This window comes from Phyllobates terribilis, unplaced genomic scaffold, assembly GCF_046119375.1.
Source record: "Phyllobates terribilis strain yellow unplaced genomic scaffold, ASM4611937v1 Scaffold_168__1_contigs__length_4147262, whole genome shotgun sequence".
NCBI lineage: Eukaryota > Metazoa > Chordata > Amphibia > Anura > Dendrobatidae > Phyllobates > Phyllobates terribilis.
Genome location: NW_027362928.1, coordinates 3,525,316 through 3,597,404, shown reverse-complemented (window position 1 = coordinate 3,597,404; position 72,089 = coordinate 3,525,316).

The following is a 72,089-nucleotide window of genomic DNA, read 5'->3' as shown; positions in this document are numbered from 1 at the left end:
TCGTACACGATTGGCTCCGCTCCACACACTCGTACATGTGCGGCTCTGCTCTGCACACCTCGTACACGCGCGACTCCGCTCCGCACACTTCGTACACGCGCGGCTGTACTCCACACACCTCGTACACGCGTGTCTCCTCTCCACACCTCGTACTTGTGCGGCTCTGCTCCACATACCCCGTACACGCACGGCTCCGCTCTGCACACCTCGTACACGCTAAGCTCCGCTCACCCTGTAAATGCGTGGATCCGCTCCGCACACTCGTACACGCGCTGCTCTGCTCCGTACACCTCGTACACGTGCGGCCTGCTCCGTACAGCTCGTACACGCGCGGCTTTTCTCTGTACACTTTGTACACGGGCGGATCCGCTCCGCACACCTCGTACACATGCGGCTCCGCTCCATACAACTCATACACGATTGGCTCTGCTCCGTACACCTTGTACACGCATGGTTCCGCTCCATACACTTTCTACACGTGCAGCTCCGCTCTGCACACCTCGTACATGCACGGCTCCGCTCTGTACAGCTCATACACGCGCGGCTCCGCTCTGTACACTTTGTACACGTGTGGATCCGCCCCACTCCGCACACCTTGTACACGATTGGCTCCGCTCCGCACACTCGTACATGTGCGGCTCTGCTCCGCACACCTTGTACACGCGCGGCTCCGCTCCGCACACCTCTTACACGCGCGGCTCTGCTCCACACACCTCGTACACGTACGGCTCTGCTCTGCACACCTTGTACACACCTGTCTCCACTCCATACACCTCGTACACGCGTGTCTCCGCTCCACACACCTCGTACACGCGCGGCTCCGCTCTGCACACCTCATACATGCTCGGCTCCGCACACTCTTACACGCGCGGCTCCGCTCCGCACACTCGTACACGCGCTGCTCTGCTTCGTACACGTGCGGCCCGCTCCGTACAGCTCATACACGCGCGGCTTTTCTCTGTACACTTTGAACACGCGCGGATCCGCTCCGCACACTCGTAAATGCGCAGCTCTGCTCCATACACCTCGTACACGCGCGGCTCCGTTTCGCACACATCATACACGCTCGGCTCGGCTCCGTACAACTCGTACACGCGCGTCTCCATTCCGTAAAACTCGTACACGAGCGGCCCCTCTCCGCACACCTCGTACACGCGCGGCTCTGCTCCGTACACGTCGTACACACGCGGCTCCGCTCCGTACACCTCGTACTTGCGCAGTTTCGCTCCGTACACCTCGTACTTGCGCGGCCTCGCTCCGTACACATTGTACACGTGCGGCTCCACTCCGCTCCACACACCTCGGACACGTGCGGCTCCGCTCCGTACACCTCGTACATTCGCGGCTCTGCTCTGCACACCTCGTACACATGCGTCTCCGCTCCTTACACGTCGTACATGCGCTGCTCTGCACACCTCGTAAACGCGCGACTCTGCTCCGCACACCTCGTACACGCGCGTCTCCGCTCCTTACACGTCGTACATGCGCTGCTCTGCTCTGCACACCTCGTACACGCGCGGCTCCGCTCCGCACACCTCGTACACGTGTGACTCTGCTCCGCACACCTCGTACACGTGCGTCTCCGCTCCTTACACGTCGTACATGCGCTGCTCTGCTCTGCACACCTCGTACACGCTCGACTCCACTCCGCACACCCCATACATGCGCGGCTTTGCTCTGTACACCTCGTACACCCGCGGCTCCGCTCCGCACACCTAGTACACGCGCGGCTCCGCTCCGCACACCTCGTACACGCGCGGCTCCGCTCCGCACACCTCGTACACGCGCGGCTCCGCTCCGCACACCTCGTACACGCGCGGCTCCGCTCCGCACACCTCGTACACGCGCGGCTCCGCTCCGCACACCTCGTACACGCGCGGCTCCGCTCCGCACACCTCGTACACGCGCGGCTCCGCTCCGCACACCTCGTACACGCGCGGCTCCGCTCCGCACACCTCGTACATGCGCGGCTCCGCTCCGCACACCTCGTACACGCGCGGCTCCGCTCCGCACACCTAGTACACCCGCGGCTCCGCTCCGCACACCTAGTACACGCGCGGCTCTGCTCCGTACACCTCCTACACACGCGGCTCCGCTCCACACACCTCGTACATGCGCTGCTCCGCTCCACACACCTCGTACACGCGCGGCTCCGCTTCATACACCTCGTACATTGTTGAGTTGATCAAAAATGCTGTGACGTTTGGTGTTTTCACGTCAGTTTTGCCCAGCTTCACCAAAATGGGCAGAGTTGGGGCAGGATGGAAGTGTGGCACCACAGCTTGTCTAATTCATAGTGAACTGTGGCTTCCCTTACACCAGAAATCTTACTCCAGTCCGTGACTGGAGTAAGATTTGTGGCAAGGTGCACACACCACTTGTCAGAAGCGCATAATTCATGCTCCACTTAATGAATCTGGACCGTCCGACTCCAGCACGCTCCCTCATCAAGAGCAGCTTGAATATGGCCAGTCTTAATGAATCCGTGTCCTAAGTGCTTTATTAGTTAAGGAATAACCGTTGTTTTCATTTTTGTTTTGTAAATTAATATTACACATGAAAATAAGTAATTTTATAATCTTATCAGAGAAGTCTTCTTTTTCCTGCTGGATTGATCTTTCAGTCTCAATTCGCGGTAACATCTGTAAAATCTGTATTCAGTGAAGACAAACTTTCCTATTATTGAGATAGATGACAGTTAGTGCTATTAATACTCTTTACAGAAGGAAGGGGAGGAGCTAACAGAAGGGGGAGGAGCTAGCGGAAGGCACAGACCTTCTGCTGCAAGTTCTCCTGAAACCACAGTTACTTCTCCATGGAAGATTGCAGCTGGTGTTTATACATAGAATCCTAGAACATTAGAATTGGAGGAACCTCCAGGGTCCTAGTGTCCAACCCCTGCTCAATGCAGGATTCACTAAAGCATCTCAGACAAATGTCTGTCCAGCCTCTGTTTGAAGACTTCCATTGAAGGAGAATTCACCACCTCTCGTGGCAGCCTGTTCCATTGAAAAACGCACCAAATCTGCAGCGTGTGCACACAGCCTTGTTGTTCTTTTGGTCACAGGCAGGTCTTTGCACAGTCCTGAATGATAAGTACAGCACATACACGCTAAGGCTATGTGCACACGTAGCAGATTTACATGCATTTTTTCTGCCAGAGAGAAGTGTTTTTTCAGCATTTTTTCAGCGTTTTTTCAAGCACTTTTCCAAGTGATTTTGAGCATCACTTGGAAAAGTGCTTGACAAGTTGGTTGCACAATATAAATCCATGCAACCGGCAACCAGCATGGATTTATATTGTGTGACCAACTTAGATGCTTTAAATGCTGCATCTATAGTAACAAAAAAAAAGAAGTTAAAAATAAAAAAAACCCTGTATACTCACCTCTCCAGTCTCCTCCCGGCGGTGTTCTCTCTCTTCAGCGTCCCGCGGTATACTGGCAGGACCTGCGGTGACGTCATTTAGTCAGCTGATGGTCACGCAACCATCACCTGACCTCTGACGTCAGCGGTCGCATGACCATCAGCTGACTAGATGACGTCACCGCAGGTCCTGCCAGTACACCACTGGACGCCGAGGAGAGATGACGCCGCCGGGAGCAGACCGGAGAGGGGAGTATACAGGGTTTTTTTATTTTTAACTTATTTATTTCTTTTTTTCACCGCTTGGTAGCCGGGATGAAGAGGAGTTGTAGTCTCTTCTTCATCCTGGGTGCCACACGCACCCCAATTACGCTGCAAATTCTCGGCCATTGAATTTAATTGAAACGCAGTAAATCCACATATACCTGCGGGTTTGCTGCTTTTCAATGGCCGCGTAATCGCGGTAGAAATGGTCATGCTGCGTTTTGCAACGCAATGCGGATTCGGCGCGCTAATTAGCGCATCATGTGCACAGCACATCCCAATTCACATTGCTTTGCATGGCAGACGGTTTTACATGGGCACATAGCCTAAGAGCGGGGAGCGGCTCTAGTGTCACCGGCTGGGATGGCACAATCACTGTCAGCAGGATACAGGGGACATTATCAGAAAGGAGGAGATGACGTCTCTGCCCTCTCGCCTATCAGAGAATAGATTGCTGTATACGGGGGGCCTTATCCTCCTCTATTACACAGCACTCAGCTCCTAAAGGGAATGATTTGACCATAATACAATATATTTGAGTGGGGCCAGTGCTCCAGGTTTACGTTCATAATGTTGAATGGAGATTGATCAGTTCCAGTGTGTCTGAACAGGGTCCGAGCCCACATCTCCTGAGCTCAGGCTTTACACTGAGCATCACTGTCACGGAGGTCAGATTAGAAGGGCATGGAGCACGATGTGGATGGTTGCCCCCGTATCCGCCATTACCTGGACTGCTAGCTTTACCTGGACACTCTGGATCAGCTCCTCCGTCTTGTCGAGACCTCTAAGGGCCTGTTCACACAAGCAGATAAAATATCATTCAGAGTTTCATCCAGAAAAGTGGGAGAATTCTTTTCTCACTTGTCGTCCATGTGCAGTCCAGATCTAATCTGGCTTTTTAACCATTTACAGTTTCCAGGGCTACAGGATTGCAATGTATCTGTAAAAAGCAGATTTTTTTCTGTACCCATAGACTTGAATGGGTGAATCTTGTCTGACGGATGAAACGAGGACATGCTGCCATTTTCTTTCTTTATTTTTTGCTCACACACAGATTCGATCAGTGACAAAAAAGAAAAATGACTCCTCTGCACTTTCCCATTGAATCCCATTGGTCTGAGTGCCGTCCATTTGTTCCACAGACAACTTTCCTACTGAAAATACATTCGTGTGAACGAGTCCTAAGAAAGACCTTGGAATTGGTTATTAGATGTTGACTGAAGTTTGGCTCTGAAAATGCAGGGCTCTTAAAGACGTTCTCTAATACTTTAATGCAGATGATTTATGCATAAAATAGGTGGTCTATATCAGATCGTTGTAGGTCCGACTCTTGGCTCCCCACCAATAAGCTGTTTATAGCTCTGGCAACGGCCGGATGTAACTTGTGAGCAGAGCGCACCCCAGTGGCCACTGCCTGGTGCTGCAGATCACCTCCGGTACTCCTCAATAGCTGGTCTGCACCCGGCAGCGGCCGCAGTGTACGGAGCGGTTTTGTTCCACTTTGAACATTGCCTGCATCTTGCCAGAGGTGATGACAGCTGATCATCGGGGGGCCGAGGGTTGGACCCCCACCTATCTTATATTAATGACCTATCCAGTGGAGTATAAAAGGGTTTGATAACTCCTTTTAAAATCTTGTTTCCATCCCATTGTCTTATACAGCGTGTATCTGTGTTCTTTCTGTAACCAGATGGGCCTGACCTCTGATGGTTCTTCTAGGCTTCTATTACAGCTCTTACAGCCCCAGCATGCATCATTTGTGCTGGAGAGGAATATGAAGACGCAGGAGCAAATAGAAGAACAATTAGGAAAGCTTGGATTATTAGAAGAGCAAAAAATGCTCATAGTGGAGGTGAGACTATTATTATTATTATTTTTTTTTTTTCTTAACTTTAATTTTTATATTTTTTGGACATTTGTTTCCTCTCTTCAGAAAATAACAGTAGATAAGATTGATTAAAGCTTCTGGAAAGGTGTTCAATAACGTCTGATCAGGTGGCTGGTTTGTAATGGTTGTCCCATCTTACCAATCCCTCTCTTCTACCATGAATGTGACATTGTGGGATGAATATATATATATATGTATATGTGTATGTGTGAAAAGTTGTTTGCCCCTTCCTGATTTCTCATTCTTTTGCATGTTTGTCACACTTAAATATTTCAGATCTCAAAACAAATTTTAATATTAGACAAAGATAACACAAGTAACCACAAAATGCAGTTTTTAAATGAAGACCCTAATTATTAAGGGAAAAAGAAATCCAAACCTACAGGGCCCTGTGTGAAAAAGTGATTGCCCTCTAAACCTAATAACTGTTTGAAACACCCTCAGCAACAACAACTACAATCAAGTGTTTGGGATAATTGGCAATGAGTCTTTTACAACACTCTGGAGGAATTTTTGCCCACTCATCTTTGCAAAATTGTTGTAATTTAGCCACATTGGAGGGTTTCCGAGCATGAACCGCTTTCTTAAGGTCAGGACTTTGACTAAGCCACTGCAAAGTCTTAATTTTGTTTTCCTTAAGCCATTCAGAGGTGGACTTAATAGTGTGTTTTGGATCATTGTCCTGCTGCATAACTCAAGTGCACTTCAGCTTGAGGTCATGAACAGATGGCCGGACATTCTCTTTCAGGATTTTTTGGTTAACCAGCAGAATTCATGGTTCCATTTACCACAGCAAGTCTTCCAGGTCCTGAAGCAGCATAACAGTCCCAGACCATCACGCTACCGCCACCATATTTTACTGTTGGTATGATGTTCCTTTTTTGAAATGCAGTGTTACTTCTACGCCAGATGTAATGGGACATACACCTTCCAAAAAGTTCAACTTTTGTCTTGTCAGTCTACAGAGTATTCTCCCAAAAGTCTTGGCGATCATCAAGATGTTTTCTGCCAAAACTGAGATGAGCCTTTGTTCTTATTGCTCAGCAGTGGTTTTTGTCTTGGAACTCTGCTATGCGTGTCATTTTTGCCCAGTCTCTTTCTTATGGTGGAGTCATGAACACTGTCCTTAACTGAGGCAAGTGAGACCTGCAGTTCTCTGGATGTTGTTGTGGGGTCTTTTCTGACCTCTTGGATGAGTCGTTGCTGCGCTCTTGGGGTAATTTTGATCAGCCGGCCACGCCTAGGAAAGTTCACCATTGTTCCATATTTTCGCCTATTGTGGATAATGACTCCCACTGTGGTTCGCTGGAGTCCCAAATCTTTAGAAATGGCTTTAGACCTTTTTCCAGACTGATAGATCTCAATTACTTTGTTTCTCATTTGGTCCTGAATTTCTTTGGATCGCAGCATGATGTCTAGCTTTAGAGGATCTTTTGTTCTAGGGTTAAGATAATTGTGTAAATTCGCGCTAATGGTAGTGGGTTTGGAGAAAGAAAACCAGAGGTGGATAACTTAATTTGCTTGAAGCTTTTATTAAGATATAAAATATAAAATATATGGGGGTGGGAAAAAAAAAAAGTTTTAAAAGGGTGATATGTATCACCAGGATTAGTGTACAAATTTCTTTAAAAATGCACCAGGCTAATATGATAAAAACATAAAACATAGAAAGAAATTTGATGATTGAAATTAATCTTCCTTCTCAGGTGCGACGGGAAGGTTAGATCGGCTGGGCCTGTTGTTGAGTACTTGTAGAATGTGGATAGGGACTCTCGTAGGAGAGGATTAGATACACAGCTCAGCAGAGAGTATCACACAGGAGAGGATTAGATACACAGTTCATCAGACACTATCACACAGGAGAGGATTAGATACACAGCTCAGCAGACAGTATCACACAGCATAGGATTAGATACACGGCTCAGCAGACAGTATCACACAGGAGAGGATTATATACACAGTTCATCAGACAGTATCACATAGGAGAGGATTAGATACACGGCTCAGCAGACAGTATCACACAGCATAGGATTAGATACACAGCTCAGCAGACAGTATCACACAGCATAGGATTAGATACACAGCTCAGCAGACAGTAGAACACAGGAGAGGATTAGATACACAGTTCATCAGACAGTATCACATAGGAGAGGATTAGATACACGGCTCAGCAGACAGTATCACAAAGGAGTGGATTAGATACACAGCTCAGCAGACAGTATCACACAGGAGAGGATTATATACACAGTTCATCAGACAGTATCACATAGGAGAGGATTAGATACACGGCTCAGCAGACAGTATCACACAGCATAGGATTAGATACACAGCTCAGCAGACAGTATCACACAGCATAGGATTAGATACACAGCTCAGCAGACAGTAGAACACAGGAGAGGATTAGATACACAGTTCATCAGACAGTATCACATAGGAGAGGATTAGATACACGGCTCAGCAGACAGTATCACACAGCATAGGATTAGATACACAGCTCAGCAGACAGTATCACACAGCATAGGATTAGATACACAGCTCAGCAGACAGTATCAAAAAGGAGTGGATTAGATACACAGCTCAGCAGACAGTATCACACAGGAGAGGATTAGATACACAGTTCATCAGACAGTATCACATAGGAAAGGATTAGATACACAGCTCAGCAGACAGCATCACACAGCATAGGATTAGATACACAGCTTAGCAGACAGTATCACACAGCATAGGATTAGATACACAGCTCAGCAGACAGTAGAACACAGGAGAGGATTAGATACACAGTTCATCAGACAGTATCACATAGGAGAGGATTAGATACACGGCTCAGCAGACAGTATCACACAGCATAGAATTAGATACACAGCTCAGCAGACAGTATCACACAGCATAGGATTAGATACACAGCTCATCAGACAGTATCACACAGGATGGGATTAGATACACAGCTCAGCAGATGGTATCACACAGGATAGGATTAGATACACCGCTCAATAGACAGTATCACACAGGATAGTGTTATAGCAGAAGATGGAGTCCCTCAAGTTTAAAGGCCCCATCTATGCTATATAAGTCTGACAGTTATTTTAGGTGAAAACAACAGCTATGAATGTTCCTTCTTGTATCATTGGGAGAAGATAAAGTATACTCCCTGGCCAGATGTTTCTTCTTGTAGCAATAATGTGTTCTTGCAGAAAGATGAAATGACCTTGCTAACTAGATAAGTCTAATTAAATATTTTAAAGCATACAGAAACTAGCTTTTTTTCGCTTGTTCAGCTAAACTGTATAATCGAACCATATATGGCAAATCCGTTTCCTGCCTTTTAGGGTGTATATTAGCCCTGTGTTTTGTAATAAAGTTTTTAGAGTATGTTTAGACACAAACATCCTGTCCTGTGTCTTCATTCTCTCCGAGCTCGTAATCCAAAGGATAGAAGACCCAAAATTCAGTGACGACAGCTGGCGCCCGAACAGGGACCTTGAGTTAATCTACCCAAGGGTGCTCGACCGGTCAAAGACGTGGGACGAGTGAAGCTCTCTGTTGGTGATATATACAGCGCTGAGGTAAGAATAACTGTTATATTCTACCTAATTATATCACTGCATAGAAGAGACTCCCTCACCCCCGAGCGGTCGGCTCCCCAGGTAATTCAACAGATTGTTGTCTGGCTCAGGTCCCTTTGAACCAGTAGAATCCCTCAGATAAATTGACAGTCCTGCCTTCTATCCTTTAGAGAATTTAAGAATGAAAGTATGGATCCGATGATTGTGTTGTGGATGTGTCCCGGGATTGATGTTTTTGGTCTGTTTTTCTGGTTGGCGTATAAGTCCTAGAGAGGCTAGAAGTGGAATGGTTCAGAAACCTTTGTGGCCCATTGTCTAAGTGACCATTGTCTAAGTGACTGAGGAGTCTCTTCTAGGTGAGGAGAACCGAAAAAAATGGGGAACCAAAATGCCAAGGAAGGCATTATAGCCAAAGACTTAGTGGTACGCAGAGAAGGGAAACAGGCACTGATTGGAATTGACAAAATATTGTGTAAAGCGGGAATGAATGAGAATGGAGAGATGAATGGAGAGAAATGGAAATCCTTCTTTAACTCCTATCATGGATGGTTGAAAGATAAGGGTCTGTTGAAGACAGTGGATGTATGGATGAATGCATGCGCTTATTTTGAAGGAAAGATTGAAGAATTAGGAGACGGACGTTACAGACTGACAAAAACTGGAATGACAGATTTTCCTCCCTGTCCGCTCCCGACGTCACCCCCACCCCAGTACCAGAATTCTCAAGAACCTAAATGTTGGGTTTGCCCCAGATGTGGACAGCAGAACCCCTTGACAGTAGACATCTGTGTGGCATGTGGAGGACCGAGACCCCACCCAACTAGTCTATTCCCAATGAGGACGGTAGTTATGCCAGGAGCACTGGGAGCAGCAGCAGCAGCAACAGCAGGGGGGGATGCAGTGGTTCCAGGTCAGGAAGCTCGTACAATGTTAATGTATAGACCATGGAGTCCTTCAGAGCAGTTGGCACTGATCTCCCAGCTGCCAGACCCATCCCAGTCCCCTATGGGTTTCGCTAGAATGATCACCACCATACAGGATACGTACCATGCCACTAGAATAGATCTGCAGGGGGTAATTAAGGGAAAATTGGCAGATGAAGCCCGCTATGATAGGTTGATAGATGAGACAAAAAAACAGTATGCCAATAGGACCGGACCCGTAGATGCAGAATCTAATGATGCAGCAGCTGGAGTCCTATTCGCAGCAGCGTTGGTAAAAGCATGTCAAGACAGGCAAGCAGAAAAGCAAGTTACACTAGAAGATAGAGTGCAGGGAAAGGAGGAAGATCCTAAGGATTATTTCTATGCACTAAAGAAAACCTGGTCAGAAATGGGGTTCAACCCCGGGAATAAGACTAGTGAGAGGGTATTAGCAAGTGCTTTCATGAATGGACTAAAGAAAGAGATTGCAGAGAAGGTAAAAGCAAGTAGACCGGACTGGAGATCAGTGAAGGCAGAAGATTTAGCTAGAATCGCTCAGGGGGCACAGCATGACATAGCGCAGGCAAAAAGAGCTGCCAGAATACATATAGTAGAGACGACCCCCAGAAACAACAGAGGCAGAGGACGGACTGAAGGAGGAGGACAGAAACTGTGTTACGGATGTAAAAAGCCAGGACATTTTAGAAAGAACTGTAGGACCAACCCGTATCCAAATGCTCAGAGTACGGGTCCTCCAGCCGACCAAACAACGCCCCTATAGGATGAGGGTAGCTTGCACATGAACCCCCTCATCTCCTTACCCCCAACTCCCAGTTGTATAGTGCAGGTGAACCTACCAGGGGGGACATGAAATCGATTTCCAAGTAGATACGGGGGCCGACAATTCAGTAATTACGCAAGGTGATTGGCCATATACTGACACTGATTTTTCACATCATGTCATTGCCACCCCCTTCAATTCCCCGTCTGTCCTGCTTCCTGTCACTAAAAGAATTCCCCTGCAAATTCAAGGAGCTACTGTACATAGCCAGCTCATGGTATCGCCCCAAGGCCAATGTAACCTTTTGGGAAATGATGTGTTGTCCCAATTACAAGCACATATTGAGTATCATCCCGATGGCACTGTCACCATGACCCCAGGTTTAAAACCAAGTACCCTTTGCAAAATTATGTCACTAGATATTGCCAGCATAGAAGAGACAAATGAGTTTCCCCCGATATTGGAGCATGCTGTACCACATGATTTTTGGGCCTCAGACAAAACAGATGTTGGTAGGTTAAGAGTTCAACCAGTAATGGTGAAATTAAAACCAGGAGCCATCTTGCCTCAACTGAGGCAGTATCCCCTTAGCTCGGCTCAGGAGAATGCCATAGTCCAGCAGGTCCAAAAATTACTACAGAGGGGAGTCCTAGTAAAAAACCCAGTCCCCTTGCAACACTCCCCTGTTCCCAGTAAAGAAAAAGAGCGTGCCAGGACAACCAGCCGCATATAGAATGGTCCATGACCTCCGGTTGGTTAACAAAGCCACAGAACTTCTAACACCAGTTGTGCCCAACCCGCATACTCTTCTGTCACAGATACCTTCTAACTCTCTTTGCTTTTCAGTGGTTGATTTGGCAAATGCATTTTTCAGTGTACCATTACATCCTGACTGCCAGTACTTGTTTGCTTTCACATTCCAGGGCAGTCAATATACATGGACAGTGTTGCCACAGGGTGCCCAGAATTCACCCACAATGTACACTGCAAGTCTGCAGGAAATACTGGAGGGATGGTCTGAACCACATATCGTTGTTTTGCAATATGTCGATGACCTGCTCATTTGTGCCCCCTCCAGGAAACAATGTCATAGTGCAACTATATCGCTTATGTTGTTTCTCTATCACGCTGGCTGCAAGGCATCGAAAGATAAGCTTCAGATTTGTAAATCTTCAGTCAGCTTTTTGGGACATTGCATTACACCAGGAGCTCGTCATTTAACAAATGCACGTAAACAAGCAGTACAGGCATTCACCGTCCCCATTAATGTTGCAGCCCTCAGAACTTTTCTTGGACTTGTTTCCTATTGCAGACAGTGGATTCATGCCGTCTCTGTTTTAATGCAGCCCCTCTATGACTGTCTTACTCCAACACCTTTTGTACTAACATCAGAGGCAATAGACTGTTTTTATTCTCTCAAGAACCGTATTTTGGCCGCTCCAGCTTTGGGTACCCCTAATTATGAGCTCCCATTTACTCTGTACCTTCATGAACAAGCTGGACATGCAGCAGGAGTTTTTACTCAAACACACGGTGATAATCAGAGACCTGTTGCCTACTTTAGTGGCAGATTGGATGCGGTAGCCAGAGGTGCACCATCCTGCGTACGTGCTCTGTATGCTGTTGGACTATTACTCCATAAATCCGCAGACATTGTTCTTGACCACCCGCTCACCGTTCTAACACCTCATGATGTCTACACTATATTGAATCAAGTGCAACCCGCTCACCTCTCAGCAGCACATAGTAACATAGTAACATAGTTTGTAAAGCCGAATAAAGACTTGTGTCCATCAAGTTCAACCTGTTAGTTCTGTAATTGCTAAAGTTGATCCAGAGGAGGGCAAAAACCCCAAATGATTTGGCCAATCTTCACCTGAGGAAAAATTCCCTCCCGACTCTGAAACCAGCAGTCAGAATAAATCCCTGTATCAACCTACTATTTTATTCTATTTTTAAGTATATGCTGAAATCTGCCTGGTATCTAGAAATGCATCCAGTCCCCACTTGAACTGGTGTAGTGAATCCGACATTACCGTTTCCTCACTCAGTGAATTCCATATTCTCACTGCTCTTACCGTAAAGAACCCCTTCCTATGCTGGTGCTGAAACCTTTTCTCTTCCAGTCTTAGTGAGTGCCCTCTTGTTACCGTAATATCCCTCCTTTTGAACAAATCCCGGGCAAGATCTCTATACTGTCCCCTAACATATTTGTACACATTTATTATGTCCCCCCTCAACCTTCTCTTTTCCAGGCTGAATAGTCCTAGTTTTGCCAACCTCTCTGGGTATTGCAGTCCCTCCATTCCCTTTATTAATTTTGTTGCCCTCCTTTGTACCTTTTCAAGCTCATTTATATCCTTTCTATATATTGGGGCCCATAACTGAGCACAGTATTCCAAGTGTGGTCTGACCAGTGCTTTGTACAGTGGAAAAACAATGTTCTCATCCTTTGCAGCTATACCTCTTCTGATACATCCCATTACCCTGTTTGCCCTTACAGCAGCCGCCTGACTTTGGGCACTCCAATTTAGTTTGCTTTCAATCAAGATGCCCAAGTCCTTCTCCATCTCTGAATTCCCCAATGATTTCCCATTCAGTGAGTACTGGTGACTTCCATTTTTCCTTCCCATATGTATGACCTTACATTTCTCCTCGTTAAACCTCATTTGCCATTTAATGCTCCACCTACCCAGCTTATCCAAATCCCTCTGTAGGTCTGCACTGTCCTCTTTTGTATTAATTGTTTTACATAACTTTGTGTCATCTGCAAATATTGATATTTTACTATTTATCCCGTTGACTATGTCGTTAATAAAGATATTAAATAACATTGGGCCTAGTACAGACCCCTGTGGTACCCCACTAGTGACGCTTACCCAATCTGAGTATATTCCATTTATAACCACCCTCTGCCTTCTATCCTTTAGCCAGTTAGCTACCCACTTGCAGACATTTTCCCCCAGCCCCATCATTCTCATTTTGTATACCAACCTATTATGTGGCACGCTATCGAACGCTTTTGAGAAGTCGAGATACACGACATCCACTGGTTCCCCCTGATCTACTCGAGAGCTAACCTCCTCGTAGAAGTCAATCAGGTTTGTTTGGCAGGAGCGATTCCTCATGAATCCATGTTGGTTCGGGATTAAAAGATTATTAGCATCAAGATGCTCCGTAATTGCCTCTTTAATGAAGCTTTCAAAAGTTTTGCCCACAACAGACGTCAGACTCACCGGCCGATAGTTTCCGGCGTCACTTTTCGCTCCCTTTTTGAATATTGGCACTACATTCGCCTGTCGCCAATCAAGTGGCACAGACCCAGTCTCAAGTGGCACAGACCAGTATTGTTAACATTTACACAGATTCTAGGTACGCATTCGGTATATCGCATGATTTTGGTCCAATATGGAAGTCAAGAGGTTTCCTGACGGCAGCAGGACACCCCATTAAGAATGCTGATGCGGTCCAGCAGTTAATTGATGCGCTACAACTACCTAAACAAGTAGCTGTCATAAAGGTAAGAGCACATACCAGACGCACCGACCAGGTAAGCAGAGGAAATGCGATGGCAGATGCAGCGGCAAAAACAGCAGCCTGTAAGCCGCAACAAGGGTCAACAGTACGTCAGTTAAGTGCCCCTAAAAACCCCTTTGTGTCGGAGGACATCTTATCCCAAATGCAGGCTCAGGCTCAAAAGGAGGAGGTTGATAAGTGGTTAAAGGAAGGTGCATGCCTGAATGAAGCAAATGGGGTATGGGGGAAAGGGATACGACGATGCCTTCCAAGGGCACTGTACCCAGCAGCTGCCCAGATACTACATGGGCCGACACACCAATCTAAAACGGGTGTGATGCAGAAACATTGGGTGGCACCAGGATTCTCCACCTGTATTGAAAACCTGGTACAAGGGTGCATGATATGTGCTACACATAATCAGGGTAGAGTAGTTAAAACACCACCCAAACACACCCCCCGGCCCCTCTATCCATTCCAGAGACTGCAAATTGATTATATTCAGCTGCCAAAGTCAGGATCATGGGAATATGTGTTGGTCTGTATTGATTTGTTCTCAGGATGGCCAGAGGCTTTCCCGATTGCCAAAGCCACGGCTGCGGCAACCGCAAAGAAACTGCTTGCGGAGGTGGTCTGCAGGTATGGGGTACCAGGGGTAATTGAGAGTGACAGAGGTACACACTTCACGGGTGAAATAATGAATGAAGTCATGTCAGCTCTAGGAATTCAACAAGCATTCCACACCCCATATCACCCACAAAGTAGTGGTAAAGTGGAAAGACTGAATGGGACATTGAAATTAAAAATTCAGAAAGCCATGGCTGAGACAGGAAAACCATGGCCGGACTGTTTACCACTTGCTCTGTTTTCAGTAAGATACACGCCTAATAGAAAGACTGGACTCTCTCCATATGAGATATTGTTTGGCAACGTACCCAGCCTAGGGTGTTTCTATCCGCAAGCATTAGAAATGAACAACCATGTGCTAAGTTCCTATGTGAGGGCTTTACACAAAAAGATTAAGCAAGTACATGATAATGTCTTCAGTTCTCTTCCAGATCCAGATCAAGACTCTAGCAGCCATATGCTGCAACCTGGAGACTGGGTGGTTATAAAAAGACACGTGAGGAAAAGCCTAGATCCACGGTTTGACGGACCCTTTCAAGTTCTGCTGACCACAAGTACAGCCGTTAAGCTAGAGGGAAAAGAGACCTGGATCCACGCGTCCCATTGCAAAAAGATACTAGGAGAACCAGCGGACAAAGAATGATGACATTTATACTTACCTGCATACTTACAACCACAGGTGCATGGACTACGTTAGGCACCATGGATGGAGATGACAATAGATTCATTAGACACCATCTTGCTCTAATCGATGGACTAAAGGAGCAAAACCAGACCATTGCTAATTGTTGGATATGTACACATGCCCCTGTGACGTCCACTAGCATACCCTTTCTCGCTGTCCCGGTCTCATTGGAAGAGATAAACTTTTGGGTGAACTGTTCAGATACTTGGGCCAATAATTCCACACAGAGATTTTCCTTTCTAAATCCCACAAATTGGTTTAAAGGTATTGGTGGGTGGTTGGCTGGTATAGTACAAGTGATTTTACAGGTTTTGCTAATGTGTCTTGCGGTTTATTTGGTTTTTAAGCTTTTTTTAATGTGTATTCAGCGTTGTACTAAAAGAAAACATAGAAATTCGTATTGATAAATGAAGGAACAAAAGGATGGAATGTTATAGCAGAAGATGGAGTCCCTCAAGTTTAAAGGCCCCATCTATGCTATATAAGTCTGACAGTTATTTTAGGTGAAAACAACAGCTATGAATGTTCCTTCTTGTATCAATAGCGTGTCCTTGGGAGAAGATAAAGTATACTCCCTGGCCAGATGTTTCTTCTTGTAGCAATAATGTGTTCTTGCAGAAAGATGAAATGACCTTGCTAACTAGATAAGTCTAATTAAATATTTTAAAGCATACAGAAACTAGCTTTTTTTCACTTGTTCAGCTAAACTGTATAATCGAACCATATATGGCAAATCCGTTTCCTGCCTTTTAGGGTGTATATCAGCCCTGTGTTTTGTAATAAAGTTTTTAGAGTATGTTTAGACACAAACATCCTGTCCTGTGTCTTCATTCTCTCCGAGCTCGTAATCCAAAGGATAGAAGACCCAAAATTCAGTGACGACAATAGGATTAGATACACAGCTCAGCAGACAGTATCACACAGGAGAGGATTAGATACACAGCTCAGCAGACAGTATCACACAGGAGGAGATTAGATACACAGCTCAGGAGACAGTATCACACAGTATAAGATTAGATACACTGCTCAGCAGACAGTATCACACAGGAGAGGATTAGATACACAGCTCAGCAGACAGTATCGCACAGGAGAGGATTAGATACACTGCTCAGCAGACAGTATCACACAGGGTAGGATTAGAGATACAGCTCAGCAGACAGTATCACACAGGAGAGGATTAGATACACAGCTCAGCAGACAGTATCGCACAGGAGAGGATTAGATACATGGCTCCGCAGACAGTATCACACAGGGTAGGATTAGAGATACAGCTCAGCAGACAGTATCACACAGGAAAGGATTAGATACATAGCTCAGCAGACGGTATCACACAGGACAGGATTAGATGCATAGCTCAGCAGACGGTATCACACAGGACAGGATTAGAGATACAGCTCAGCAGATGGTATCACACAGGGTAGGATTAGAGATACAGCTCAGCACACCAGTATCACACAGGAGAGGATTAGATACACGGCTCAGCAGACAGTATCACACAGGAGAGGATTAGATACACAGCTCAGCAGACAGTATCACACAGGATAGGATTAGATACACTGCTCAGCAGATGGTATTACACTGGATAGGATTAGATACACAGCTCAGCAGACAGTATCACACAGGATAGGATTAGATACACGGCTCCGCAGACAGTATCACACAGGAGAGGATTAGATACATGGCTCAGCAGACATTATCACACAGGAGAGGATTAGATACACAGCATAGGATTAGATACATAGCTCAGCAGACAGTATCACACAGCATAGGGTTAGATACACGGCTCAGCGGACAGTATCACACAGCAGGGGATTAGAGACACTGCTCAGCAGACAGTATCACACAGGAGGGGATTAGATACATGGCTCAGCAGACAGTATCACACAGCATAGGGTTAGATACACGGCTCAGCAGACAGTATCACACAGGAGGGGATTAGATACACAGCTCAGCAGATAGTATCACACAGGAGTGGATTAGATGCATAGCTCAGCAGACAGTATCACACAGGAGAGGATTAGATACACAGCTCAGCAGACAGTATCACACAGGAGAGGATTAGATACACAGGAGAGGATTAGATACACAGCATAGGATTAGATACACAGCTCAGCAGACGGTATCACACAGCATAGGATTAGATACATGACTCAGCAGACAGAATCACACAGGAGAGGATTAGATACACAGCTCAGCAGACAGTATCACACAGGAGAGGATTAGATACACTGCTCAGCAGACAGTATCACACAGGAGAGTATTAGATACACAGCTCAGCAGACAGTATCACACAGGAGAGTATTAGATACACAGCTCAACACACAGTATTACACAGGAGAGGATTAGATACACAGCTCAGCACACAGTATCACACAGGAGAGGATTAGATACACAGCTCAACTCACAGTATTACACCGGAGAGGATTAGATACACGGCTCAGCAGACAGTATTACACAGGAGAGGATTAGATACACACCTCAGCAGACAGTATCCCACAGGAGAGGATTAGATACACTGCTCAGCAGACGGTATCACACAGGAGAGGATTAGATACACGGCTCAGCAGACAGTATCACACAGGGTAGGATTAGAGATACAGCTCAGCAGACAGTATCACACAGGAGAGGATTAGATACACAGCTCAGTAGACAGTATCACACAGGAGAGGATTAGATACACGGCTCAGCAGACAGTATCACACAGGGTAGTATTAGAGATACAGCTCAGCAGACAGTATCACACAGGGTAGGATTAGATACACGGCTCAGCAGACAGCATCACACAGGAGGGGATTAGATACACAGCTCAGCAGACAGTATCATACAGGAGGGGATTAGATACACAGCTCAGCAGACAGTATCACACAGGATAAGATTAGATACACTGCTCAGCAGACAGTATCACACAGGAGAGTATTAGATACACAGCTCAGCAGACAGTATCACACAGGAGAGGATTAGATACATGGCTCAGCAGATAGTATCACACAGGATAGGATTAGATACACTGCTCAGCAGACAGTATCACACAGGAGAGGATTAGATACACGGCTCAGCAGACAGTATCACACAGGGTAGGATTAGAGATACAGCTCAGCAGACAGTATCACACAGGGTAGGATTAGATACACAGCTCAGCAGACAGTATCACACAGGAGAGGATTAGATACACAGCTCAGTAGACAGTATCACACAGGAGATGATTAGATACACTGCTCAGCAGACAGTATCACACAGGATAGGATTAGATGCACAGCTCAGCAGACAGTATCGCACAGGACAGGATTGGATACACAGCTCAGCAGACAGTATCGCACAGGGCGGGATTAGATACACGGCTCAGCAGATAGTATCACACAGAAGAGGATTAGAGATACAGCTCAGCAGACAGTATCGCACAGGGCGGGATTAGATACACGGCTCAGCAGACAGTATCACACAGGATAGGATTAGATACACAATTCACCATCACTGAGTCATAATAGCACAGCGGTATGTGGTGAGGGACTACTACTCCCAGCAAGTGACAGCGCAGGCACCGATCATGTAACTAAACCATCACTGCGTCATAATAGCACTGCAGTATGTGGTGAGGGACTACAACTCCCAGCAAGTGACAGCACAGGCACCGATCATGTAACTAAACCATCACTGCATCATAATAGCACTGCAGTATGTGGTGAGGGACTACAACTCTCAGCAAGTGACAGCGCAGGCACCGATCATGTAACTAAACCATCACTGCATCATAATAGCACTGCAGTATGTGGTGAGGGACTACAACTCCCAGCAAGTGACAGCACAGGCACCGATCATGTAACTAAATCATCACTGCATCATAATAGCACTGCAGTGTGTGGTGAGGGATTACAACTCCCAGCAAGTGACAGCGCAGGCACCGATCATGTAACTAAACCATCACTGCGTCATAATAGCACTGCAGTATGTGGTGAGGGACTACAACTCCCAGCAAGTGACAGCGCAGGCACCGATCATGTAACTAAACCATCACTGCATCATAATAGCACTGCAGTATGTGGTGAGGGACTACAACTCCCAGCAAGTGACAGCGCAGGCTCCGATCATGTAACTAAACCATCACTGCATCATAATAGCACTGCAGTATGTGCTGAGGGACTACAACTACCAGCAAGTGACAGCGCAGGCACCGATCATGTAACTAAACCATCAATGCGCCATAATAGCATTGCAGTATGTGCTGAGGGACTACAATTCCCAGCAAGTGACAGCGCAGGCACCGATCATGTAACTAAACCATCACTGCGTCATAATAGCACTGCAGTATGTGGTGAGGGACTACAACTCCCAGCAAGTCACAGCGCAGGCTCCGATCATGTAACTAAACCATCACTGCATCATAATAGCACTGCAGTATGTGCTGAGGGACTACAACTACCAGCAAGTGACAGCGCAGGCACCGATCATGTAACTAAACCATCAATGCGCCATAATAGCATTGCAGTATGTGCTGAGGGACTACAATTCCCAGCAAGTGACAGCGCAGGCACCGGTCATGTAACTAAACCATCACTGCGTCATAATAGCACTGCAGTATGTGGTGAGGGACTACAACTCCCAGCAAGTGACAGCACAGGCACCGATCATGTAACTAAACCATCACTGCATCATAATAGCACTGCAGTATGTGCTGAGGGACTACAACTACCAGCAAGTGACAGCGCAGGCACCGATCATGTAACTAAACCATCAATGCGCCATAATAGAATTGCAGTATGTGCTGAGGGACTACAATTCCCAGCAAGTCACAGCGCAGGCACCGGTCATGTAACTAAACCATCACTGCGTCATAATAGCACTGCAGTATGTGGTGAGGGACTACAACTCCCAGCAAGTGACAGCGCAGGCACCGGTCATGTAACTAAACCATCACTGCGTCATGATAACACTGCAGTATGTGGTGAGGGACTACAACTCCCAGCAAGTTTATTTCTTTTTATTTTACACGCTGCTGTTTTCCACAGTGAATTACCAGAAAGATCTGCACCATAATCATGGAGTGCAAATTTGCTGTTGTGGATTTTCTTGTGGATTTTTGCTAATTTGCTCTGATTTTCTATGGAAATCCTCCAGGAACAATCTGCCACATTTGAACAGATCTTCAGGCCTCATTCAGACATCTGTAGTTTTCTGGTACATTAAAAAAAAAGCAAAAAAAACAAAACTGATTTTCATCAAAGGGATCGATCTGAATTGTATCAATGTTTGTTACTATATGCAAATAAAAAAATATATATATATGGATATGTGAGCTGCCCCATAGATGATAAAGGTGCGTATAATGTCTGTCAATAACATGGATGTAAAAAAACAGACGTCTGAATGAGACGTTCACCCCACAAGATCATCTAGCAATAGTGCAGCTCTGACCTGACACATCGCATTCACAGAAAGGCTCCTGATCAGCACATATGATGTCTGTGATCTATAAAGAGTCCTCCACATTGTACCCACTACATATACATTCACAATAAAGCTGCCCCCGTAACATCAACTGCCCCACACCTACCACATATAGCCAGGTCCCCGCTCCCCCACACACAGTATATAGCCAGGTCCCCGCTCCCCCACACACAGTATATAGCCAAGATCCCCGCTCCCCCACACAAAGTATATAGCCAGGTCCCCGCTCCCCCACACACAGTATATAGCCAGGTCCCCGCTCCCCCACACACAGTATATAGCCAGGTCCCCGCTCCCCCACACACAGTATATAGCCAGGTCCCCGCTCCCCCACACACAGTATATAGCCAGGTCCCCGCTCCCCCACACACAGTATATAGCCAGGTCCCCGCTCCCCCACACACAGTATATAGCCAGGTCCCCGCTCCCCCACACACAGTATATAGCCAGGTCCCCGCTCCCCCACACAAAGTATATAGCCAGGTCCCCGCTCCCCCACACAAAGTATATAGCCAGGTCCCCGCTCCCCCACACACAGTATATAGCCAAGGTCCCCGCTCCCCCACACACAGTATATAGCCAAGGTCCCCGCTCCCCCACACACAGTATATAGCCAAGATCCCCGCTCCCCCACACACAGTATATAGCCAAGATCCCCGCTCCCCCACACACAGTATACAGCCAGGTCCCCGCTCCCCCACACAAAGTATATAGCCAGGTCCCCGCTCCCCCACACAAAGTATATAGCCAGGTCCCCGCTCCCCCACACACAGTATATAGCCAAGGTCCCCGCTCCCCCACACACAGTATATAGCCAGGTCCCCGCTCCCCCACACACAGTATATAGCCAAGATCCCCGCTCCCCCACACAAAGTATATAGCCAGGTCCCCGCTCCCCCACACAAAGTATATAGCCAAGGTCCCCGCTCCTCCACACACAGTATATAGCCAGGTCCCCGCTCCCCCACACAAAGTATATAGCCAAGATCCCCGCTCCCCCACACAAAGTATATAGCCAGGTCCCCGCTCCCCCACACAAAGTATATAGCCAGGTCCCCGCTCCCCCACACACAGTATATAGCCAAGGTCCCCGCTCCCCCACACAAAGTATATAGCCAGGTCCCCGCTCCCCCACACAAAGTATATAGCCAGGTCCCCGCTCCCCCACACACAGTATATAGCCAAGGTCCCCGCTCCCCTACACACAGTATATAGCCAGGTCCCCGCTCCCCCACACAAAGTATATAGCCAAGGTCCCCGCTCCCCAACACAAAGTATATAGCCAGGTCCCCGCTCCCCCACACACAGTATATAGCCAGGCCCCCGCTCCCCCACACAAAGTATATAGCCAGGTCCCCGCTCCCCCACACACAGTATATAGCCAAGATCCCCGCTCCCCCACACACAGTATATAGCCAGGTCCCCGCTCCCCCACACACAGTATATAGCCAGGTCCCCGCTCCCCTACACAAAGTATATAGCCAGGTCCCCGCTCCCCCACACACAGTATATAGCAAGGTCCCCGCTCCCCCACACAAAGTATATAGCCAGGTCCCCGCTCCCCCACACAAAGTATATAGCCAGGTCCCCGCTCCCCCACACACAGTATATAGCCAGGTCCCCGCTCCCCCACACAAAGTATATAGCCAGGTCCCCGCTCCCCCACACAAAGTATATAGCCAGGTCCCCGCTCCCCTACACAAAGTATATAGACAAGGTCCCCGCTCCCCTACACAAAGTATATAGACAAGGTCCCCGCTCCCCCACACAAAGTATATAGCCAAGGTCCCCTCCTCCATGTATAGCATATTTATCCAGGTCTCCGCTCCCCCACACAAAGTATATAGCCAGGTCCCCGCTCCCCCACACAAAGTATATAGCCAGGTCCCCGCTCCCCCACACAAAGTATATAGCCAAGGTCCCCGCTCCCCCACACAAAGTATATAGCCAGGTCCCCGCTCCCCTACACAAAGTATATAGCCAAGATCCCCTCCTCCATGTATAGCATATTTATCCAGGGCTCCCTCCCCCACATATAGCAAAGAGAACCAAGTCCAGCACCCCCTCCCCCACCACACAGCATACGGTATATAGACAAGACCCCCACACACAGCATACGGTATATAGACAAGTCCCACACACAGCATACGGTATACAGACAAGTCCCCCACACACACACACACAGCATACAGTATATAGACAAGACCCCCACACACAGCATACAGTATATAGACAAGTCCCCCACACACAGCATACGGTAGACAAGTCCCACACACAGCATACAGTATATAGACAAGTCCCCCACACACAGCATACGGTATATAGACAAGTCCCCCACACACAGCATACGGTATATAGACAAGTCCCCCCCACACAACATACAGTATATAGACAAGTCCCCCCCACACAGCATACAGTATATAGACAAGTCCCCCACACACAGCATACAGTATATAGACAAGACCCCCACACACAACATACAGTATATAGACAAGCCCCCACACACAGCATACGGTATATAGACAAGTCCCCCACACACAGCATACAGTATATAGACAAGTCCCCCACACACAGCATACGGTATATAGACAAGTCCCCCCCACACAGCATACGGTATATAGACAAGTCCCCCACACACAGCATACAGTATATAGACAAGTCCCCCACACACAGCATACGGTATATAGACAAGTCCCCCACACACAGCATACAGTATATAGACAAGTCCCCCACACAGCATACAGTATATAGACAAGTCCCCCATACACAGCATACGGTATATAGACAAGTACCCCACACAGCATACGGTATATAGACAAGTCCCCCACACACAGCATACGGTATATAGACAAGTCCCCCCCACACAGCATACGGTATATAGACAAGTACCCCACACACAGCATATAGTATATAGACAACTCCCCCCAACACAGCATACGGTATATAGACAAGTCCCCCACACACAGCATACAGTATATAGACAAGTCCCCCCCACACACAGCATACGGTATATAGACAAGTCCCCTACACACAGCATACAGTATATAGACAAATCCCCCCCACACACAGCATACGGTATATAGACAAGTCCCCCACACAGCATGCGGTATATAAACAAGTCCCCCATACACAGCATACGGTATATAGACAAGTCCAGCACACACAGCATACGGTATATAGACAAGTCCCCCACACACAGCATACGGTATATAGACAAGTCCCCCACACACAGCATACGGTATATAGACAAGTCCCCCACACACAGAATACAGTATATAGACAAGTCCCCCACACACAGCATACGGTATATAGACAAGTACCCCACACAGCATACGGTATATAGACAAGTCCCTCACACAGCATACGGTATATAGACATGTCCCCCCCACACACAGCATACGGTATATAGACAAGTCCCCCACACAGCATGCGGTATATAAACAAGTCCCCCATACACAGCATACGGTATATAGACAAGTCCAGCACACACAGCATACGGTATATAGACAAGTCCCCCACACACAGCATACGGTATATAGACAAGTCCCCCACACACAGCATACGGTATATAGACAAGTCCCCCATACACAGCATACGGTATATAGACAAGTCCCCCACACACAGCATACGGTATATAGACAAGACCCCCACACACAGCATACGGTATATAGACAAGTCCCCCACACACAGCATACAGTATATAGACAAGTCCCCCACACACAGCATACAGTATATAGACAAGTCCCCCACACACAGCATACGGTATATAGACAAGTCCAGCACACACAGCATACAGTATATAGACAAGTCCCCCACACACAGCATACGGTATATAGACAAGTCCCCCACACACAGCATACGGTATATAGACAACTCCCCCACACAGCATACGGTATATAGACAAGTCCCCCACACACAGCATACAGTATATAGACAAGTACCCCACACAGCATACGGTATATAGACAAGTCCCTCCCACACAGCATACGGTATATAGACAAGTCCCCCACACACAGCATACAGTATATAGACAAGTCCCCCACACACAGCATACAGTATATAGACAAGTCCCCCACACACAGCATACAGTATATTGACAAGTCCCCCACACACAGCATACGGTATATAGACAAGTCCCCTACACAGCATACAGTATATAGACAAGTCCCCCCCACACAGCATACGGTATATAGACAAGTCCTCTACACAGCATACAGTATATAGACAAGTCCCCCACACACAGTATACGGTATATAGACAAGTCCCACACACACACAGCATACGGTATATAGACAAGTCCCCCACACACAGCATACGGTATATAGACAAGTCCCCCACACACAGCATACGGTATATAGACAAGTCCCCCACACACAGCATACGGTATATAGACAAGTCCCCCACACACAGCATACAGTATATAGACAAGTCCCCCACACACAGCATACAGTATATAGACAAGTCCCTTACACACAGCATACGGTATAAAGACAAGTCCCCCACACACAGCATACGGTATATAGACAAGTCCCCTACACAGCATACGGTATATAGACAAGTCCCCTACACACAGCATACGGTATATAGACAAGTCCCCCACACACAGTATACGGCATATAGACAAGTCCCCCCCACACACAGCATACAGTATATAGACAAGTCCCCCACACACAGCATACAATATATAGACAAGTCCCCCACACACAGCATACAGTATATAGACAAGTCCCCCACACACAGTATACGGCATATAGACAAGTCCCCCACACACAGCATACAGTATATAGACAAGTCCCCCACACACAGCATACAGTATATAGACAAGTCCCCCACACACAGCATACAGTATACAGACAAGTACCCCACACACAGCATACAGTATATAGACAAGTCCCCCACACACAGCATACAGTATATAGACAAGTCCCCTACACAGCATACAGTATATAGAAAAGTCCCCCACACACAGCATACAGTATATAGACAAGTCCCCCACACACAGCATACAGTATATAGACAAGTACCCCACACACAGCATACAGTATATAGACAAGTCCCCCACACACAGCATACGGTATATAGACAAGTCCCCCACACACAGCATACGGTATATAGACAAGCCCCCCACACACAGCATACGGTATATAGACAAGTCCCCCCCACACAGCATACAGTATATAGACAAGTCCCCCCCACACAGCATACAGTATATAGACAAGTCCCCTACACAGCATACAGTATATAGACAAGTCCCCCACACACAGTATACGGTATATAGACAAGTCCCCCACACACAGCAAACGGTATATAGACAAGTCCCCCACACACAGCATACGGTATATAGACAAGTCCCCCACACACAGCATACGGTATATAGACAAGTTCCCCACACACAGCATACGGTATATAGACAAGTCCCCCACACACAGCATACGGTATATAGACAAGTCCCCCACACACAGCATACAGTATATAGACAAGTCACCCACACACAGCATACAGTATATAGACAAGTCCCCCACACACAGCATACGGTATATAGACAAGTCCCCCACACACAGCATACGGTATATAGACAAGTCCCCCACACACAGCATACAGTATATAGACAAGACCCCCACACACAGCATACGGTATATAGACAAGTCCCCCATACACAGCATAAGGTATATAGACAAGTCCCCCCCACACACAGCATACGGTATATAGACAAGTCCCCCCCACATAGCATACAGTATATAGAGAAGTCACCCACACACAGCATACGGTATATAGACAAGTCCCCCACACACAGCATACGGTATATAGACAAGTCCCCCACACACAGCATACGGTATATAGACAAGTCCCCCACACACAGCAAACGGTATATAGACAAGACCCCCACACAGCATACAGTATATAGACAAGTCCCCCACACACAGCATACGGTATATAGACAAGTCCCACACACAGCATACGGTATATAGACAAGTCCCCCACACACAGCAAACGGTATATAGACAAGTCCCCCATACACAGCATACGGTATATAGACAAGTCCCCCATACACAGCATACGGTATATAGACAAGTCCCCCACACAGCATACGGTATATAGACAAGTCCCCCACACACAGCATACGGTATATAGACAAGTCCCCCACACACAGCATACGGTATATAGACAAGTCCCCCACACACAGCATACGGTATATAGACCAGTCCCCCACACACAGCATACAGTATATAGACAAGTCCCCCACACAGCATACAGTATATAGACAAGTCCCCCCCACACAGCATACAGTATATAGACAAGGCCCCCACACACAGCATACGGTATATAGACAAGTCCCCCACACACAGCATACGGTATATAGACAAGGCCCCCACACACAGCATACGGTATATAGACAAGGCCCCCACACACAGCATACCGTATATAGACAAGGCCCCCACACACAGCATACGGTATATAGACAAGTCCCCCACACACAGCATACGGTATATAGGCAAGTCCCCCACACACAGCATACGGTATATAGACAAGTCCCCCACACACAGCATACGGTATATAGACAAGTCCCCCACACACAGCATACGGTATATAGACAAGTCCCCCCCACACAGCATACGGTATATAGACAAGTCCCCCCCACACAGCATACGGTATATAGACAAGTCTCCCACACACAGCATACGGTATATAGACAAGTCCCCCACACACAGCATACAGTATATAGACAAGTACCCCACACAGCATACGGTATATAGACAAGTCCCCCCCACACAGCATACGGTATATAGACAAGTCCCCCCCACACAGCATACAGTATATAGACAAGTCCCCCCCACACAGCAAACAGTATATAGACAAGTCCCCCACACACAGCATACGGTATATAGACAAGTCCCCCACACATAGCATACGGTATATAGACAAGTCCCCCCCACACAGCATACGGTATATAGACAAGTCCCCCCCACACAGCATACAGTATATAGAGAAGTCCCCCACACAGCATACGGTATATAGACAAGTCCCCCCCCACACAGCATACGGTATATAGACAAGTCCCCCACACAGCATACGGTATATAGACAAGTCCCCCACACACAGCATACAGTATATAGACAAGTCCCCCACACACAGCATACAGTATATAGACAAGTCCCCCACACACAGCATACGGTATATAGACAAGTCCCCCACACACAGCATACGGTATATAGACAAGTCCCCCACACACAGCATACAGTATATAGACAAGTCCCCCACACACAGCATACAGTATATAGACAAGTCCCCCACACAGCATACGGTATATAGACAAGTCCCCTACACACAGCATACGGTATATAGACAAGTCCCCTACACAGCATACGGTATATAGACAAGTCCCCTACACAGCATACAGTATATAGACAAGTCCCCCACACACAGTATACGGTATATAGACAAGTCCCCCACACACAGCATACAGTATATAGACAAGTCCCCCACACACAGCATACGGTATATAGACAAGTCCCCCACACACACCATACAGTATATAGACAAGTCCCCCACCACACAGCATACAGTATATAGACAAGTACCCTACACACAGCATACAGTATATAGACAAGTCCCCCACACAGCATACGGTATATAGACAAGTCCCCTACACACAGCATACGGTATATAGACAAGTCCTCCACCACACAGCATACGGTATATAGACAAGTCCCCCACACACAGCATACGGTATATAGACAAGTCCCCCACCACACAGCATACAGTATATAGACAAGTCCCCCACCACACAGCATACAGTATATAGACAAGTCCCCCACACACAGCATACGGTATATAGACAAGTCCCCCACACACAGCATACGGTATATAGACAAGTCCCCCACACACAGCATACAGTATATAGACAAGTCCCCCACACACAGCATACAGTATATAGACAAGTCCCCCACACACAGCATACAGTATATAGACAAGTCCCCCACACAGCATACGGTATATAGACAAGTCCCCCACACACAGCATACGGTATATAGACAAGTCCCCCCCACACAGCATACGGTATATAGACAAGTCCGAACCACACAGCATACGGTATATAGACAAGTCCCCCACACACAGCATACAGTATATAGACAAGTCCCCCACACACAGCAAACGGTATATAGACAAGACCCCCACACAGCATACAGTATATAGACAAGTCCCCCACACACAGCATACAGTATATAGACAAGTCCCCCACACACAGCATACAGTATATAGACAAGTCCCCCACACACAGCATACGGTATATAGACAAGTCCCACACACAGCATACAGTATATAGACAAGTCCCCCACACACAGCATACGGTATATAGACAAATCCCCCACACACAGCATACAGTATATAGACAAGTCCCCCACACACAGCATACGGTATATAGACAAGTCCCACACACAGCATACGGTATATAGACAAGTCCCCCACACACAGCATACGGTATATAGACAAGTCCCCCATACACAGCATACGGTATATAGACAAGTCCCCCATACACAGCATACGGTATATAGACAAGTCCCCCACACAGCATACGGTATATAGACAAGTCCCCCACACACAGCATACGGTATATAGACAAGTCCCCCACACACAGCATACGGTATATAGACAAGTCCCCCACACACAGCATACGGTATATAGACAAATCCCCCATACACAGCATACGGTATATAGACCAGTCCCCCACACACAGCATACAGTATATAGACAAGTCCCCCACACAGCATACAGTATATAGACAAGTCCCCCCCACACAGCATACGGTATATAGACAAGGCCCCCACACACAGCATACGGTATATAGACAAGTCCCCCACACACAGCATACGGTATATAGACAAGGCCCCCACACACAGCATACGGTATATAGACAAGGCCCCCACACACAGCATACAGTATATAGACAAGTCCCCCACACACAGCATACAGTATATAGACAAGTCCCCCACACACAGCATACGGTATATAGGCAAGTCCCCCACACACAGCATACGGTATATAGGCAAGTCCCCCACACACAGCATACGGTATATAGACAAGTCCCCCACACACAGCATACGGTATATAGACAAGTCCCCCACACACAGCATACGGTATATAGGCAAGTCCCCCACACACAGCATACGGTATATAGACAAGTCTCCCACACACAGCATACGGTATATAGACAAGTCCCCCACACACAGCATACGGTATATAGACAAGTCCCCCACACACAGCATACGGTATATAGACAAGTCCCCCACACACAGCATACGGTATATAGACAAGTCCCCCACACACAGCATACGGTATATAGGCAAGTCCCCCACACACAGCATACGGTATATAGGCAAGTCCCCCACACACAGCATACGGTATATAGACAAGTCCCCCACACACAGCATACGGTATATAGACAAGTCCCCCCCACACAGCATACGGTATATAGACAAGTCTCCCACACACAGCATACGGTATATAGACAAGTCCCCCACACACAGCATACGGTATATAGACAAGTCCCCCACACACAGCATACGGTATATAGACAAGTCCCCCACACACAGCATACGGTATATAGACAAGTCCCCCACACACAGCATACGGTATATAGACAAGTCCCCCACACACAGCATACAGTATATAGACAAGTACCCCACACAGCATACGGTATATAGACAAGTCCCCCCCACACAGCATACGGTATATAGACAAGTCCCCCCCACACAGCATACAGTATATAGACAAGTCCCCCCCACACAGCAAACAGTATATAGACAAGTCCCCCACACACAGCATACGGTATATAGACAAGTCCCCCACACACAGCATACGGTATATAGACAAGTCCCCCCCACACAGCATACAGTATATAGAGAAGTCCCCCACACAGCATACGGTATATAGACAAGTCCCCCCCCACACAGCATACGGTATATAGACAAGTCCCCCACACAGCATACGGTATATAGACAAGTCCCCCACACACAGCATACAGTATATAGACAAGTCCCCCACACACAGCATACAGTATATAGACAAGTCCCCCACACACAGCATACGGTATATAGACAAGTCCCCCACACACAGCATACGGTATATAGACAAGTCCCCCACACACAGCATACAGTATATAGACAAGTCCCCCACACACAGCATACAGTATATAGACAAGTCCCCCACACAGCATACGGTATATAGACAAGTCCCCTACACACAGCATACGGTATATAGACAAGTCCCCTACACAGCATACGGTATATAGACAAGTCCCCTACACAGCATACAGTATATAGACAAGTCCCCCACACACAGTATACGGTATATAGACAAGTACCCCACACACAGCATACAGTATATAGACAAGTCCCCCACACACAGCATACGGTATATAGACAAGTCCCCCACCACACAGCATACGGTATATAGACAAGTCCCCCACACACAGCATACGGTATATAGACAAGTCCCCCACCACACAGCATACAGTATATAGACAAGTCCCCCACCACACAGCATACAGTATATAGACAAGTACCCTACACACAGCATACAGTATATAGACAAGTCCCCCACACACAGCATACAGTATATAGACAAGTCCCCCACACAGCATACGGTATATAGACAAGTCCCCCACACACAGCATACGGTATATAGACAAGTCCCCCCCACACAGCATACAGTATATAGACAAGTTCCCCACACACAGTATACGGTATATAGACAAGTCCCCCACACACAGCATACAGTATATAGACAAGTCCCCCACACAGCATACGGTATATAGACAAGTCCCCCACACAGCATACGGTATATAGACAAGTCCCCCCCCACACAGCATACGGTATATAGACAAGTCCCCCCCACAGCATACGGTATATAGACAAGTCTCCCACACACAGCATACAGTATATAGACAAGTCCCCCACACACAGCATACAGTATATAGACAAGTCCCCCACACACAGCATACGGTATATAGACAAGTCCCCCACACACAGCATACGGTATATAGACAAGTCCCCCACACACAGCATACAGTATATAGACAAGTCCCCCACACACAGCATACAGTATATAGACAAGTCCCCCACACAGCATACGGTATATAGACAAGTCCCCTACACACAGCATACGGTATATAGACAAGTCCCCTACACAGCATACGGTATATAGACAAGTCCCCTACACAGCATACAGTATATAGACAAGTCCCCCACACACAGTATACGGTATATAGACAAGTACCCCACACACAGCATACAGTATATAGACAAGTCCCCCACACACAGCATACGGTATATAGACAAGTCCCCCACACACACCATACAGTATATAGACAAGTCCCCCACCACACAGCATACAGTATATAGACAAGTACCCTACACACAGCATACAGTATATAGACAAGTCCCCCACACACAGCATACAGTATATAGACAAGTCCCCCACACAGCATACGGTATATAGACAAGTCCCCTACACACAGCATACGGTATATAGACAAGTCCCCCACCACACAGCATACGGTATATAGACAAGTCCCCCACACACAGCATACGGTATATAGACAAGTCCCCCACCACACAGCATACAGTATATAGACAAGTCCCCCACCACACAGCATACAGTATATAGACAAGTACCCTACACACAGCATACAGTATATAGACAAGTCCCCCACACACAGCATACAGTATATAGACAAGTCCCCCACACAGCATACGGTATATAGACAAGTCCCCCACACACAGCATACGGTATATAGACAAGTCCCCCCCACACAGCATACGGTATATAGACAAGTCCGAACCACACAGCATACGGTATATAGACAAGTCCCCCACACACAGCATACAGTATATAGACAAGTTCCCCACACACAGCATACGGTATATAGACAAGTCCAATACACAGCATACGGTATATAGACAAGTCCCCTACACAGCATACAGTATATAGACAAGTCCCCCACACACAGTATACGGTATATAGACAAGTCCCCCACACACAGCATACAGTATATAGACAAGTCCCCCACACAGCATACGGTATATAGACAAGTCCCCCACACAGCATACGGTATATAGACAAGTCCCCTACACACAGCATACGGTATATAGACAAGTCCCCTACACAGCATACGGTATATAGACAAGTCCCCTACACAGCATACAGTATATAGACAAGTCCCCCACACACAGTATACGGTATATAGACAAGTCCCCCCCACACAGCATACGGTATATAGACAAGTCCTCTACACAGCATACAGTATATAGACAAGTCCCCCACACACAGTATATGGTATATAGACAAGTCCCACACACACACAGCATTCGGTATATAGACAAGTCCCCCACACACAGCATACGGTATATAGACAAGTCCCCCACACACAGCATACGGTATATAGACAAGTCCCCCACACACAGCATACGGTATATAGACAAGTCCCCCACACACAGCATACGGTATATAGACAAGTCCCCCACACACAGCATACAGTATATAGACAAGTCCCTTACACACAGCATACGGTATAAAGACAAGTCCCCCACACACAGCATACGGTATATAGACAAGTCCCCTACACAGCATACGGTATATAGACAAGTCCCCTACACACAGCATACAGTATATAGACAAGTCCCCCACACACAGCATACAATATATAGACAAGTCCCCCACACACAGCATACAGTATATAGACAAGTCCCCCACACACAGTATACGGCATATAGACAAGTCCCCCACACACAGCATACAGTATATAGACAAGTCCCCCACACACAGCATACAGTATATAGACAAGTCCCCCACACACAGCATACAGTATACAGACAAGTACCCCACACACAGCATACAGTATATAGACAAGTCCCCCACACACAGCATACAGTATATAGACAAGTCCCCTACACAGCATACAGTATATAGAAAAGTCCCCCACACACAGCATACAGTATATAGACAAGTCCCCCACACACAGCATACAGTATATAGACAAGTACCCCACACACAGCATACAGTATATAGACAAGTCCCCCACACACAGCATACGGTATATAGACAAGTCCCCCACACACAGCATACGGTATATAGACAAGTCCCCCACACACAGCATACGGTATATAGACAAGTCCCCCACACACAGCATACGGTATATAGACAAGTCCCCCACACACACAGCATACGGTATATAGACAAGAACCCCACACACAGAATACGGTATAAAGACAAGTCCCCCACACACAGCATACCGTATATAGACAAGTCCCCCCCACACAGCATACGGTATATAGACAAGTCCCCCCCACACAGCATACAGTATATAGACAAGTCCCCCACAGACACCATACAGTATATAGACAAGTCCCCCACACACACCATACAGTATATAGACAAGCCCCCCACACACAGCATACGGTATATAGACAAGTCCCCCCCACACAGCATACAGTATATAGACAAGTCCCCCCCACACAGCATACAGTATATAGACAAGTCCCCTACACAGCATACAGTATATAGACAAGTCCCCCACACACAGCATACAGTATATAGACAAGTACCCCACACACAGCATACAGTATATAGACAAGTCCCCCACACACAGCATACAGTATATAGACAAGTCCCCCACACACAGCATACGGTATATAGACAAGTCCTCCACACACAGCATACGGTATATAGACAAGTCCCCCCCCACACAGCATACGGTATATAGACAAGTCCCCCACACAGCATACGGTATATAGACAAGTCCCCCACACACAGCATACAGTATATAGACAAGTCCCCCACACACAGCATACAGTATATAGACAAGTCCCCCACACACAGCATACGGTATATAGACAAGTCCCCCACACACAGCATACGGTATATAGACAAGTCCCCCACACACAGCATACAGTATATAGACAAGTCCCCCACACACAGCATACAGTATATAGACAAGTCCCCCACACAGCATACGGTATATAGACAAGTCCCCTACACACAGCATACGGTATATAGACAAGTCCCCTACACAGCATACGGTATATAGACAAGTCCCCTACACAGCATACAGTATATAGACAAGTCCCCCACACACAGTATACGGTATATAGACAAGTACCCCACACACAGCATACAGTATATAGACAAGTCCCCCACACACAGCATACGGTATATAGACAAGTCCCCCACACACACCATACAGTATATAGACAAGTCCCCCACCACACAGCATACAGTATATAGACAAGTACCCTACACACAGCATACAGTATATAGACAAGTCCCCCACACACAGCATACGGTATATAGACAAGTCCCCTACACACAGCATACGGTATATAGACAAGTCCCCCACCACACAGCATACGGTATATAGACAAGTCCCCCACACACAGCATACGGTATATAGACAAGTCCCCCACCACACAGCATACAGTATATAGACAAGTCCCCCACCACACAGCATACAGTATATAGACAAGTACCCTACACACAGCATACAGTATATAGACAAGTCCCCCACACACAGCATACAGTATATAGACAAGTCCCCCACACAGCATACGGTATATAGACAAGTCCCCCACACACAGCATACGGTATATAGACAAGTCCCCCCCACACAGCATACAGTATATAGAGAAGTCCCCCACACAGCATACGGTATATAGACAAGTCCCCCCCCACACAGCATACGGTATATAGACAAGTCCCCCACACAGCATACGGTATATAGACAAGTCCCCCACACACAGCATACAGTATATAGACAAGTCCCCCACACACAGCATACAGTATATAGACAAGTCCCCCACACACAGCATACGGTATATAGACAAGTCCCCCACACACAGCATACGGTATATAGACAAGTCCCCCACACACAGCATACAGTATATAGACAAGTCCCCCACACACAGCATACAGTATATAGACAAGTCCCCCACACAGCATACGGTATATAGACAAGTCCCCTACACACAGCATACGGTATATAGACAAGTCCCCTACACAGCATACGGTATATAGACAAGTCCCCTACACAGCATACAGTATATAGACAAGTCCCCCACACACAGCATACGGTATATAGACAAGTCCCCCACACACACCATACAGTATATAGATAAGTCCCCCACCACACAGCATACAGTATATAGACAAGTACCCTACACACAGCATACAGTATATAGACAAGTCCCCCACACACAGCATACAGTATATAGACAAGTCCCCCACACAGCATACGGTATATAGACAAGTCCCCTACACACAGCATACGGTATATAGACAAGTCCCCCACCACACAGCATACGGTATATAGACAAGTCCCCCACACACAGCATACGGTATATAGACAAGTCCCCCACCACACAGCATACAGTATATAGACAAGTCCCCCATCACACAGCATACAGTATATAGACAAGTCCCCCACACACAGCATACAGTATATAGACAAGTCCCCCACACAGCATACGGTATATAGACAAGTCCCCCACACACAGCATACGGTATATAGACAAGTCCCCCCCACACAGCATACGGTATATAGACAAGTCCGAACCACACAGCATACGGTATATAGACAAGTCCCCCACACACAGCATACAGTATATAGACAAGTTCCCCACACACAGCATACGGTATATAGACAAGTCCAATACACAGCATACGGTATATAGACAAGTCCCCTACACAGCATACAGTATATAGACAAGTCCCCCACACACAGTATACGGTATATAGACAAGTCCCCCACACACAGCATACAGTATATAGACAAGTCCCCCACACAGCATACGGTATATAGACAAGTCCCCCACACAGCATACGGTATATAGACAAGTCCCCTACACACAGCATACGGTATATAGACAAGTCCCCTACACAGCATACGGTATATAGTCAAGTCCCCTACACAGCATACAGTATATAGACAAGTCCCCCACACACAGTATACGGTATATAGACAAGTCCCCCCCACACAGCATACGGTATATAGACAAGTCCTCTACACAGCATACAGTATATAGACAAGTCCCCCACACACAGTATATGGTATATAGACAAGTCCCACACACACACAGCATTCGGTATATAGACAAGTCCCCCACACACAGCATACGGTATATAGACAAGTCCCCCACACACAGCATACGGTATATAGACAAGTCCCCCACACACAGCATACGGTATATAGACAAGTCCCCCACACACAGCATACGGTATATAGACAAGTCCCCCACACACAGCATACAGTATATAGACAAGTCCCTTACACACAGCATACGGTATAAAGACAAGTCCCCCACACACAGCATACGGTATATAGACAAGTCCCCTACACAGCATACGGTATATAGACAAGTCCCCTACACACAGCATACAGTATATAGACAAGTCCCCCACACACAGCATACAATATATAGACAAGTCCCCCACACACAGCATACAGTATATAGACAAGTCCCCCACACACAGTATACGGCATATAGACAAGTCCCCCACACACAGCATACAGTATATAGACAAGTCCCCCACACACAGCATACAGTATATAGACAAGTCCCCCACACACAGCATACAGTATACAGACAAGTACCCCACACACAGCATACAGTATATAGACAAGTCCCCCACACACAGCATACAGTATATAGACAAGTCCCCTACACAGCATACAGTATATAGAAAAGTCCCCCACACACAGCATACAGTATATAGACAAGTCCCCCACACACAGCATACAGTATATAGACAAGTACCCCACACACAGCATACAGTATATAGACAAGTCCCCCACACACAGCATACGGTATATAGACAAGTCCCCCACACACAGCATACGGTATATAGACAAGTCCCCCACACACAGCATACGGTATATAGACAAGTCCCCCACACACAGCATACGGTATATAGACAAGTCCCCCACACACACAGCATACGGTATATAGACAAGAACCCCACACACAGAATATGGTATAAAGACAAGTCCCCCACACACAGCATACCGTATATAGACAAGTCCCCCCCACACAGCATACGGTATATAGACAAGTCCCCCCCACACAGCATACAGTATATAGACAAGTCCCCCACAGACACCATACAGTATATAGACAAGTCCCCCACACACACCATACAGTATATAGACAAGCCCCCCACACACAGCATACGGTATATAGACAAGTCCCCCCCACACAGCATACAGTATATAGACAAGTCCCCCCCACACAGCATACAGTATATAGACAAGTCCCCTACACAGCATACAGTATATAGACAAGTCCCCCATACACAGCATACAGTATATAGACAAGTACCCCACACACAGCATACAGTATATAGACAAGTCCCCCACACACAGCATACAGTATATAGACAAGTCCCCCACACACAGCATACGGTATATAGACAAGTCCCCCACACACAGCATACGGTATATAGACAAGTCCCCCACACACAGCATACGGTATATAGATAAGTCCCCCACACACAGCATACGGTATATAGACAAGTCCCCCACACACAGCATACGGTATATAGACAAGTCCCCCACACACAGCATACGGTATATAGACAAGTCCCCCACACACAGCATACGGTATATAGACAAGTCACCCACACACAGCATACGGTATATAGACAAGTCCCCCACACACAGCATACGGTATATAGACAAGTCCCCCACACACAGCATACGGTATATAGACAAGTCCCCCACACACAGCATACGGTATATAGACAAGTCCCCCACACACAGCATACGGTATATAAACAAGTCCCCCACACACAGCATACGGTATATAGACAAGTCCCCCACACACAGCATACGGTATATAGACAAGTCCCCCACACACAGCATACGGTATATAGACAAGTCCCCCACACACAGCATACGGTATATAGACAAGTCCCCCACACACAGCATACGGTATATAGACAAGTCCCCCACACACAGCATACGGTATATAGACAAGTCCCCCACACACAGCATACGGTATATAGACAAGTCCCCCACACACAGCATACGGTATATAGACAAGTCCCCCACACACAGCATACGGTATATAGACAAGTCCCCCACACACAGCATACGGTATATAGACAAGTCACCCACACACAGCATACAGTATATAGACAAGTCCCCCACACACAGCATACGGTATATAGACAAGTCCCCCACACACAGCATACGGTATATAGACAAGTCCCCCACACACAGCATACAGTATATAGACAAGACCCCCACACACAGCATACGGTATATAGACAAGTCCCCCATACACAGCATAAGGTATATAGACAAGTCCCCCCCACACACAGCATACGGTATATAGACAAGTCCCCCCCACATAGCATACAGTATATAGACAAGTCACCCACACACAGCATACGGTATATAGACAAGTCCCCCACACACAGCATACGGTATATAGACAAGTCCCCCACACACAGCATACGGTATATAGACAAGTCCCCCACACACAGCAAACGGTATATAGACAAGACCCCCACACAGCATACAGTATATAGACAAGTCCCCCACACACAGCATACGGTATATAGACAAGTCCCCCACACACAGCATACAGTATATAGACAAGTCCCCCACACACAGCATACGGTATATAGACAAGTCCCACACACAGCATACAGTATATAGACAAGTCCCCCACACACAGCATACGGTATATAGACAAGTCCCCCACACACAGCATACAGTATATAGACAAGTCCCCCACACACAGCATACGGTATATAGACAAGTCCCACACACAGCATACGGTATATAGACAAGTCCCCCACACACAGCATACGGTATATAGACAAGTCCCCCATACACAGCATACGGTATATAGACAAGTCCCCCATACACAGCATACGGTATATAGACAAGTCCCCCACACAGCATACGGTATATAGACAAGTCCCCCACACACAGCATACGGTATATAGACAAGTCCCCCACACACAGCATACGGTATATAGACAAGTCCCCCACACACAGCATACGGTATATAGACAAGTCCCCCATACACAGCATACGGTATATAGACAAGTCCCCCACACAGCATACAGTATATAGACAAGTCCCCCACACACAGCATACGGTATATAGACCAGTCCCCCACACACAGCATACAGTATATAGACAAGTCCCCCACACAGCATACAGTATATAGACAAGTCCCCCCCACACAGCATACAGTATATAGACAAGGCCCCCACACACAGCATACAGTATATAGACAAGTCCCCCCCACACAGCATACAGTATATAGACAAGTCCCCCACACAGCATACGGTATATAGACAAGTCCCCCACACACAGCATACGGTATATAGACAAGTCCCCCCCACACAGCATACGGTATATAGACAAGTCCGCACCACACAGCATACGGTATAAAGACAAGTCCCCCACACACAGCATACAGTATATAGACAAGTCCCCACACACAGCATACGGTATATAGACAAGTCCAATACACAGCATACGGTATATAGACAAGTCCCCTACACAGCATACAGTATATAGACAAGTCCCCCACACACAGTATACGGTATATAGACAAGTCCCCCACACACAGCATACAGTATATAGACAAGTCCCCCACACAGCATACGGTATATAGACAAGTCCCCCACACAGCATACGGTATATAGACAAGTCCCCTACACACAGCATACGGTATATAGACAAGTCCCCTACACAGCATACGGTATATAGACAAGTCCCCTACACAGCATACAGTATATAGACAAGTCCCCCACACACAGTATACGGTATATAGACAAGTCCCCCACACACAGCATACGGTATATAGACAAGTCCCCCACACACAGCATACGGTATATAGACAAGTCCCCCACACACAGCATACGGTATATAGACAAGTCCCCCACACACAGCATACGGTATATAGACAAGTCCCCCTCACACAGCATACAGTATATAGACAAGTCACCCACACACAGCATACGGTATATAGACAAGTCCCCCACACACAGCATACAGTATATAGACAAGTCACCCACACACAGCATACGGTATATAGACAAGTCCCCCACACACAGCATACAGTATATAGACAAGTCCCCCACACACAGCATACGGTATATAGACAAGTCCCCCACACACAGCATACGGTATATAGACAAGTCCCCCACACACAGCATACGGTATATAGACAAGTCCCCCACACACAGCATACGGTATATAGACAAGTCCCCCACACACAGCATACGGTATATAGACAAGTCCCCCACACACAGCATACAGTATATAGACAAGTCCCCCACACACAACATACAGTATATAGACAAGCCCCCACACACAGCATACGGTATATAGACAAGTCCCCCACACACAGCATACAGTATATAGACAAGTCCCCCACACACAGCATACGGTATATAGACAAGTCCCCCCCACACAGCATACGGTATATAGACAAGTCCCCCATACACAGCATACAGTATATAGACAAGTCCCCCATACACAGCATACGGTATATAGACAAGTACCCCACACAGCATACGGTATATAGACAAGTCCCTCACACACCATACGGTATATAGACATGTCCCCCCCACACACAGCATACGGTATATAGACAAGTCCCCCACACAGCATGTGGTATATAAACAAGTCCCCCATACACAGCATACGGTATATAGACAAGTCCAGCACACACAGCATACGGTATATAGACAAGTCCCCCACACACAGCATACGGTATATAGACAAGTCCCCCACACACAGCATACGGTATATAGACAAGTCCCCCATACACAGCATACGGTATATAGACAAGTCCCCCACACACAGCATACAGTATATAGACAAGTCCCCCACACACAGCATACAGTATATAGACAAGTCCCCCACACACAGCATACGGTATATAGACAAGTCCAGCACACACAGCATACAGTATATAGACAAGTCCCCCACACACAGCATACGGTATATAGACAAGTCCCCCACACAGAGCATACGGTATATAGACAAGTCCCCCACACAGCATACGGTATATAGACAAGTCCCCCACACACAGCATACAGTATATAGACAAGTACCCCACACAGCATACGGTATATAGACAAGTCCCTCCCACACAGCATATGGTATATAGACAAGTCCCCCCCACACACAGCATACGGTATATAGACAAGTCCCCCACACACAGCATACAGTATATAGACAAGTCCCCCACACACAGCATACGGTATATAGACAAGTCCCCTACACAGCATACAGTATATAGACAAGTCCCCCCCACACAGCATACGGTATATAGACAAGTCCTCTACACAGCATACAGTATATAGACAAGTCCCCCACACACAGTATACGGTATATAGACAAGTCCCACACACACACAGCATACGGTATATAGACAAGTCCCCCATACACAGCATACAGTATATAGACAAGTCCCCCACACACAGCATACAGTATATAGACAAGTCCCCCACACACAGCATACAGTATATAGACAAGTCCCCTACACACAGCAAACGTTATAAAGACAAGTCCCCCACACACAGCATACGGTATATAGACAAGTCCCCTACACAGCATACGGTATATAGACAAGTCCCCTACACACAGCATACAGTATATAGACAAGTCCCCCACACACAGTATACGGCATATAGACAAGTCCCCCCCACACACAGCTTACAGTATATAGACAAGTCCCCCACACACAGCATACAATATATAGACAAGTCCCCCACACACAGCATACAGTATATAGACAAGTACCCCACACACAGCATACAGTATATAGACAAGTCCCCCACACACAGCATACAGTATATAGACAAGTCCCCTACACAGCATACAGTATATAGAAAAGTCCCCCACACACAGCATACAGTATATAGACAAGTCCCCCACACACAGCATACAGTATATAGACAAGTACCCCACACACAGCATACGGTATATAGACAAGTCCCCCACACACAGCATACGGTATATAGACAAGTCCCCCACACACAGCATACGGTATATAGACAAGTCCCCCACACACACAGCATACGGTATATAGACAAGAACCCCACACACAGAATACGGTATATAGACAAGTCCCCCACACACAGCATACCGTATATAGACAAGTCCCCCCCACACAGCATACGGTATATAGACAAGTCCCCCCCACACAGCATACAGTATATAGACAAGTCACCCACACACAGCATACGGTATATAGACAAGTACCCCACACACAGAATACGGTATATAGACAAGTCCCCCACACACAGCATACCGTATATAGACAAGTCCCCCCCACACAGCATACGGTATATAGACAAGTCCCCCCCACACAGCATACAGTATATAGACAAGTCCCCCACACACACCATACAGTATATAGACAAGTCCCCCACACACACCATACAGTATATAGACAAGCCCCCCACACACAGCATACGGTATATAGACAAGTCCCCCCCACACAGCATACAGTATATAGACAAGTCCCCCCCACACAGCATACAGTATATAGACAAGTCCCCTACACAGCATACAGTATATAGACAAGTCCCCCACACACAGTATACGGTATATAGACAAGTCCCCCACACACAGCAAACGGTATATAGACAAGTCCCCCACACACAGCATACGGTATATAGACAAGTCCCCCACACACAGCATACGGTATATAGACAAGTCCCCCACACACAGCATACGGTATATAGACAAGTCCCCCACACACAGCATACGGTATATAGACAAGTCCCCCACACACAGCATACGGTATATAGACAAGTCCCCCACACACAGCATACAGTATATAGACAAGTCCCCCACACACAGCATACGGTATATAGACAAGTCCCCCACACACAGCATACGGTATATAGACAAGTCCCCCACACACAGCATACGGTATATAGACAAGTCCCCCACACACAGCATACGGTATATAGACAAGTCCCCCACACACAGCATACAGTATATAGACAAGACCCCCACACACAGCATATATAGACAAGTCCCCCATACACAGCATAAGGTATATAGACAAGTCCCCCCCACACACAGCATACGGTATATAGACAAGTCCCCCCCACATAGCATACAGTATATAGACAAGTCACCCACACACAGCATACGGTATATAGACAAGTCCCCCACACACAGCATACGGTATATAGACAAGTCCCCCACACACAGCATACGGTATATAGACAAGTCCCCCACACACAGCAAACGGTATATAGACAAGACCCCCACACAGCATACAGTATATAGACAAGTCCCCCACACACAGCATACGGTATATAGACAAGTCCCCCACACACAGCATACAGTATATAGACAAGTCCCCCACACACAGCATACGGTATATAGACAAGTCCCACACACAGCATACAGTATATAGACAAGTCCCCCACACACAGCATACGGTATATAGACAAGTCCCCCACACACAGCATACAGTATATAGACAAGTCCCCCACACACAGCATACGGTATATAGAAAAGTCCCACACACAGCATACGGTATATAGACAAGTCCCCCACACACAGCATACGGTATATAGACAAGTCCCCCACACACAGCATACGGTATATAGACAAGTCCCCCACACACAGCATACGGTATATAGACAAGTCCCCCACACAGCATACAGTATATAGACAAGTCCCCCACACACAGCATACGGTATATAGACCAGTCCCCCACACACAGCATACAGTATATAGACAAGTACCCCACACAGCATACAGTATATAGACAAGTCCCCCCCACACAGCATACAGTATATAGACAAGGCCCCCACACACAGCATACGGTATATAGACAAGTCCCCCACACACAGCATACGGTATATAGACAAGTCCCCCACACACAGCATACAGTATATAGACAAGTCACCCACACACAGCATACAGTATATAGACAAGTCCCCCACACACAGCATACGGTATATAGACAAGTCCCCCACACACAGCATACGGTATATAGACAAGTCCCCCACACACAGCATACAGTATATAGACAAGACCCCCACAAACAGCATATATAGACAAGTCCCCCATACACAGCATAAGGTATATAGACAAGTCCCCCCCACACACAGCATACGGTATATAGACAAGTCCCCCCCACATAGCATACAGTATATAGACAAGTCACCCACACACAGCATACGGTATATAGACAAGTCCCCCACACACAGCATATGGTATATAGACAAGTCCCCCACACACAGAATGCGGTATATAGACAAGTCCCCCACACACAGCAAACGGTATATAGACAAGACCCCCACACAGCATACAGTATATAGACAAGTCCCCCACACACAGCATACGGTATATAGACAAGTCCCCCACACACAGCATACAGTATATAGACAAGTCCCCCACACACAGCATACGGTAGACAAGTCCCACACACAGCATACAGTATATAGACAAGTCCCCCACACACAGCATACGGTATATAGACAAGTCCCCCACACACAGCATACAGTATATAGACAAGTCCCCCACACACAGCATACAGTATATAGACAAGTACCCCACACAGCATACAGTATATAGACAAGTCCCCCCCACACAGCATACAGTATATAGACAAGTCCCCCCCACACAGCATACAGTATATAGACAAGGCCCCCACACACAGCATACGGTAAATAGACAAGTCCCCCACACACAGCATACGGTATATAGACAAGTCCCCCACACACAGCATACGGAATATAGACAAGGCCCCCACACACAGCATACCGTATATAGACAAGGCCCCCACACACAGCATACGGTATATAGACAAGTCCCCCACACACAGCATACGGTATATAGGCAAGTCCCCCACACACAGCATACGGTATATAGACAAGTCCCCCACACACAGCATACGGTATATAGACAAGTCCCCCACACACAGCATACGGTATATAGACAAGTCCCCCACACACAGCATACGGTATATAGACAAGTCCCCCACACACAGCATACGGTATATAGACAAGTCCCCCACACACAGCATACAGTATATAGACAAGTCACCCACACACAGCATACAGTATATAGACAAGTCCCCCACACACAGCATACGGTATATAGACAAGTCCCCCACACACAGCATACGGTATATAGACAAGTCCCCCACACACAGCATACAGTATATAGACAAGACCCCCACAAACAGCATATATAGACAAGTCCCCCATACACAGCATAAGGTATATAGACAAGTCCCCCCCACACACAGCATACGGTATATAGACAAGTCCCCCCCACATAGCATACAGTATATAGACAAGTCACCCACACACAGCATACGGTATATAGACAAGTCCCCCACACACAGCATACGGTATATAGACAAGTCCCCCACACACAGCATACGGTATATAGACAAGTCCCCCACACACAGCAAACGGTATATAGACAAGACCCCCACACAGCATACAGTATATAGACAAGTCCCCCACACACAGCATACGGTATATAGACAAGTCCCCCACACACAGCATACAGTATATAGACAAGTCCCCCACACACAGCATACGGTAGACAAGTCCCACACAAAGCATACAGTATATAGACAAGTCCCCCACACACAGCATACGGTATATAGACAAGTCCCCCACACACAGCATACAGTATATAGACAAGTCCCCCACACACAGCATACAGTATATAGACAAGTACCCCACACAGCATACAGTATATAGACAAGTCCCCCCCACACAGCATACAGTATATAGACAAGTCCCCCCCACACAGCATACAGTATATAGACAAGGCCCCCACACACAGCATACGGTAAATAGACAAGTCCCCCACACACAGCATACGGTATATAGACAAGTCCCCCACACACAGCATACGGTATATAGACAAGGCCCCCACACACAGCATACCGTATATAGACAAGGCCCCCACACACAGCATACGGTATATAGACAAGTCCCCCACACACAGCATACGGTATATAGGCAAGTCCCCCACACACAGCATACGGTATATAGACAAGTCCCCCACACACAGCATACGGTATATAGACAAGTCCCCACACACAGCATACGGTATATAGACAAGTCCCCCACACACAGCATACGGTATATAGACAAGTCCCCCCCACACAGCATACGGTATATAGACAAGTCCCCCCCACACAGCATACGGTATATAGACAAGTCTCCCACACACAGCATACGGTATATAGACAAGTCCCCCACACACAGCATACGGTATATAGACAAGTCCCCCACACACAGCATACGGTATATAGACAAGTCCCCCACACACAGCATACGGTATATAGACAAGTCCCCCACACACAGCATACGGTATATAGACAAGTCCCCCACACACAGCATACAGTATATAGACAAGTCCCCCACACACAGCATACGGTATATAGACAAGTCCCCCACACACAGCAAACGGTATATAGACAAGACCCCCACACAGCATACAGTATATAGACAAGTCCCCCACACACAGCATACGGTATATAGACAAGTCCCCCACACACAGCATACGGTATATAGACAAGTCCCCCACACAGCATATAGTATATAGACAAGTCCCCCCCACACAGCATACAGTATATAGACAAGGCCCCCACACACAGCATACGGTATATAGAGAAGTCCCCCACACACAGCATACGGTATATAGACAAGTCCCCCACACACAGCATACGGTATATAGACAAGTCCCCCACACACAGCATACCGTATATAGACAAGTCCCCTACACACAGCATACGGTATATAGACAAGTCCCCCACCACACAGCATACGGTATATAGACAAGTCCCCCACACACAGCATACGGTATATAGACAAGTCCCCCACCACACAGCATACAGTATATAGACAAGTACCCCACCACACAGCATACAGTATATAGACAAGTACCCTACACACAGCATACAGTATATAGACAAGTCCCCCACACACAGCATACAGTATATAGACAAGTCCCCCACACAGCATACGGTATATAGACAAGTCCCCCACACACAGCATACGGTATATAGACAAGTCCCCCCCACACAGCATACGGTATATAGACAAGTCCCCCCCACACAGCATACGGTATATAGACAAGTCCCCCACACACAGCATACAGTATATAGACAAGTTCCCCACACACAGCATACGGTATATAGACAAGTCCCCTACACAGCATACGGTATATAGACAAGTCCCCTACACAGCATACAGTATATAGACAAGTCCCCCACACACAGTATACGGTATAAAGACAAGTCCCCCACACACAGCATACAGTATATAGACAAGTCCCCCACACAGCATACGGTATATAGACAAGTCCCCCACACAGCATACGGTATATAGACAAGTCCCCTACACACAGCATACGGTATATAGACAAGTCCCCTACACAGCATACGGTATATAGACAAGTCCCCTACACAGCATACAGTATATAGACAAGTCCCCCACACACAGCATACGGTATATAGACAAGTCCCCCACACACAGCATACGGTATATAGACAAGTCCCCCACACACAGCATACGGTATATAGACAAGTCCCCCACACACAGCATACGGTATACAGACAAGTCCCCCATACACAGCATAAGGTATATAGACAAGTCCCCTACACACAGCATACGGTATATAGACAAGTCCCCTACACACAGCATACAGTATATAGACAAGTCCCCTACACACAGCATACAGTATATAGACAAGTCCCCCACACACAGCATACAGTATATAGACAAGTCACCCACACACAGCATACGGTATATAGACAAGTTACCCACACACAGCATACGGTATATAGACAAGTCCCCCACACACACAGCATACGGTATATAGACAAGTCCCCCACACACACCATACAGTATATAGACAAGTCCCCCCCACACAGCATACGGTATATAGACAAGTCCCCCACACACAGCATACGGTATATAGACAAGTCCCCCACACACAGCATACGGTATATAGACAAGTCCCCCCCACACAGCATACAATATATAGACAAGTCCCCCACACACAGCATACGGTATATAGACAAGTCCCCCCCACACAGCATACAGTATATAGACAAGTCCCCTACACAGCATACAGTATATAGACAAGTCCCCTACACAGCATACAGTATATAGACAAGTCCCCCACACACACAGCATACGGTATATAGACAAGTCCCCCACACACAGCATACGGTATATAGACAAGTCCCCCCCACACAGCATACAGTATATAGACAAATACCCCACACAGCATACAGTATATAGACAAATACCCCACACAGCATGCGGTATATAGACAAGTCCCCCACACAGCATACGGTATATAGACAAGTCACCCACACACAGCATACGGAATATAGACAAGTCCCCTACACAGCATACAGTATATAGACAAGTCCCCCACACACACAGCATACGGTATATAGACAAGTCCCCCACACACAGCATACAGTATATAGACAAGTCCCCCATACACAGCATACAGTATATAGACAAGTCCCCCACACACAGCATACGGTATATAGACAAGTCCCCTACACAGCATACAGTATATAGACAAGTCCCCCACACACACAGCATACGGTATATAGACAAGTCCCCCCCACATAGCATACAGTATATAGACAAGTCACCCACACACAGCATACGGTATATAGACAAGTCCCCCACACACAGCATACGGTATATAGACAAGTCCCCCACACACAGCATACGGTATATAGACAAGTCCCCCACACACAGCAAACGGTATATAGACAAGACCCCCACACAGCATACAGTATATAGACAAGTCCCCCACACACAGCATACGGTATATAGACAAGTCCCCCACACAAAGCATACAGTATATAGACAAGTCCCCCACACACAGCATACGGTAGACAAGTCCCACACACAGCATACAGTATATAGACAAGTCCCCCACACACAGCATACGGTATATAGACAAGTCCCCCACACACAGCATACAGTATATAGACAAGTCCCCCACACACAGCATACAGTATATAGACAAGTACCCCACACAGCATACAGTATATAGACAAGTCCCCCCCACACAGCATACAGTATATAGACAAGTCCCCCCCACACAGCATACAGTATATAGACAAGGCCCCCACACACAGCATACGGTAAATAGACAAGTCCCCCACACACAGCATACGGTATATAGACAAGTCCCCCACACACAGCATACGGTATATAGACAAGGCCCCCACACACAGCATACCGTATATAGACAAGGCCCCCACACACAGCATACGGTATATAGACAAGTCCCCCACACACAGCATACGGTATATAGGCAAGTCCCCCACACACAGCATACGGTATATAGACAAGTCCCCCACACACAGCATACGGTATATAGACAAGTCCCCCACACACAGCATACGGTATATAGACAAGTCCCCCACACACAGCATACGGTATATAGACAAGTCCCCCCCACACAGCATACGGTATATAGACAAGTCCCCCCCACACAGCATACGGTATATAGACAAGTCTCCCACACACAGCATACGGTATATAGACAAGTCCCCCACACACAGCATACGGTATATAGACAAGTCCCCCACACACAGCATACGGTATATAGACAAGTCCCCCACACACAGCATACGGTATATAGACAAGTCCCCCACACACAGCATACGGTATATAGACAAGTCCCCCACACACAGCATACAGTATATAGACAAGTCCCCCACACACAGCATACGGTATATAGACAAGTCCCCCACACACAGCAAACGGTATATAGACAAGACCCCCACACAGCATACAGTATATAGACAAGTCCCCCACACACAGCATACGGTATATAGACAAGTCCCCCACACACAGCATACGGTATATAGACAAGTCCCCCACACAGCATATAGTATATAGACAAGTCCCCCCCACACAGCATACAGTATATAGACAAGGCCCCCACACACAGCATACGGTATATAGAGAAGTCCCCCACACACAGCATACGGTATATAGACAAGTCCCCCACACACAGCATACGGTATATAGACAAGTCCCCCACACACAGCATACCGTATATAGACAAGTCCCCTACACACAGCATACGGTATATAGACAAGTCCCCCACCACACAGCATACGGTATATAGACAAGTCCCCCACACACAGCATACGGTATATAGACAAGTCCCCCACCACACAGCATACAGTATATAGACAAGTCCCCCACCACACAGCATACAGTATATAGACAAGTACCCTACACACAGCATACAGTATATAGACAAGTCCCCCACACACAGCATACAGTATATAGACAAGTCCCCCACACAGCATACGGTATATAGACAAGTCCCCCACACACAGCATACGGTATATAGACAAGTCCCCCCCACACAGCATACGGTATATAGACAAGTCCCCCCCACACAGCATACGGTATATAGACAAGTCCCCCACACACAGCATACAGTATATAGACAAGTCCCCCACACACAGCATACAGTATATAGACAAGTCCCCCACACAGCATACGGTATATAGACAAGTCCCCCACACACAGCATACGGTATATAGACAAGTTCCCCACACACAGCATACGGTATATAGACAAGTCCCCTACACAGCATACGGTATATAGACAAGTCCCCTACACAGCATACAGTATATAGACAAGTCCCCCACACACAGTATACGGTATAAAGACAAGTCCCCCACACACAGCATACAGTATATAGACAAGTCCCCCACACACAGCATACAGTATATAGACAAGTCCCCCACACAGCATACGGTATATAGACAAGTCCCCCACACAGCATACGGTATATAGACAAGTCCCCTACACACAGCATACGGTATATAGACAAGTCCCCTACACAGCATACGGTATATAGACAAGTCCCCTACACAGCATACAGTATATAGACAAGTCCCCCACACACAGCATACGGTATATAGACAAGTCCCCCACACACAGCATACGGTATATAGACAAGTCCCCCACACACAGCATACGGTATATAGACAAGTCCCCCACACACAGCATACGGTATACAGACAAGTCCCCCATACACAGCATAAGGTATATAGACAAGTCCCCCACACACAGCATACGGTATATAGACAAGTCCCCTACACACAGCATACAGTATATAGACAAGTCCCCTACACACAGCATACAGTATATAGACAAGTCCCCCACACACAGCATACAGTATATAGACAAGTCACCCACACACAGCATACGGTATATAGACAAGTTACCCACACACAGCATACGGTATATAGACAAGTGCCCCACACACACAGCATACGGTATATAGACAAGTCCCCCACACACACCATACAGTATATAGACAAGTCCCCCCCACACAGCATACGGTATATAGACAAGTCCCCCACACACAGCATACGGTATATAGACAAGTCCCCCACACACAGCATACGGTATATAGACAAGTCCCCCCCACACAGCATACAATATATAGACAAGTCCCCCACACACAGCATACGGTATATAGACAAGTCCCCCCCACACAGCATACAGTATATAGACAAGTCCCCTACACAGCATACAGTATATAGACAAGTCCCCTACACAGCATACAGTATATAGACAAGTCCCCCACACACACAGCATACGGTATATAGACAAGTCCCCCACACACAGCATACGGTATATAGACAAGTCCCCCCCACACAGCATACAGTATATAGACAAATACCCCACACAGCATACAGTATATAGACAAATACCCCACACAGCATGCGGTATATAGACAAGTCCCCCACACAGCATACGGTATATAGACAAGTCACCCACACACAGCATACGGTATATAGACAAGTCCCCTACACAGCATACAGTATATAGACAAGTCCCCCACACACACAGCATACGGTATATAGACAAGTCCCCCACACACAGCATACAGTATATAGACAAGTCCCCCATACACAGCATACAGTATATAGACAAGTCCCCCACACACAGCATACGGTATATAGACAAGTCCCCCACCTCCCACACACGGTATACAGACAAGTCCCCCCCACACACACACACAGCATACAGTATATAGACAAGTCCCCCATACACAGCATACGGTATATAGACAAGTCCCCCACACACAGCATACAGTGTATAGACAAGTCCCCCACACACAGCATACGGTATATAGACAAGTCCCCCACACAGCATACAGTATATAAACAAGTCCCCCACCTCCCACACACGGTATACAGACAAGTCCCCCCCACACACACACAGCATACAGTATATAGACAAGTCAAACCACACACCCCCACACACACAGCATACGGTATATAGACAAGTCCCCCACACACAGCATACAGTATATAGACAAGTCCCCCACGACACAGCATACAGTATATAGACAAGTGCATAGCTGTGCTAGGGTAGGAGTGGGAGGAGACTTCCTTCTCTTGTCAGTGCTGGCCCTGCAGTGGAGCCCACCGGGGAATTCCCCAGCAGGCCAGTCCGAGCCCGGTCACATGCTGACTAGAGTCTCAGACACCTCTCTGAGTAGCCCACTGATAGAAGAAGATGAGAATCTAGTCGGCATTTGACCTCAACTATTACATCATAACACCGGCTTTATCTTTTTAAAGCTTTGTAACCTTTACTCACTTTATGAATCAGCCATAGATAAAACTCAATAAGGATGGGTTGCTACTGTGTGCAATTTGCCAGCCAGCCCAGAACAGCGGTGGCCTGAGCCGACAGCAGCGACTTGAGTAGACTGTGGCCACCTGAGCCAACAGCGGCATTTAAATTGAGCTATCGCCAGGAAATGGATGACAATGGCAGTCAGGGGAATGGTGAAGGCCTGCATGGCTGCCATCTTGGTACTCCTGTGAAGTTCATCCACAGTCTGAACTTAATCTTATAAACTGTATACTGCATTACTAGAGGATTACTGTATATAGAATAAGCAGTCAAGAGATTGCAGGTTCAAGTGCCCTAAGGGGACATAAAAAAATAAAGTAAAAATGGAAAAAAAAGAAAAAAGTTTTACAAAGGAAAAAAAATAAACAAAAATGTTAAATTACCCCTATTTTCCGAGGTAAAAAAAAAGAAATTAAAAAAGAAACATTTTATATTGTCGTGTCTGTAAAAGTCCGACCTATCAAAGCCCAAATTATTTAAACTGCACGTTAAATAGCGGAAAAATAAATTAAGAAGCCAGAATTGCCGTATTATGGTGTCACCAAACAGTAATAAATAACCCGGTATTGTGTCACCATTTTGTGAGACCCTGCATTTGTTCCATGTTTCTGCTGATGAATCTGGGCGAGGTTCGCTTTCTGCTCGCCGACCTGCGGGGGTTATTGATGCCATTCTCTGCCGTCTACAAACTTTTCATCTCTTTTTGATGCATTTTTTGGGAGGTAAAATTACCCAAAAAGAAAAAAAAATGTGGGTGTTTAGATTATCTTTGCTGTTGGGCATTTGCTGTAGGGGTTAATATATTTATGATTTGATAGATCGGGACTTTTTGTCAGTGTGTCAATACTAAATAAATAAATATATATATATAATCTTTTAGTCTTGCTTTGTATTGACAAATGGAGGGAGGAAATTTAAAAGGATTTTTTTTATATATATAAATTTCAATTTTAATCCTTTTCTATCACATTATTTTTTGGTCCCGTTGGGCAACTTGAACCAAAAATCCACAACTCATTGGAATTGCGACACTTAAATTCTGCGGATGTCGGGAAGGGGATAAAGAGAATAAAGTAACTTTGCAGAATGCTTCCGTTTTGTGTACACAGCTCCTGTGCTGACTTAGTGTTCTCTTTGGTTACACCACACACCCATTCTGTGTCCGGCCCCCACAGATCGCCATCTCCGTATATATGGGGGGATTTCCTCATGTGACGACCCCTCTGCCGATGTATACAGATCACATGTGGCTTCACCTTCCGCTTTGATCTCCGCAGTCTTCAGTTCCGGATCCTCCAGGATGAGGGATAAATCTTTCTTGCTCTTCATTCCCCTCCGTGGCTGATACAGCAGCTCCACCGCGCCGACGTTCCCCTCATAGGGAGGAATCGCTCCGCAAAGACTGTTCTCAGCCACAGGACGATCCGCCGGATACAGGAGGAAAGTTCTCCTCTCTGCAATGAAGGATTATTCAACTTTTCTGCCATTTGTAAGATCTCTGCTTGTTGTCTGAGAATAAAATCATTCTTGTTAATATCCAGAACCTGAAAAAAATCTCATCCTGACAGCAGCGGAGCATTTATTACAATGGTATTCAGTCTAGACGATCCCCCTCCTGTCCTGACCGTTTGGTACAATGTATCAGTGCAGGGAAAATCTATCAGTTCGGACTTGATTTCCCTTACAGAGGATTGTCCAGGCCAGACACCATTGTACCCAGTGGCGACCCGCCAATGGCGGCAGGCCACGCGACTGCTATGGGGCCCGTGAGCTGGGGGGGCCCCATAGCAGTCGCCTGCACTGTGTACCCCCGCATCGGGTCCCTCTCCTGCACACAGGCAAGCGGCGGGGCCCTGAGCAGGCGGGGGGCTTACTCGCCGTCGGGCATCCCGGCGCGCCATGGGCCCCCCCGCCTGCTCAGGGCCCCGGCCGGCACAATACTTACCTCTTCCCGTGCCCTAGACGCTAGAATGTATGGGATCCTTCCAGGTGTGATGTCATTTCCGGGGGCGTGTTCTAGTTCAGCACCAGACGCCAGAGTCTCATGCAGAGACAGAGCTGCCGGTGAAGCTGCAGGAGGAGGTCAGTATCCTAAGGTGAGAAACAGGAGATTGTTCTATTAATTGCTGGTCTGATGTCTTTTCTTCTTGTTGTTTTTGGGGTGAGGGGGCTTGATACTTGCGAGTGAGGGATTTGGGGGGGTTAATGCTGGAGGGCAGTCTGGTGGGGTTAATTAATGCTTGTGGAGATCTTAGGGGGCTCTGGGGAATAATGCAGGGATAATGCGTGCTTGTGGGGGCCCTAAGGGAATGCTGTGGGCTTATGAGGGCTCTGGGGGGGATGCTGCGGGCTTGTGGGGGCCCTGGGGGGGGGGATGCTGCGAGCTTGTGGGGCCCTGGGGTGGGGGGATGCTGCGGGCTTGTGGGGGCTCTGGGGGCGGAATGCTGTGGGCTTGTGAGGCCCTGGGGGGGATGCTGTGGGCTTGTGGGGCCCTGGGGGGGATGCTGTGGGTTTGCGGGTGCTCTGAGGGGGATGGTGTGGGCTTGTGGGGCCCTGGGGGGGATGCTGTGGGCTTGTGGGGGCCCTAGGGGGGATGCTGTTGGCTTGTGGGGCCCTGGGGGGATGCTGTGGGCTTGTGGGGGCCCTTGGTGGGATACTGCAGGCTTGTGGGTGCTCTGGGGGGGGTGCAGTGGACTTGTGGGACCCTGGGGGGGATGCTGCGGGCTTGTGGGGCCCTGGGAGGGATGCTGTGGGCTTGCGGGTGCTCTGGGGGGGGGATGCTGCGGGCTTGTGGGTGCTCTGGGGGGATGCTGCGGGCTTGTGGGGGCTCTAGGGGGGATGCTGCAGGCTTGTGGGAGCTCTGGGGGGGATGCTGCAGGCTTGTGGGAGCTCTGGGGGGGGGTGCTGCAGGCTTGTGGGGGCTCCAGGGGGATGCAGCAGGCTTGTTGGGGCCCCGGGGGGGATGCAGCGGGCTTGTGGGGCCTCTGTATGGGGTCCAGCCTGCATATGGCATTACATGGGGACCAGGCAGTATTCTCTATGGTGAATTATATGGGGTCCAGCATTTTGTATGGAGCATTATATGGGGCTCATAATACTGTATGGAGGACTATGTGGTGCCCATAATATTGTATGGAGGACTTAGTGGTGCCATAACACTGTATGGAGGACTATACTGTCCGGTCTGCACTGTGCGCTGTGAGGATTCACCGGTTTCTGAGCTATTGTAGAATTTACAGTAGATATCACTCATGAAATGTAAGGAGTCAGTGAAATGTTTGGCATTGTACTATATCTATATCTATAATTTCTCTGCTGTATCTGTGCATCATGAATGGTTGGATGTGTTAAAGGGGCCACTGAGACTCTTTCGCCCGGGGCCCACGAAAACCTGGAGGAGGGAGCATCATGTGACACCCCCTCTCCCATCATTCCTCCTCTGCGTCTGACGCAGCAGCATGATGACACGCCACGCTGTGTCAGACAGTGGAGCTGGCAGCTGCTGAGGTGATCAGCTGCAGAGACTGAAGCAGCGGGGAACGAGGAGCGGTAAGTATGTATTTATTTATAAATCAGTGTGTACTGATAATACTGGAGGACTGGGGCTGCATTTTACCCTATGGGGGGCTGCATTATACTGCGTACAGGACCATGGGGGAATGCATTATACTGAGTGAGGAGCCATGGCGAGTGTCTTATACTGTGTGGAGGACCATGGGGGAGTGCATTGTACTGTGTGGAGGACCATGGGGGAGTGCACTATACTGTGTGGAGGACCACGGGGAGTGCATTGTACTGTGTGGAGGACCACGTGGGAGTGCATTATACTGCGTGGAGGACCACGAGGGAGTGCATTATTCTGCGTGGAGGACCACGAAGTTGTGCATTATACTGCGTGGAGGACCATGGGGAGTGTATTATACTGCGTGGAGGACCATGGCGAGTGCCTTATACTGTGTGGAGGACCATGGCGAGAGTCTTATACTGTGTGGAGGACCATGGCGAGTGCATTATACTCTATGGAGTATGGAGAGGTGTGGGACAGTTGGGGGATCATACTGTGTTGGTGTCATCATACTTTACCCTGGGAGTTGAGGTGGGGTACAGTAGGGTCATTATACTGTGCATATGGAGGAATTCACCATGGGGGTATCATACCGTGTTTGGGGGGCACTTTTGTTGGCACCACACTTTATGGGCAATGAAAAAGGGATCTAGGACTTCAGCAGGAGGAAAATTACTATGTAAAGGCTGGAAGGTTGTGAGATCTGCTCTTCTGTGACCCCGACAATTATTCACATTTTTACATTTTTTTGTTGGGGGGGGCCCAATTAGAACTTCTGCTATGGGGCCCCATGATTCCTATGTACGCCCCTGATTATACCAAATCCTCAGCTGTGCTGGTACTAAGGATATGGACACTCAGACATTTTGGGCTAAATATATACATACAAATATTTTTTCAATAACGTTTCATAAACAATTTGGCTTTTTTATTTCCTTTGCATTGCTAGTTGCAGAATGAGCTCACTGAGAATTTATCAGTGAGCTCATTCTGACCTTCTCTGTGCTGATTATGTTCACAGACCAGCATGAAAGTTGGGCTGATCTCTGATGCAGTCATAAATCATGGCAGAAATAAAAGAGCTGGAAAATCCACATCATAAGGAGCTCACTGACTGAATCTCAAGTTAACTCATTCTGCAGCCATCAATGTGCTGCTGGGAAACAAAAAGCTGGTAAAGGCCGAACAGAGCAAATGTTACATGAAGAGAAATAGTAAAAAGTCTTTTTAGAGCAATATACATGTATTTAAAGGGATTGTCCGGTGTGAAGCTGAAGGCTGCAGTCATCTGTGTGACTCTCTGTGACTGCAGACTTGTAATCCTCACATCATGTAGACTGCGCGCTGCCAGCATTATTCTCAGCCCAGAGATGGCAGAAGCCCCTGTATCATGTGTACAGGAATTGTGCCCCCTCTCCCCGAGGAGCAGCAGTGCCTCGTCCTCCAGATACATGAGGGTCCCATCGGGGAGATCCGCATGTACCGGCCATGATGTCATCTCCATGGATACGGCATCAGTGTGCAGAGCAGAAGACCCCTGTAAGGGAGAGCTCAGACGTGGGGGGATTGATGTGGATGTGAGGAGCAGATCCCCCCATATTCACAGATTATCGCACAATACATGTGGCCTTGCACAGGAAAAACTGTGAGGAAAGAAGAAATCAGATTTCTTACAATATAGAATAATGTCCTCCTGCCCTCGCTCATGTCCAGTATTATTTATCCCCTGACCTTTTGGGTGGGGAACCCCTCCTGAGCCCCCTCCATTATATAGGAGCCATATATCTGCTCCATTACTGGCAGAAGGTAAGGAGCCAATCACACTGCACGGCTTCTACTTCCTGCTCTAAGCCCCGCCCACCTGCCTTCCCTTGAGATCTCCATGACAACCCTTGTGTGACTACAGTGACAGGCCACGCCCCCGAGGATTCTGATCAGTGCGGATGTCTCCATATTGCTGAGGACTGTGAGCGGCTGATGGGCGGAGCCAACAGCGATGTGAGGGGCGGAGCCAGCAGCGATATGAGGGGGGGAGCCAGCAGCGATGTGAGGGGCGGAGCCAACAGCGACATGAGGGGCGGAGCCAGCAGCGATGAGAGGCGGAGCCAGCAGCGATATGAGGGGCGGAGCCAGCAGCGATATGAGGGGCGGAGCCAGCAGCGATATGAGGGGCGGAGCCAGCAGCGATATGAGGAGCGCTCACAGCACTGACAGGAGCAGGTGTGTGTGCAGCCCGTTCCTCTGCTGTGGGTGTTGTGGTGTGTGAGCTTCGCCGTGTATATAATATACACAAATATATATATATATATACACAGGTGAAACCAGAAGTTTCCATACACTGTATAAATAGACACATCTGCAGGTTTTTCTCAATATCTGACATGAAATCAGAATAAACCTTTCCCTTTTTAGGTCAATTAGGATTACCATAATTTTTAATATTTGCCAAATGCCAGAATAATGAGAGAGAGAGAATGTTTTAGGACATTTTTATTACTTACTGCTAAGTCAAAAGTTTACCTCTTTCCCTCTCCTCATTCATTGGGAGTGGGGCGCGGAGGATGCTGGGTGGGACGCGCGGGGTAACCCCCGCCCACAGCCCAGCATCCACCGCGGGGTCCGCGACTCTAATATCACGCCTCATTTGACGTGACATCAGCGGAAGAAAGAGCCGGCTGGAGCCGGGGGGTCACGTGATGCCTGTGAGGGGCGCTATCGCCAGTCCCTCCTACAGGAAATCAACCCCACATGATGCTGCCTCCCCCGTGTTTCACAGTTGGGATGGTGTTCTTAGGCTTCCAAGCTTCTCCTTTTTTCTTCCAAAAGTAACGATGGTCACTATGCCCAAAAAGTTCAGTTTTAGTTTCATCAGACCACGGGACATGTCTCCAAAAATTAAGGTCTTTGTTCCTGTGTGCATTTGCAAACATTAATCTGGCTTTTTTATCTTTCTTTTGGAGTAATGGCTTCATCCTGGCACAGTGGCCTTTCAGCCTATATTGATACAGTACTCATTTCACTGTGGATATAGACACAATCTTATCAGCTTCCCCTATCATCTTCACAAGATCTTTTGCTTTTGTCCTTGATATGCACATATCGGACCAAAGCACGTTCATCTCTGGGACACAGAACCCGTCTCCTTCCTGAGCGGTATGATGGCTGGACAGTCCCATCTTGTTTGTACTTGCATATAATTGTTTGTACAGATTAACGAGACACCTTCAGGTATCTTGAAATTGTACCCAAGGATGCGCCAGACTTGTGCAAGTCCACAATTCTCTTCCTGATATCTTGGTTGATTTCTTTAGACTTTCCCATGATGCTACACAAAGAAGCAGTGTGTTTCAGGTGTGCATTAAAATACATCCACAGGTGTGTCTCTAATTAACTGAGATGTTGCCAAAAAAACTATCAGAAGTTTCCAAACACATGACATCATCATATGGGCAGTCCAGAATTTTTTAAAGGTATAGCAATATTAGTGTATGTAAACTTATGACTTTGCAGTAAGTAATAAAAATGCTTTAAAACATTCTCTCTCTCTCTCATTATTCTGGCATTTGACAAATCTTAAAAATGATGGTAATCCTAATTGACCTAAAACGGGAAGGTTTATTCTGATTTCATGTCAGATATTGAGAAAAACCTGCAGATGTGTCTTTTTATTGTTATGATCTGCAACAAGTACGATGTAGCGGGCTGCCTGTTCCTAGCGAACAGACCCGCCTTAGTCCTCGGCTAGTCTGAACGAAGACCTATAGCATAAAGGAGAGGGGTCCCTAAAAGAACTAAGGACTGGAACAAAAATGGGACATCTCCTAAACAGAGAAGTTGTTACAGAACACAAAAAGATAAACTGACAAAAAGGTACTAGAGGTCCCAGAAGGACCAAGCGAACTGACAGAGAAAGGCACAGAAGCACCTGGCTAGCAAAGCAGTCAAACAACACTGAAGTCCAACACAGCCAAAAGGGCGGAGCTGGAATATAAAGGCAGATGGTCTTGTGACCGCAAAACACAAGATGGAAAAAACAAACAGGAGGGTTCTAACATTTATATAGTGTATGTAAATTTCTGGTTTCAACTGTGTATACAGGTGACAGGAGCAGGTGTGTGTGCAGCCAGGTCCGCTCTTTTTGTGGCGCCGCAGCGGAGTGTGTTGTGGTGTGTGAGCTCTGCCGTGTATATAGTACAGAGGAGTATATATATATGTGTATGTATATATATATATATACATACATATACACACACACGGGGCATGCAGGAGTTTTTAGTTTACCAGTTTGGGTCCATGCGGAGCTGCTATAGGATTCACTGGGAACATTTTGGGGAACAGACAAAGTTTTTATAATTTTTATTCCATTTTTCTTTTGCGTGAGATTAATAAAATAACAATTCTGCTGATGTTTTTTTATTTTTTCCAGCATTCAATGGCTAAACCCCAGGAATGTTTCTTATATTTTTTCTTTCCAGCATTTATCGTGCAGTATAGAGACAAAATGAACAAAAGCTACAATTTTGCCATTAATTCTTACTATTTTATTCTTGATGCTGTTTTTCGTGCCGGATAAATCATGTGATCGTTGTACAGTTTGGATTGTTGTTCTCTGCGATGTTAATCAGGTTTAGTTTTTTTGTTCTTGTTTTTTGGGGGTTTATTTTAATAAAATCTAGTTTTAATGTAAGAAAAAAAATTATATTTGAGTTTTTACTTTGTATATTTCCAAATATTTTATTGAAACGGAGTAAAGGAAAGAAGGATGAACTAGTGGGAGAGCAACTGTAAAGGACCCCTGCCAGTCCCTAAAACTAAAGGGGCCTGTGACGACACAGCATTTAATCGTAATTATCCAGATGTAAATTCCATAGGCCCAGAATGATGGACTATTGCCTGAATTATTAACTATTGAATTTATGTGTTTCTTTCTTCGGTTGGTCAACGCACATGATCTTTTGTCATTAGTCCGAATGTTGACTCATCTTGTAGGTTGAAGTGATATTTGTTAATTGATAAATGGTTATTTGCCTCTTATATCAACTCTTCTGGTTTATTGTACTGTTATCTTTGCAATACAGGGACGCAGGCTCTTTGAACAATGGATGTTTGCTAAATATGTTGATTACCATTTTATAAGTCCATGCAATTTGTTGACTTGCATTGTTTCGGAATTTATAGTTTATCCTTCAATGTTTGCAATGTTTGCAAGTCAACATTTGGGGGATGAACTGTGGATGCTCCAGTAATGGGAATTAGTAACACCACCCCTTTCTCTTGACCTGTGGATGAAGTCATGAAGAAGGACAGTTGTGAACTACATAAAGGAGTCTTTTTACAAAACCACTGCCAGGAACACTCTATGGGACAGCTCTACAGAACACCATGAATCCATTAAGAGGGACACAGATTTGGTTTCTACAGGATGCCAGCTTAAGGGACCACAGCCCTGGCTGGAGGAATACAGATCTGCTCCATTGACTACTATAGAACCCATGGATACATCTGGGAAAACCAGGTTGGGACCACCAGTCACCTGGTCCCATGGAGATGTTTGGAGTAGCCAGGTTGGGACACTCCGGCCACCTGGAACTCGTGAATATGCTCGGAAAAAGCCAAGTCGGGACCTTCCGGTCACCTAGTTCCATGGATATGTTCGGAGAAGCCAGGTTGGAACTTTCTGGTCTCCTGGCCACGTACCTCAATGGACTGTCAGCTTTCTAAGCTTGTTGTTACCTCCTCTTTGTGGGTGCTCTTTGGTGGGGGTGCCATTGGTGGGGGTAGTCAGCCCCAGAAGCCCCTCGGATTGGCAGCTGCTTTAATCCCAGCGAGTCAGCGGAAGGGTGAGACTCTGTAATTTGCACCATATTAGGTATTTGCTGGGACTGTTCGATATGTTTATTGTGTGTTTGGTGGCTCAATAAAATATTACCTCACTGTTTTACAATCATCCTGTGTTGTTGTTTATGTATCTTCTATCAGTGATGGATTATAATGAGTGTGATCTGCTCCACCATGAGGGGCCCGATCCTCCCGGGGGCCCACGTTCAAAGATCCCAGCACGGCTCAGGACGGATTCTTGTAGTGCTGATGTTTGATAAATAGGATAATAGAGCGCTCATAGAAAATAAATGTCTGACCTCTTCTTTCTGATGGGCATTTTAGAGCGAGGAGCTGCGCTCTGGACTCACCGCTGCACTCCCCATGCCATTGCGGTGGCCATCTTAATATCGATCTGTGCGGAGGAGACTGTGGGAGTCAGACGGAGGTGTCAAATGTATGGACCCTTTTAATCACAGGATGGAGGGTCACTGTAAATATTAATTCATGAACCACTGTGCATAGTGACTCGCCCCCAGGGCCGTGGGGCACTCGGCAGCCGGGCCTCTGGTTGCCGGGTGGCTGGCCCAGTCCGTGGCCCAGGGCGGTCACTCAAAGGGGGGGGGAATGCTTATAGGGGAAATTGTCGTGACGCCACCTGTGGATTCTGGTAAGAGGTTACCAGCGCTGCGACAGTCCACTGAGGCTGATGTTAGGGGCAGCTATGATGGGACGGCTCCCCACAGGTAGAGCAGGCCTCAGGGCAGTGTAGAGGTGGAGAAAGATGGTGGAAGCAGGAGGGAGACGGCAGGACGGTTCCAGAGGAAGTACAGGCACACACACAAGGGTAAACTTCAATACCTTTACTGGTGGTGATGCAGGTACGGTCCAGGGCTTGTGGGGGCCCCGGGGGGATGCTGCGGGCTTGTGGGGGCCCTAAGGGGATGCTGCGGGCTTGTGGGGCCCTGGGGGGGATTCTGCGGGCTTGTGGGGCCCTGGAGGGGATGCTGTGGGCTTGTGGGTGCTCTGGGGGGGATGCTGCAGGCTTGTGGGGTCTATGGGGGGGATGCTGCAGGCATGTGGGGGCTCTGGGGGGGGTGATGCAGGCTTGAGGGGGGCCCTGGGGGGATGCAGCCGGCTTGTGGGGGCCCCGGGGAGGATGCAGCGGGCTTGTGGGGCCTCTGTATGGGGTCCATATGGCATTACATGGGGACCAGGCAGTATTCTCTATGGTGAATTATATGGGATCCAGTGTTTTGTATGGAGCATTATATAGGGCTCATAATACTGTATGGAGGACTATGTGGTGCCATAACACTGTATGGAGGACTATACTGTCCGGTCTGCACTGTGCGCTGTGAGGATTCACCGGTTTCTGAGCTATTGTAGAATTTACAAAAGATATCACTCATGAAATGTAAGAAGTCAGTGAAATGTTTGGCATTGTACTATATCTATAATTTCTCTGCTGTATCTGTGCATCATGAATGGTTGGATGTGTTAAAGGGGCCACTGAGACTCTTTCGCCCGGGGCCCACGAAAACCTGGAGGAGGGAGCATCATGTGACACTCCCTCTCCCATCATTCCTCCTCTGCGTCTGACGCAGCATCATGATGACGCGCCACGCTGTGTCAGACAGTGGAGCTGGCAGCTGCTGAGGTGATCAGCTGCAGAGACTGAAGCAGCAGGGAACGAGGAGCGGTAAGTATGTATTTATTTTTAAATCAGTGTGTACTGATAATACTGGAGGACTGGGGCTGCATTTTACCCTACGGGTGGGGGGGGGGGCTGCATTTTACCCTATGGGGGGCTGCATTATACTGCGTACAGGACCATGGGGGAATGCATTATACTGAGTGGAGAACCATGGCGAGTGTCTTAAGGCCCCGTCACAGTAAGCGATGCAGCAGCGATCCCGACAACGATACGACCTGTCAGGGATCGTTGCTGCATCGCTAATGCATCGCTGGTGAGCTGTCAAACAGGCAGGCTCACCAGCGATCAGGGGAGCAGCGACATCGTGGAAAGAATCGTTCCACGATGTCCTGCTCCTGTTACCAGCCTGCTGCTTAAGCAGGAGCAGGCTGGTAACTATGGTAAACATCGGGTTACTAAGTGCGCGTGTGCCCCTAGTAACCCGCTGTTTATCATGGATACCACTCTGCTAAGGTGAACGGTAGCCTCCACGCACCGTAGCAGAGTGGTATCCATGGTAAACAGCGGGTTACTAAGTGCGCGCGTGCCCCTAGTAACCCGATGTTTACCATGGTTACCAGCCAGATCGTCGGTCCCGCTGGTCACACACAGCGATGTGTGCTGGCCAGCGGGAGGCCAACGACCAAAAAATGGTCCAGGACACTTTGCAGCGATCAGCAACCTCACAGCAGGGGCCTGATCGTTGCAAAGTGTCACACATAGCGACATCGCTGGTGAGTCACCAAAACCGTGACACAGCAGCGATCTCGCTAGCGATATCGCTATGTGAGACGGGGGCTTTATACTGTGTGGAGGACCATGGGGGAGTACATTGTACAGTGTGGAGGACCATGGGGGAGTGCATTGTACTGTGTGGAGGACCATGGGGGAGTGCATTATACTGTGTGGAGGACCACGGGGAGTGCATTGTACTGTGTGGAGGACCATGGGGGAGTGCATTATACTGTGTGGAGGACCACGGGGAGTGCATTGTACTGTGTGGAGGACCACGTGGGAGTGCATTATACTGCGTGGAGGACCACGAGGGAGTGCATTATACTGCGTGGAGGACCATGGCGAGTGCCTTATACTGTGTGGAGAACCATGGCGAGAGTCTTATACTGAGTGCATTATACTCTATGGAGTGTGGAGAGGTGTGGGGCAGTTGGGGGATCATACTTTACCCTGGGAGTTGAGGTCGGGTACAGTAGGGTCATTGTACTGCGCATATGGAGGAATTCACCATGGGGGTATCATACCGTGTTTGGGGGGCACTTTTGTTGGCACCACACTTTATGGGCAATGAAAAAGGGATCTAGGACTTCAGCAGGAGGAAAATTACTATGTAAAGGCTGGAAGGTTGTGAGATCTGCTCTTCTGTGACCCCGACAATTATTTACATTTTTATTGCTGGGGGGGGGGCCCAATTAGAATTTCTGCGTCCTATGTACGCCCCTGATTATACCAAATCCTCAGCTGTGCTGGTACTAAGGATATGGACACTCAGACATTTTGGGCTAAATATATACATACAAATATTTTTTCAATAACGTTTCATAAACAATTTGGCTTTTTTATTTCCTTTGCATTGCTAGTTGCAGAATGAGCTCACTGAGAATTTATCAGTGAGCTCATTCTGACCTTCTCTGTGCTGATTATGTTCACAGACCGGCATGAAAGTTGGGCTGATCTCTGATCCAGTAATAAATCATCGCAGAAATAAAAGCGCTGGAAACTCCACATCATAAGGAGCTCACTGACTGAATCTCAAGTTAACTCATTCTGCAGCCATCAATGTGCTGCTGGGAAACAAAAAGCTGGTAAAGGCCGAACAGAGCAAATGTTACAAGAAGCAAAATAGTAAAAAGTCTTTTTAGAGCAATATACATGTATTTAAAGGGATTGTCCGGTGTGAAGCTGAAGGCCTGCAGTCATCTGTGTGACTCTCTGTGACTGCAGACTTGTAATCCTCACATCATGTAGACTGCGCGCTGCCAGCATTATTCTCAGCCCAGAGATGGCAGAAGCCCCTGTATCATGTGTACAGGAATTGTGCCCCCTCTCCCCGAGGAGCAGCAGTGCCTCGTCCTCCAGATACATGAGGGTCCCATCGGGGAGATCCGCATGTGCCGGCCATGATGTCATCTCCATGGATACGGCATCAATGTGCAGAGCAGAAGACCCCTGTAAGGGAGAGCTCAGACGTGGGGGGATTGATGTGGATGTGAGGAGCAGATCCCCCCATATTCACAGATTATCGCACAATACATGTGGCCTTGCACAGGAAAAACTGTGAGGAAAGAAGAAATCAGATTTCTTACAATATAGAATAATGTCCTCCTGCCCTCGCTCATGTCCAGTATTATTTATCCCCTGACCTTTAGGGTGGGGAACCCCTCCTGAGCCCCCTCCATTATATAGGAGCCATATATCTGCTCCATTACTGGCAGAAGGTAAGGAGCCAATCACACTGCACGGCTTCTACTTCCTGCTCTAAGCCCCACCCACCTGCCTTCCCTTGAGATCTCCATGACAACCCTTGTGTGACTACAGTGACAGGCCACGCCCCCGAGGATTCTGATCAGTGCGGATGTCTCCATATTGCTGAGGACTGTGAGCGGCTGATGGGCGGAGCCAGCAGCGATGTGAGGGGCAGAGCCAGCAGCGATATGAGGGGCGGAGCCAGCAGCGACATGAGGGGCGGAGCCAGCAGTGATATGAGATGCGGAGCCAGCAGCGATGTGAGGAGCGGAGCCAGCAGCGATATGAGGGACGGAGCCAGCAGTGATATGAGAGGCGGAGCCAGCAGCGATATGAGGGGCGGAGCCAGCAGCGATATGAGGGGCGGAGCCAGCAGCGATATGAGGAGCGCTCACAGCACTGACAGGAGCAGGTGTGTGTGCAGCCCGTTCCTCTGCTGTGGGTGTTGTGGTGTGTGAGCTTCGCCGTGTATATATTATACACATATATATATATATATATACAGAGTTGAAATCAGAAGTTTCCATACACTGTATAAATAGACACATCTGCAGGTTTTTCTCAATATCTGACATGAAATCAGAATAAACCTTTCCCATTTTAGGTCAATTAGGATTACCATCATTTTTAATATTTGCCAAATGCCAGAATAATGAGCGTCTCTTGTAAGGGGCATTAAAAGAGTCTTGTTATATCACTCTGACCTCCACGTGTCTTGTAAGGGGCATTAAAACCGTCTTGTTATACCACTCTGACCTCCACGTGTCTTGTAAGGGGCATTAAAACCGTCTTGTTATACCACTCTGACCCCCACGTCTCTTCAGAGGGGCATTAAAACCGTCTTGTTATACCACTCTGACCTCCACGTCTCTTCTGAGGGGCATTAAAACCATCTTGTTATACCACTCTGACCTCCACGTCTCTTGTAAGGGGCATTAAAACCGTCTTGTTATACCACTCTGACCTCCACGTCTCTTCTGAGGGGCATTAAAAGCGTCTTGTTATACCACTCTGACCTCCACGTGTCTTGTAAGGGGCATTAAAACCGTCTTGTTATGCCACTCTGACCTCCACGTCTCTTCTGAGGGGCATTAAAAGCGTCTTGTTAAGCTACTGGGACCTCCACGACTCTTCGAACGGGCATTGCATTTCCTCATAATTTTTGGAAGCTTTTGCTTGGAAGGCATAAGCAAATACTATGGGAGACCCACTCCCCAATAATGGGAATAATGTTTTTAAGATGCTGTACTGTATGGCTCTTGTAAGGGGCATTAAAACCGTCTTGTTAAGCTACTGTGACCTCCATGTCTCTTCAAAGGGGCATTAAAAGCGTCTTCTTAAGCCACTCTGAACTCCACAGCTCTTCCAAGGGGCATTGAAATGTTGTTTTTAATTACCTTACCTCTAATCTCCATGACTCTTCCAACGGACATTGCATTTCCTCCTAATTTTAGTCAGCTTTTGCTTTTCAATGCAAAGGTGAAAACTAAGGGAGACACACTCCCCAATAATGGGTAGAAGGTTTTTAGTACGCTGTAATCCACATCTGTTTCCAGGGGCATTGCAGTTCCTTATAATTTTTGGAAAGCCTTCCATTCACTGCTTAGGCCAACAGTGCACAGGAGACCCAGTTGCCATAAATGGAAAAAAAGGTTTAGTTAAGGCCCTCTGACCTCCATGTCATTTCCAAGGGGCATTGGAGTGCCTCAAAAGTTTTGGTAGGCATTGCACTCACTGTATGCCCTATAACTGTGTAGCCAAACCGCTCCTTTTGTTACAGAAACATATCCTACAAGACATATGTGGTTGACTGGCCTGATATTGATGTGAATGGTCCCTGTTCCTCCTGCTCTTTCTCCTTTGCCACTACCTCATCCATCATTTATCACTTGAAGCTTTGTTTTAACGAGAGTCATAGAACTTGGATAGTAGCAGGAAAACATCCAGCAATCCTCGGAGGAGGTAGGATATGACCACCTCAGGCCTAGCCGCTACTACATACATGCGCTTGCATTCCTTGAAAACAAAGCAGATGCTAACTTCTATCATCCTCATCATGCTCCTCACCTTGGCACTCTCAACTCCCCTGATAAAGAAGCCAGGGCCCACCGGAGAAGTCGGGTTCTTTGGTGGGCTCGTCCAATGGTGCCCTAAAGCAGGCCAGTCTAAGAAAAGTGTGTGGGGATGTTCCGCGGAGAAATCGGGGCGGCTTGGAACCGTTTATTGACACCTGGCCGCGGGGCGGCTGGGGACCGAGTGTGGACACCCGGCCGCCCCCTGGCGGCTGGGGACCGAGCATGGAAACCCGGCCGCCGGGCGGCTGGGGACTGAGTATGGATACCTCGCTGCCGAAGCAGCCATGAGGTAGTGGCCAGCTTCGGCCTCCTCAAAACTAAAAGGCCCAATTTCAACTGCAAGCTAGCAGTATGGTATTGCAGCCTGGGGGTGGGTGGGTGGTTGGCTGCATATTTGCGCTTGCATTGCAAGGAATGGGGGAGGTATAATTGAACACTGCCCTGGGACAAGGACTTGCACGGGGATAGTTGCAAGTCTGCATCTTCTGATGCGGCAAGGATCACTTCTGATGGGCACACTTTTAGGCAGTGACCTGGGAGTCAGAGATCCTTCCAGGGGTCTTCCCCATGCTGTTCCCATGTCTTTTCAGCACTATATGCATGTGTCACACAGCACATGGCCAGATAAGGTTGTAAAATGTTAAAATGACATTTCCCGGTGAATGCATTTGTCACAGTTGAAAGCAATACAAAAGTGCAAAAACGCATAAAAAATGCTACTTGTGAACATAGCCCAAGGTGTGGAGGAGTATTTTTGTTTTTGGTTATTTATTTTACCTTATACACAAGTCTTTACCCTGGAAAAGAAATTCCTTAACATATTTCACAGGAAAAAAGTTTCACTTTCGTTTTTGAACATTTTCTTATGAGCCTGTAAAAGTGGCTTAATACCTCTGACCACGTTGTTGACAACAGTGACCTTGGGGGTCAGAAATGCTTCCTGGGGCGATCCCCATGCTGTCCCCATGTCATCTGAGCACTGTCACTATCATTTTGGGCACTTTTTAGGCTTTCTACAGACTGCCGGGGGTGCCGCCGCAAAAATGCTCGGGTCTCCCATAGACTAACATGGGCTCGTTGCTCAGGTCGAGCACCTGAGTATCACGGCGAGCTCGGGCCGAGCTTCGAGCACCCGAGCATTTTAGTGCTCGCTCAACACTATTTATAACGGGGGCACAAGCTAGTGACTGATTTATATTCTCAGTGGAGCAGGATTCATTGTGGTGAATGATATACTCATGGGCACAGTGTGGCACATATTTGCATTTGGTGGCACAGTGGGCGGCATTATTTATTTAAGTCGCTTATATTTGTAACATTTTTGTTTTTCAGGAGTGCGGTGATCTGCTGAAAAGTGCGGAGCAGCCGAAACCTGGACAGCAAACTGCAAAGACGAATCATGGCGGGAAGTCGTCACGAAAGACTGGACTAGGTAAAGAAGAGAAGAAAGAGAGCGACTGCAGTGTATAAACTGGAGGGTTAGGTGGGGCCCATTATATTATAATAAATCTATGTGGGGTCCATAATATTATAATAAATCTATGTGGGGTCCATAATATTAAAGGGACGGATATGTGGGGCCCATTATATTATAATAAATCTATGTGGTGCCCATTATATTAAAGGGAAAGCTATGTGGGGCCAATTATATTAAAGGGAAAGCTATGTGGGGCCAATTATATTAAAGGGAAAGCTATGTGGGGCCCATTATATTAAAGAGAAAGCTATGTGGGGCCCATTATATTAAAGAGAAAGCTATGTGGGGCCCATTATATTAAAGAGAAAGCTATGTGGGGCCCATTATATTAAAGAGAAAGCTATGTGGGGCCCATTATATTAAAGAGAAAGCTATGTGGGGCCCATTATATTAAAGGGAAAGCTATGTGGGGCCCATTATGTTAAAGAGAAAGCTATGTGGGGCCCATTATATTAAAGAGAAAGCTATGTGGGGCCCATTATATTAAAGAGAAAGCTGTGTGGGGCCCATTATATTAAAGAGAAAGCTGTGTGGGGCCCATTATATTAAAGAGAAAGCTATATGGGGCCCATTATATTAAAGAGAAAGCTATATGGGGCCCATTATATTAAAGAGAAAGCTATGTGGGGCCCATTATATTAAAGAGAAAGCTATGTGGGGCCCATTATATTAAAGAGAAAGCTATGTGCGGCCCATTATATTAAAGAGAAAGCTATGTGGGGCCCATTATATTAAAGAGAAAGCTATGTGGGGCCCATTATATTAAAGAAAAAGCTATGTGGGGCCCATTATATTAAAGAAAAAGTTATGTGGGACCCATTATATTAAAGGGAAAGCTATGTGGGGCCCATTTTATTAAAGAGAAAGCTATGTGGGACCCATTATATTAAAGAGAAAGCTATGTGGGGCCCATTATATTAAAGGGAAAGCTATGTGGGGCCCATTATATAATAATAAAATCTATGTGGTGCCCATTATATTAAAGGGAAAGCTATGTGGGGCCCATTATATTAAAGAGAAAGCTATGTGGGGCCCATTATATTAAAGGGAAAGCTATGTGGGGCCCATTATATTAAAGGGAAAGCTATGTGGGGCCCGTTATCTTAAAGGGACATCTACGTAGGGCCCATTATATTAAATGGATGTCTATGTGGGGCCCATTATATTAAAGAGAGAGCTATGTGGGGCCCATT